The 72089-nt window shown below is 30.2% G+C and overlaps 5 protein-coding genes across 6 annotated transcripts; 2 read left to right on the forward strand and 3 right to left on the reverse strand.

The window, feature by feature from the left end:
- Nucleotides 1-615: 615 nt before the first annotated feature.
- LOC124941439 (mitochondrial Rho GTPase 1-like) lies at nucleotides 616-10482 on the forward strand. 2 transcript variants are annotated; one of them, XM_047481767.1, is made up of 16 exons: nucleotides 616-726; nucleotides 837-1072; nucleotides 1319-1451; nucleotides 1608-1757; nucleotides 2206-2382; nucleotides 2487-2738; nucleotides 3438-3506; nucleotides 4651-4706; nucleotides 5128-5209; nucleotides 7052-7263; nucleotides 7364-7433; nucleotides 7927-8042; nucleotides 8801-8951; nucleotides 9052-9238; nucleotides 9335-9436; nucleotides 10131-10482. In XM_047481767.1, the coding sequence occupies exons 2-15, from the start codon at nucleotides 846-848 to the stop codon at nucleotides 9406-9408; spliced, it is 1956 nt and encodes a 651-aa protein (XP_047337723.1). In that variant the 5' UTR covers nucleotides 616-726; nucleotides 837-845; the 3' UTR covers nucleotides 9409-9436; nucleotides 10131-10482. The 2 variants fall into 2 exon arrangements, with proteins under 2 accessions (XP_047337723.1, XP_047337722.1); XM_047481766.1 differs by lacking the exon at nucleotides 616-726 and having other exon boundaries at nucleotides 775-1072.
- Nucleotides 10483-14333: 3851 nt separating this feature from the next.
- On the reverse strand, nucleotides 14334-16461 carry LOC124941928 (pentatricopeptide repeat-containing protein At3g05340). The gene has a single exon (XM_047482311.1). It carries the CDS (start codon nucleotides 16398-16400, stop codon nucleotides 14457-14459), a length of 1944 nt encoding a protein of 647 aa, XP_047338267.1. The 5' UTR covers nucleotides 16401-16461; the 3' UTR covers nucleotides 14334-14456.
- Nucleotides 16462-17690: 1229 nt separating this feature from the next.
- LOC124942607 lies at nucleotides 17691-23334 on the forward strand. Its single transcript, XM_047483140.1, has 5 exons — nucleotides 17691-18445; nucleotides 18933-19050; nucleotides 20376-20725; nucleotides 21182-21280; nucleotides 21983-23334. The coding sequence occupies exons 1-5, from the start codon at nucleotides 17799-17801 to the stop codon at nucleotides 23208-23210; spliced, it is 2442 nt and encodes an 813-aa protein (XP_047339096.1). The 5' UTR covers nucleotides 17691-17798; the 3' UTR covers nucleotides 23211-23334.
- Nucleotides 23335-34803: 11469 nt separating this feature from the next.
- Nucleotides 34804-35698, reverse strand: LOC124942772 (nuclear transcription factor Y subunit B-4-like). The gene has a single exon (XM_047483329.1). It carries the CDS (start codon nucleotides 35619-35621, stop codon nucleotides 35160-35162), a length of 462 nt encoding a protein of 153 aa, XP_047339285.1. The 5' UTR covers nucleotides 35622-35698; the 3' UTR covers nucleotides 34804-35159.
- Nucleotides 35699-57463: 21765 nt separating this feature from the next.
- On the reverse strand, nucleotides 57464-58801 carry LOC124943782 (probable methyltransferase At1g29790). The gene has a single exon (XM_047484253.1). It carries the CDS (start codon nucleotides 58799-58801, stop codon nucleotides 57464-57466), a length of 1338 nt encoding a protein of 445 aa, XP_047340209.1.
- Nucleotides 58802-72089: the final 13288 nt, after the last annotated feature.

The following is a 72089-nucleotide window of genomic DNA, read 5'->3' on the forward strand; positions in this document are numbered from 1 at the left end:
TAATGAAGATTCTTAAAATGTTACAATAATATAATATATTATAAATATTTCTAGATATATTTATAAAAGATATTATATCATAAAATTAATGCATTTTAATATTGAATTTTTTTATAGAGAATATCATAATAGGATGATGCAAATAAAGATTTTGAAAAAACTTATTTAATAAATTTAATACTTAATTCAAAAAAATTAAATTATCGGTTAAACCGCCAACCGAAACCAGTAAAATCGTAACTAATAAAATTGATATCAATATCGGTCGGTTAATCAGTTTGTAAAATAAAAGATAAAACCAGACTTAACCTGTTAACCGATTAATTAAATCCCTCCAAAAACTTTTTAAATGAAAGTCACATTAATTTTAAAAAAATAATATTTTAAAATAAAATGAATGACATTCATTAGAAAATTCACAAATAGACATGATAATTTAACACAGTATAAAACAATTCAAATCTCAAATCTCATCTAATAAAAACGACACAAATTCGAAATTCAAATATAAATTAAATATTTATAAATGTAATAAATTTATAAAACTAAATTCCGAAATAATCAAATAAATATGAAATGAAGTTGTAACAATAATAATAATAATAATAATAATAATAATAAATCTAACCCTCATCTACAGACAGTCTCTCCATCTCTCTTCCAAGCCAGCTCCACCGGTTCATAGGCGCTCGGCTTGGGCGGGCTCAAGAACAAGAAGGAAACCAGGTTTCTTCTACATACATATCTCAATCCACAGATATTGATTTTCGCAACATACAGGTATGAACACCATGAATAGAAAACGGAATAAGTAATTCTTTGCTGTGCTGCTGCAGTGTTAAAGAATGGCCGGAGGAGGAGCAGGCACAGGTGGAACGACGGTACCTGGAGATCGAACCGGTGTTCGTATTGTCGTCGCTGGAGACAAGAGTACAGGTAAATCCAGCTTGATTGTCAGTGTAGTTGCCGATAGTTTTCCTACCAATGTTCCTCCGGTTTTACCGCCGACTAAGTTGCCCGATGATATTTATGCTGATCGTGTTCCCATCACTATCATCGATACCTCTTCTAGGTTTGTTCTCTACTTAAAAATCTCAATCAACTTTATTGTTTATGTACACGAAGATGCGTATTTACTGTCTGAACTTCTGTATTTGATAAAACAAGCTGTTTCTGTTTAATCGATTTGAATGATGAATTTGATTGTTTAAAGGAGCCAATCAATGAGCCTGGAAGATTTGTGTTAAGATTACATTAAAAAAAAGTTATTATGCAATTCCTTTAGTATTGTGCTTATTTTGCTGATCTTTACACTCAGTCTGGAGAATAGAGGTAGACTCGCTGAAGAACTGAAGAGAGCTGATGTTGTGGTTCTTACTTACGCTTGCGATCAGCCAGCAACACTCGACAGATTGGGAACCTTCTGGCTTCCCGAGTTGCGTAGGCTTGAGGTTGGTGCATCGAAATTATGGTTGATGCTTAATTGTAAAATGCATTGATTTTATGGACAAGGGTGTTTAAATCTAATTTATTTTTTAGAGAAGTAAAGCCTGTCAAAATTGCTTACTCAAACTAGTCTACTTGACAAACTTTACGTATATGAGCAGGTAAATGTTCCAGTTCTATTGGTGGGTTGCAAGTTGGACTTGAGAGAAGATGAACATCCATTGAGTTTGGAGATGATCATGTCACCAATTATGCAACAATTTCGGGAAATTGAATCTTGTCTTGAGTGCTCGGCGAAAAAGCACATTCAGGTTGATTTTCATGGCTTAATATATATTTTTTTTAATGGTAATTTATTTTATTGAAACTGCATATAAAGTTATAATTCTGTATAACTTACAACAATGCTTACTGATATTCTCCTCATTTGGTATTTAATATACAAAATGGTGTGTCATTGCACATTAATTTCAGTAGCTGATATCCTTGAGATGAGATGTTGAAGTAGTTGTGTATTGGATTATATTTGTGTTGTCTGGTTTTCATTTAACTAAGAGCTTGTTCAATGTATTTACTTTTTGGAAAAAATAACTTACTTTGATGAAAAAGAGGATTATTTGGGGTTATTTCAGTTAAATGACTAAAATATTATTTGTATTAATATTTTAAAATATTATAAAAAATAAAGGATATTTTAGTTGATAATGTGATAAGTGGTTATACCTTAAAATTGAACTTTTTGGAACCTCTTATTTTCAGACTTCGGAGGTTTTCTACTATGCACAGAAAGCAGTACTTCATCCTACAGGTCCATTGTTTGACCAGGAGGCCCAAACTTTGAGGCCACGGTGTGTTAGGGCTTTGAAACGGATATTCATTCTCTGTGATCATGACAGGGATGGTGCACTTAGTGATGACGAACTAAATGATTTTCAGGTACTTCTAAGGACAATTCACATTATTTTAGTATGTGGTCTATCACTCTATCCTTCCAGAATTCTCACTTTTGTTACTTCATCTACCTTTATGTCTGTTATCAGGTCAAGTGTTTCAATGCTCCACTACAGCCTTCTGAAATTGTGAGTGTGAAGAGAGTTGTTCAAGAAAAACTTCCTGAAGGTGTGAATGGCCATGGCCTTACATTATCAGGCTTTTTGTTTCTCCATGCACTTTTTATTGAAAGGGGCCGTCTTGAAACAACCTGGACTGTCCTACGGAAGTTTGGATACAATAATGAGATTCGACTCAGTGATGACCATCTTCTTGCACCTATTAAGCGAACTCCTGACCAGGTAAACTATTGTTTTAGGTAGTTCTACAATACTGTTGGTTGTCTTGTTTATCATGTCTTCCACTAGCTATGAGCTTTACCTATAGATACAGTGTGGCTCCATTAAACACACTTATTCTTTTTGTACCTATTAAATGTTTGGAAACTAAATTTAGTAAGAGACATATTGAGCTTTACCTATAGATACTGTGTGGCCCCATTAAACATTTATTCTTTTTATACCTATATAAGTATTTGAAACTAAATTTAGTAAGAGACATACATGTTGAGGAATCTATTATTTTTCTGTATCTGGAAACAGATCTAGATACAAAAAAATAAGTGTTTCCAAATGATCCAAATGATGGGGACACTGTACTGCATATGTTTTTTTATCGTACACTATGTGGGATGTTTATGTTACATTTCTATCACGGCTTAAGCAGATGCAGAACATGGAAAGAGTAATAGGCTAGCAGTAGCTGATTTTTCCAAATAGGCTCAAAATGTTGCCTACAAAAACATTGCTTGATGTAATTGGAAAGGCCATTGGCAGTGGGAGTGTTTTCTTGTTGTATGTAAACAAATGAATAAAATGACAACCTTGTGTTGTATACTGCATTCTGTGTGAAACTGTAGATTTCCTTTATGGTGCTTCTCACTCTAGTCATAGAATAAGCATTTGAATTCGTGATTTGATTTTTCATCCTAATCATTGTAGAGTGTGGAGCTGACAAATGAAGCTACGGATTTCCTTCGTGGAATCTTCTTGCTCTACGACATTGATGGGGTAATTACTTTCTATCATCTTCTGTTCCTGTTGCAATGTAAAAGCTTGCAGCTTCTTTACTGTGAAGAGCAACCAACATTCTTAACTTTAGATTATCCTTTTTGTGACTGAATTAAAGAAAAACAATCTTCATTCTAGTGGCTTGGATGGAATTGTACTTCAATGTTTTCCTTTTTCCTTTCTGTTCTGAAAACTTAGCCTGTTTGTTCATATTGACAGAAGCATGTTTGAGTAATGTCCATGATTTTCTATTTTCAGAAAGCAGAGTACACAACTTGTAGAAAGATATAATTCTTGCTGCATCTATTTCATGGTGGCTTATTTTATTAGCCTTCATTTTATGACGAGGATACTGAGATCTTGATCTCCAAAACCATGCGAACTTAACTGATCTAACCAAATAATTTTATCATTGTTATATGAATATATATATATATATATGTGTGTGTGTGTGTGTGCGCCTTGGACCTTGAGAAGATTGAATTTAGAGGTTTTGGTTAGGAGTTTTATAGGTTATTTTCCCCCTTATTTCTTGCTCATATAGATGGTGCTTTATTATATGTGGGTTCTCATACATTGTATATGGATACTTTCAATAACTTCTTTGGGTATCATATCATTGTTAGTGTCAGGAGCAACTCTTTTGTTCTTTGTTAAGTGTTTTAAATTTTATGCTGAACTAGAATGTAGTGTAACTCATTCATTTATAGTCCTGGTTTAGCATTTATACTTTCATTTCATATAATTTACTATTCTTGCAGAGCATCTGACTATATACAAATTGCATAGTTGTCAAGTTTTTGCTTTTCTTGTTCTTATGCTGTGAGACCTTTACATCATTGGAACAGTTGCTTCAAGTGATTTGATGTATTTGGCTATTAGTCTTTGGAGAAAGGAAAGGCTTTAGTTTCATGTTCCTTACTTGACAGTATTGTGCTCAATGGTTTTATAAGCAAATAGCTTGCTGTATGTCTCGTCCTACTTTTTACTTGTGTTATCTTCAATTTTTGATGGTTAAGTGAACTGGCTTTATCCTTCATTTCTACTTGCTTACTTAGTTTTTGGGTAATGTACTGGTATACTAATACAAATTATAGTTCTCTATTCCCCTGTTTTTTATATCATATGGACTTACTTTTACCAGGATGGAACCCTTCGGCCAGCTGAGCTAGAAGATCTTTTTTCTACTGCACCAGAGAGGTATATGATATTTATTCTTTCTTCCATCCTTTACAAATATTATTTTATTTTCCTTTGGATAGCAAGGTGTTAACTAAGTAAAGCTCAGTTTCCTTTGGACATGATTGAACATCATAATCCTGGATTGAGCAAAAGGGACTAAATAGTTCAGATTAGACTCCCTCTTCCTATCTTGCGATTATATGAAATCTTACAATATTAACTTTTACTGTTAGCTTGAAAATTTTGAAACAAAATATATTGGCATCTTTGAATTGAAATGTGTGAAAATCTCTAGCACGTATCATTGTTTAATTCTTTTGTTGGATGTATTACTCACTTGATCCTTCCGTTTCATTTTATGGGACCCATCATCCTGTTTCATATTGTACACATATTTAACTATGCACTCATCTTCCATTGCAATTTCTGCGTGGTGCAGTCCTTGGGATGAAGTTCCATATGTGGATGCTTCAGAGAAAACTGCTTTGGGTGGACTAACAATTGAAGGTTTCTTGTCGAAGGTATGTTTCCTTAATCTCCTTATCGTTAAAATTTTCTGTCATTATCTCGCTGCACTGTATTCTGTCACGATTCCATTGCTTCATTTGATGTGCATATGTTCTTCTATGTATAATTACTTGGACACATAGCTATAAGCCTATAAATGATATACATCCCTTAGTTCTCAAGTTCTTCATGCCACCTCGGTGTGTACTTTATAGCTCTTTTGTAAGTGTTGTTTTACAATTTGTTTCAAATTTCGAATTTCCATAACTAATTAGGTTAATTGCACCAGGATATCCTTTTCTTGTCCTTCAAACAATACGAGGCTTAAAGTTGATTTCAGATTTAGCTGATTTCGTAGAAGGCAGAACAGGATCCCTTCTTTAGTCAAGCTTTACAGGTCACTCTCATACACTTGATTGTCCTAAGCTCTAAGGGTTTGAACTAGATACTCTTGCTTGCTTATCTTGTCAAGGGGTATTCATAAAACAGTGTTCTCTTAATAGATTTGGATGAAAAGCATGCACCTTCAACCCCACAGTGTCTGTCTGAATGTTTACATCACACGTGACCTTGTTCATTGTTAGTTTTCATTAGTTTCCATATCCATTGTTACAATCAGATATATCTACTAGCAAAGGGAATCAATGAGTTTGGAATTCAATTATAATCATTGTGGTTTAGGATAATTCAGAATTTATCAATGAAGATTTATCTTTATTTTTGTGATAGATTTCTTTACACTGTTGGAGTAAATATATACAACTCTCCTTGACAATACATGGAATGATTATTGCTTGAATCAATTAAAACAATTACAACCTTTTATACTTTTTTCCAGAAGTAATTCTTAGTAATATTGCATGTACGGCTTATTTGTTCTAGAACCATTAATGATTGGTGAGTCAGCTGTTCTGCAATTTGTCTCCGATCATCAAATGACATGTCAATAAACCGACATCATCTCTTTGAAATGCTATGGTTCTTACATATGATCTTAATTCATGCACCTTCCCTTCCTAGTTGTAACCAAAAAAATACAGCCAGGGCAGCCTATAGTTTGATATAAACAATTCAGTCACACTTCCTCTCGGAAAAAGATAAGTATAAGGACTACATTTTATGGCGATATTGATGTTATTGACTATAAATATCACGACCTTAACTGATGTAACTAGCCTTCAAACAAGGGGAAAATGTTTATATCGTATGACTTAAGCCTTATCTTATGTGGGTTATTTGAGATTAGTCCATACAACCCATAGACAATCATCAATCTAGTCTTCAATCACATCATTCAAATCATCAACCAATATACCCTAATTTTTTTCTACAAATATATATTTATACCCTTAAATGTCTTTTTACATATAACCTTATTTATTATTTCCAAACAAAGTTATTTGGAAATAACCACTTGATTATTTAAATAACCCAAAATCAATCAAGGTCTAAGTGTACTGCTATGCTTATAGGGCAAGATCATAATTAATATGGAACAAATTTGTTTCCATTGGTTAGTGTTGCTTCCACTCATGGAAATACATCTACTTTTTACAACACAATCTGATTGGAAAATTACCAAAGTGAAAATTGAGAGTGATTTTTCATTGTGATTTTGTTGCTTCATTTGGTATACAATATTTTTTAATCATGATCCAAAATGTAATGTAATTTTTTGTTTCATTTGGTATAGAGAATAATTATGTATTTTTATCATGATCATAATGTTTACATGATGATCCATATTATTTTTTAAATAATTGTGATTTTTGTAGACATAAGAAATTAAAAATTTTCTGGATTATGATTAATATGGGAAAAGTTGATAACAAAACAGCCCAATGTTTAACTCACAGTGGGCCCTCATGACACTTCTCGATCCAAGACGAAGTGTGGAGTATCTAACATATATTGGATACGATGGTGATCTTTCATCTGCTATCCGCATCACTAGAAGAAGGCGATTAGATCAGAAAAAACAACAATCTGATAGGAATGTCTACCAATGCTTCGTATTTGGCCCAAAAATGGCTGGGAAGTCTGCCTTGTTGAATTCTTTCATTGGGAGGTATTTCTTCTCCTCCATGCTCCTGTTGTGTTCATCGTTGCTTGTCATGTGCTTTTCATTTTCATGTGCATTGTGCTATTGCTTATTCTGTCAAATGCAGGCCTTTCACTGATGTATATACTTCAACCAGCAAAGAGCGTTATGCAGTTAATTTTGTCAACCAACACAGGGTAAGATCTTGTATCTCTGAATGAATTGATGACTCAAATGTTTTGCACGGAAATATCATTGTTTGACTTGATTTATAGATCTTTGGACATGTGAAAATTCTAGAGAAATAGGCTGATATATACTCTTTGCTAAGTATGTGTTAGCTATATAAGGTGTCATGCAATGATTTGCTAAATCCTAATTGATACACAATTTTATCAATGATTACTATTTATAATTCCGATTTCTTCAGGAGGAAAATGAAGTGTGAAGTTTCTGTTTCTAGAACAGTTAGTTTGCACAGATTTACTATCTGTACACCATGGCTGGGATCTTGTACTCTAGATTTCTTTTATCTTTCTTCAAGAGGGGCGTACTTATGCTTCAAATGTGGGGTGATATTTACCGTTTGCCTCGTACCCTCTTGTAGATATGTACATTTTGCTCTTCTATTTTACAGCTGGTATCCAACTATTTTAATTTGGATAGTGTTATGATTTTTCTTGAATATAGGGGACAACAAATAAAATTCTTGTCCTAAAAGAGATCCCGGAAGATGATGTTAAAGATCTGTTACATAAGAAAGATGCATTGGCAGATTGTGATATAGCCGTATTTGTCCATGACAGGTAAGAACCCTCCTCTCAAATTGCTTTCATAAGTCCAACTGTCCAAGGGCAATTCTTGGATTTTGATTTTGGATCCTTCTGCAATATCTTGGCCATTCTCATAAAATTGCATTTGCTCATGACAAATTGGAAAGTATATTGATATCTCCTTTAGATGTTAATATAGATGAAATTACATTTGGAAACATAATCCAGAAACAAAAAGTACTGTCTTATGGGGGAATGTGAGGAAATGACCCTCAAGAGAGGCCTAATTACAGATGGTGCGGGCCCATAATTTTAATAGCGCTGGTGACCCCTTTTTTTTTCTGACGAAAATGTCCCTACTGCGACACGCATCCTCAGGTTGCGTGACGCAATTTTTTATTTTTTTATTTTTCAAAAAATTTTAATTATTAAATTTTTTGGACGAAAATGCCCCAGTTGCGTCACGCAACCCCCGTTGCGTTACGCAATCGCGTCACGCAACTCCAGTTGCGTCACGCAACCCCAGGTGCGTCACGCAACCGCGAGACGAAAAAAAAAAAAAATATCGGTTGCGTCACGCAACTGAAGTTGCGTTACGCAAGGGTATAATTGTCATTAAAAAAAAAGGGTCACCAGCGCTATTAAAATTATGGGCCCGCACCATCTGTGTAATTAGGCCCCTCTTGAGGGTCATTTCCTCAAATTTCCCGTCTTATGAGACATCTTTTATTAACATATATATAAACCATGTAAGTTTGTGGCCTTATACATTTCTCATTTTTATTTCGAAGTTCGGATGGGTCTTCATGGAACAGAGCAAAGGAACTGCTTGTGGATGTTGCAAGTCATGGGGAAGCTACTGGCTATGAAATGCCTTGCCTCATTGTTGCAACTAAAGATGACCTAGATCCTTCTCCTACTCAGATACAAGATTCAACCAGGGTAATAATAATAAATATTTACCAATTTCCATCAAGAGCATTATTGGTTGTTGTAATAATAATATAACTAAGACTAATCTTTTGTTGTTTTTCTTTCGTAGGTAAGCCAGGACATGGGAATAAAGGCACCAATGCCTATAAGCACAAAGTTAGGAGATCTTAACAACATAATCCAAAGCATCATTAAGGCGGCGGAACAACCTCATTTAAGTATACCCGAAACTGAAAAGGGTAGAAGTCGTAAGCAGTATGACAAGCTGGTTAACCGATCCCTTATATTTATGTCAGGTATAATAAATTGGTATCTAAAATTCATTATCAATCATGTTTTTTTTATAAAAATATATTGTTAAGAAAACTGCCTATTGCATTTCCTGGATACAGTTGGAGTTGCTGTTGGCATAGTTGGGTTGGCAGCTTATCGTGTTTATGCTTCAAGGAAGAATACCTCTGGTTAATTGAAAATTGTGGTCAAGGTTCGAGAAGGTAAGTCAAATTTTAACATGGTTTCTAAGCTTCACTTGATTAAAAGAATCCGTATCTCTGAAATGTACAAGTCAAAAAATTGGAAATAGGTGCGCATAAACCAACCCATAAGAACCATTTTTTATCTCATCTAGATGTGGATTAAGATACCATCACATTTGAAAACAAAACTTAGGCCTTTCTTATGAAAGGTTAGGATTTATTCAAACACATCTTCAATCAAATTATCAACTAAAATACCCTTCTTATTTTTTTATAACATTTTAAATATTAAACAAAGGATATTTTAGTCATTTAACCTTAAATAATCCAATTTTTCATCAAACAATTTTCTTTTTAATATAACATATAGATTATAACCAAATACCCTTACATCAAACAAACTCTTTAGTCAAACACATATTCAGAAATCTATTAGCCCTCATCTAGATCTGGATTCAGAAACAAAAAGTGTTTCCATAAAGGTTAAATAATGAATAATCGGTCAACCCACTAAGAGTCCTTTTAGTCGGAGTGACTGTGTGAGTTTGTGCTAGTTTCCTAGTTTAAATATATATATATATGAAGTTATGAACTATCGTAAGCTTTTGGAGTGTTGAGATAATCTCGTCTCATCCGAGGGAGAAAGAAAAGGGGAAATGATTCTTATTTGTAATCTGAAGCTGTTCCATGCTGATTTGAATTCTTTTTCCAGGCTTGCATTATTGCTCACTCTGGCAAATTGTATTTGTTATCACAATGGCTTAAGGATGAAGTTGGATCAGCTAGTGAAATTAAAGTCGGTTCGATTTGAGAAATGGAACCGCGGTTATGTCAAGATGCAGACATATTTATATTTCTAGTTGTATTCTGATCTCAATGAGATTTTGTCAAATTATTCTGGGATAGATTGAATAAACTATTTCTGTTTGTGGATTAGAAGGATCAACAACTTGTAATTGTTAAAGTAGAAATCATTCTTCGCATTCAATAATTTGAAGGCCTGAGAAGTGGGACAAATGAACAAGTTGTGTGGAAAATTGTTCTTTCTTTTCTTTTTGTTACTATTTTTGTATTACTTCTAGTTTATTCGCAAATTAATAATGTTTTATTCGAAAGATTAATTAAGGGTAAGTTGTTCGATTTGGTCGGTTTATTGATCGAAATACAAATTATATTGTTGGTTAGAAGTCATATAATTAAATACATAAACAAATATAATGAATAAGATCTATTAACATTATGAAAAAGATTTAAGAACGTCAAAGTAAAAATGAGTCAACAATTTTAAAATTAAATTTGTCTCATAATAATAATTAATATATTTTATAATTTACTAATTTATAAAATTCTCTCATTATTATTAGTTTAAATTTATATCATTATCTAATAGTTATAATATATTACTCATTATTGTCGGTATAAAGTTCAAGTTCTCATTTTATTTAAATATTGTTTTTAAACATTTGGTCAAACTTAACGATTGGGATCAGTTTTGGTCGGTTCGATTTAATATTCGGTTCAGTTTAAACAAATTGGTCAATTTAATTACACGCTTAAGATTAATGGTGTTCTAAACGTGTTTATGAAAATAAATGTTAAAAAATAAAAACAATGTCTTTCTTCTTTGTTATTCTTATTTTTCAGCTTAGTTATTGGTTTAGTTGATATGTTCACTTCATCTTTTATTTTATTTTAATCATGTTTTTTAAATTTTTTTAAATGGTTTAACACAATTTCATTGAAAAGTCCTAAAAGTGGAAAGGTTCGAGAATCAAAACTAGACAAACTTTAACTTTGATTATAAGTTGACAAACAAACGATCCTAGAGTTTTTGAATGGTAGTAATCAAACAACAGTACAAAGAATACAATTAACATTATCAATCTTTCATGTTATTTACATATTCGCCTTGCAGGTCATGTTGTTTTCTTTCACGTCCAATTTCTCGTTCATACTTTACGAAAGGTGATTGAATTGTAGATGATGTCTGTCTGCTCCCATTGTTAAGCCTACATCTGTATGAACATGTACTAATCTGATAAAATGATTTTTTTTTTCCAGAATTTTAGAATTTTTATCAATATTTTTTTCTGTTTCAGTTTTGCGGTTTTGAGGATCAACAACCCCAGTTTTCTCCTTACTTTTCTCCTCTGTTATTTCTTTGCTTTCTTCTTTTACTTGTTCGTCTTCCTTGTCTTCAGATTAAACTTCTTCAGTATCCTCTATTTTTTCAATTCCATTGTTTTCTTCCTTCTCTGATTTTTCTTTGCTTTATTCATTTGCATTTTCTCATTTTGTCTTCTTTATCACTGCCCTTGACTTCCACAATATGTTCTTCTATTCTTGATTCTTTAGTTTCATTTTTCTGCGTTTTCATTTCCTAGGCTTTTAGGATTCTATGTTTTTTTTCAATTGTTTTTGCATATTTAGTACTAACATGTTGAAAAGTATTGCAAAACACACGCATGTTTGACCTCTATTCATATTAGATTTTCATGACTGTGGGTTTTCCCTTCCTATTAACAATTGTCTTGTTCTTTGACAATGTATTTTGAGAATGCACTTCAATACTTATTCTAGCAAAAGTAATGTGTTATCCTCTCTATGTAATTGACTCCATATATAATGGTTTCCCCAATTGACTAGCAAAATGACTTAGAGCTTCTGCATTATACATGTGTGTTAGAATGTTCTAAGCTTGAACCATATTTGGGATGTTTCCTTTGCTTTGCTTAAAAGACTCAATTCTTCGTACTATCTCCAGCTTCATATAGTTAAATTCAATATAAGTATGCCAAAATTTTCAAAATATCATCCAAATTTGTTTCCTTTTTGAATTGTAGAAAATAGAAATCATATTTGTTTGCATAAATCTTCTTCACTCTCTTCTGCTCCCATTGTTTCATTAGTGATTCCTTAGTGATTGGGAAAGATACACATTTCTTTCCTATATAGTTCCTAACAATTACATTTCCCATTCATTGTTGCATTTCTCCTCCACTTCAGTGGACAATTTAAATTCAAACGGATAACTGAGAATCTTGACTTTTATTTTAAACTCACCCAAGTAGATTTGATATTTGTATGCATGATCCCCTACTTTCTTTTCTGCAGTCTTTTTCCAGACTTTATTTACCTTTATCTGAAATTGTTCCTGATAATATAGATCTTTGATTTGAGGGACTTCATTAGCTCCCTCATTGTTTCCACTGACCAGTTTACTATATTTTCGTATTCTTCTTTCTTTAGTATATTCAAATTTTGAAGATAATATATATTCAATTGGACGGTTGTTTGATTTTTTCTCTTTGTTGAGCACAATATCTCGTTTCTTTATATGCATCAGTAGTTTTGTGATTTTATTTTTAAACCCCAAATAGACTACTTTCTCATTATATTCAACCTTCCATATTCCTTCATTTTCCCCTTGTTTTTCTGCTACATTTTCTTCAGAATTTTTATCAACAATTGATTCTTTACTTTTGCTATATTCCTATTTTTGCTAGATAATTTTTTTCAGTAATCCTATCAATTTTTTTTTAACTGTCTTCCTTAAATCTTCCATCACAAATTCTTTGACTTCCTTATTCTTATTGTTTTTCTTTCTTCCCATTTTAATGAAGAACATAACACAACAATAAAGCAGAACAATTATAGAATATAATACACCAAAAACTCTAACTATTATAGAAAATGATAAACTAGAAACCCTAACCTTTCAACCAAACTTTGCAGATAAATGAACGACCTAACTATTAAAGCTGATATTGTGTCGTTCGTGCGCAAATTCTTGATTTGACAAACGACCCTGGGCGACTAGCAACCACAACCACAACCACAACAAGCAAACCACGACTTTGATACCGTGTTGTTCTTTCCGTTCATGTTTAATCATGTTTTTTACTTAGTTATTTGGTTTAATTCATTTTTTATTTTAGTTTATTTGTTTATTGTTTTTGATTTAGTACATATGAAGTTAACATTATTAAAAAAAATTAAAAAAATTATTAATCTCAAAATATTTTAATCTAAATTATTATTACTATGGGGCTGGTTTGATTAATACTTATTTAGTAATTATTTTAATAAAATACTATATACATATTAGTATTTTTAGTTTTTATTAAAAACTCAAAATAAAACTATTCAAAATAAAATATATTATATACACAATTATATATTATAAGTTTTATTATTAAAAAATTCAAAACAAAACAATTATTTAAAATGATTAATTTTAACAATTATAATCATAAATAGATTATATAAATTATGTATATCTATAAATTAAAATTATTAATTTTATTTAATAAATTTAAAATAAAATTATAATTTAAAACATTTTGTTATTTTAAAATAAAATAATTAAGTTAAAATATTAAACATATATTTTACAAATATTTAGTGAAAAAATACGGTTAAAATCACATATTAACTTTTAAAATTTTAACATCTTTATACGAGTAACGATTTTAACCCACCTCAATTTTGTTTCAATTTAATTTTGATATTTTTTTATTAACTTATATATTTGTTGAGTTCAATAGATAAATACAAATTTTAAGTTTATGAAAAGTTTCACAATTTTAATCAAGTTTATATGGACTAGTGCCAACATTTGAAATAAAATAAAATATATGATGTAATAATAAACAACATTTGAGTGAAAATTAAATAAGCAAATGAGTAAAAAAGAAAATAACTTCCATCATGTCTTTACCTTAACAAATCTTAATATTATCTTACTATTATTATTTGGTGGATTATATATTAAACAAAATAAACCAATTTTTTTATTATAAATTTGATAACATTTTGAGATTAGAGGATATATTTTTTTTATTCTTTGGGAAGATTGATCTATTTAGATTTTCTGTTGATAGTTTTAATTAAATCCAATATATTTAACACAATTCAAAAATTAAACATATTTAAATTGAAGTTTTATATGTATCCATTCATATTTTTAGTCAATTTTCAATTGAATAACATGCTAAATAAACTAGATTGTTGTAACAAAAATTGTTGTTTTCTCATCCTAGTCTAAATAGTAGTGAAAATTTTGTTTATCTAAACCATATCCATCATCGATCATCCGATAAATCTCTCCCAATAAATCGCGAATCTCCCAACTTTTCGGATGCAATCGATCCCCAACGACAAATTCATGCACTTCTTTCTCAACTTCAATCCAACTTATCCCAACTTCTTTCGACACACCCGCATCCTTCATCCGCCTTATAGTCCTCTCCCGATCATTCCATCGCCCTCTCGAAGAATAAATATTCGCCATTGAAACATAAGGAGACGCACTATTATGAGCAATCGACGATAGCTTATTGGCCGCGTATTTCCCCATCTCGGGATCACCATGAATGCTACAAGCACCAAGTAACGACTCCCAAACAAGAACTCCGGGGTTCAAAGGTAACTCCTCGATAAAAGCTTTCGCTTCATAAAGAAGCCCCGCTCGGCCCAACATGTCAACAATACAAGCATAATGTTCCATCCGAGGGGCAATCTTGTATACTCCGATCATAGAGTTTAAAAATTCGACACCTTTTTTAACCAAACCAACATGGCTACACGCGTGAAGCAACGAGAGGAATGTGACATCGGTTGGTTCGATTTCTTTGGTCATTTTCGAATATAGTTCGAGAGATTCTAAACCACGTCCATGGCGAGCAAACGCGGATATCATAGTGTTCCAAGTTATGGAATTCTTACAAGACATCCAATTAAACACTTTCTTCGCATCCTCCAAATCACCACATTTCGAGTACATGTTGATTAAGCCGTTACTAACAAATGTGTTCGAGCAAAACTGTTTCTTTATCGCTAAAGAGTGAATTTGTTTACCAAAAAACAACGAAGTGTCTAATCCAAACACGCCTAGAACAGCAGAAACCATGTTCGGATCAATTTCAATTCCCGAATTCACCATCATTCGGAAAACCTCGACAGCCTCTTGTTCAAACCCATTTTGTGCGAAACCAACAAGAACCACAGTCATGGAAATATCATCAACCATCTTAGCAGAATCGAAAATTCTCAAAACGTTTCCCATTGTTCCACATTTCGAGTACATATCCATTAATGCGCTTTCAATGTATAAATCAAACCGATACCCTAGCTTCCAAACAAGTGCGTGGATCTGCTCGCCTTGTTCGAGTGCCTGCAAACCCGAGCAAGCAGTTAAAGAACTTAAATACGTTAAAGAATTGGCTTCAACCGATCCTTTATGCATTTCCACGAACAAACTCAAACTTTCTTCAAAACAATTGTTATGTAAAAGACCCGACATCATCGCTGTCCATGTTACAACGTTCCTATTCATAACCATCTCATCAAACACCTTTCTTCCTGAACTAAACTTTCCATATTTGAAATAAGAAGTGATCAAAGCATTCCCAACAGATACTTCATTCTCAAACCCATTTGAAAACGCAAATGCATGTATTATCTCATTGAAATAAGCCAAACATGGTTCATCATCACAAGCAGACAAGATTGTAGTAAGTGTTGCTTGATCAAATCGATAAATACCCAATTCCTGCATTTTCCTAACGTAAACAAAACCTTTCTCCATTTCCCCATTCCTTAAAAGCATCGATAACATTGTGTTACAAGAGACAGTATCTCTCACAGGCATTTCATCGAACAGGTTAGCTGCATTAGTGAACTCACCACATTTTGCATACATTGCGAGTAGAGAATTCCAAACAACAAGCAGATTTCGCTGGTTAATGAAGGGATTGAAGAATTCTGGGATCTTGATGATGGAGGCGTGGATGGAAGAACCTAGCCGGAGATGTTTTTCTCTGCCGGAAGAAGATAGAAGGAGGCTGATGTTTACATGGTCGAGAAGGTATCTGGTGCCGGAAGAGTCGCCGGAAGAATGGGTTATGCAGCGGGAGAGAAGAGAAGATACCCATATGGGAATTTCTTCCCTGAGTTTGATTAAAACCCATCTGGATTTCATCCATGAAAGAAGAAAAGAATCACTCTTTTGTATAAACTGTCCTGATTCTAGTGAAAGTAAAGGCAGAGACTTTTATTTCAAATTTCAAGTAAAATATGATATTACAAAAATTTAAAGAATGAAAATCAAATTTGGGTTTATTTGAAAAATGTTATGCAGTGTTAAGTAAAAATTCTTAAAATAGATTAATATATAATAATAAAATAGAAAATATTTTAGAATTTTAAATAATAAGTAGATTTAATTGATAAAAAAATGAAGGAAGTAATTTGATTATAATTGAATTAAAAAAAGCCTACAAATATTTGAAATAATTTATTAAAAATTGTGCAAACTATTCTACAAAATATATATTTTAAGTTTCTTAAATTAAAAAACAAAAATTATTTTATCCAATTAGAGTTGTTATGAATTTAAAAGATACTCTATAATGTTACCTCAAATAAAATTATAGATATTTTTTTTGTATTAAAAATATAATTTTTTTTTTCATTTTGTAAAATAAGATAATAATACATTACGATAAAAATATGAAATTTTTAAAATTTTAATACATTGATATATAAATAGTACTAAATAATATTTATAGAATAATATATATATATATATATATATATATATATATATATACTTCTTTTTCAAAATATATATATATACTTCTTTTTCAAAATATATATATATATACTTATTAATAATTAAATTATAATTTTCATTTCAAAAATAAATTCAGCTCAGTTAAAATATTAAAGGTTATCAAATAATTTTATTAATTTATTTATTTTTCTAAATAGATTTGAAGGATGTATTTTTTTTCTCTAACTTTAATAACTATTATTTTTAAATAAATTTAATATTAATTTAATTATAAAATTTAACTTTAAAAAAACAAATATTAGTTACCAACGGTATAATAACAACACTATATCGAAATTGTTTATATCGATAATATACCGAAATTTCTGTACGATAAAAGGTACGTCAATATTGAGTATAATCGTTATATCGAGATTTCGATATACCAAAATAACAATAAAATTTTTCTTATACTGAATTTTTTTAAAAGTGTACCTCCTTTAAATTTTAATATGGTATTGTAATTACCATAAAAATATTCCTACATACTTATGTAATTAGAATACAAAAATGAATTTTCAAGCTAAAAAACCAAAGTTTCCCAATAATTTAATTTCTCTAAAGTCTCCACCTTTACTTTGCAAATCCATTTCACTTTCGCAGCCAAAGAGAAAAACAAGAATAAAGTCTCCACCTTTACTTTGCAAATCCATTTCCCTTTCGCAGCCAAAGAGAAAAACAAGAATAGGGTTTAAGCTTCTTACTGTACATAGCCATGGAGGGTTTTAGTTTCTCTCTCTAATCTCTCTTTCATCCTGTGCACGTATGGCACAAACTACTCTCCTTCCTCTTCTCCTCCGCCGCCTTAGACCCATTTATCCTCTCTTTCCGTCTCATCTCATCACGACCCGACACTTCTCTTCTCACGACTCCCCTCACTCCAATGCCGCAACCAGTTCCTCTACTTCTTCTAATCAATCTAACCCTTCATCTCTCTCATCTCGAATGAGCTTCGTCTTCGACCAAATCGATGCTATTGAGAAAGAACGGTCACAGAAAGACGACGCTCTCCTGCGGATCCGTGCTTGGCGCGAATCGAAGAAGAATAAAACTATTGAAGGTACTAGAACAGAGATTGAGAGTAATCAACTGGGTTCAAGTGAATCGATGGAAGTTGAATCAACTCCGGTGGAATTGGAAGGGGAGGAAGTGGTGGTGGAGAAGAGGGGAGAAGGGTTGTTAGGAAGGAAACTTCAGTTGGTTCATCCGTGGAAAGAATGGATAGATTTTATGGAGAGGCTGGTGCGGCAGAATTACTTTGATCATCGGAGGAAGGATGAAGATAAGATGATTGAGGATTTGGGTTTTAGGATATCTGATGCTATTGATGAAGGGTTTGATTTTACAAGGGATTGGAGAACGGTTCAGACTGCTGTTGTTAATTTTGGCAAAGATCGGTTTGATATCTTGAGGTCTGGACTCATTTCTTAACTAAATCTATCATGAATAGTTCAGATTGAATCTTAAAAATTATTTGATTTTTAGGGTGTTAACATTGTTAACTTGTCATTTATGTCATGGATTTCCCAAATCAAAGGAAATGGTGGATCATCCTATAGAAAGTTCGTTTTTTGGAAATGATAGTGAAGGACACTTCTATTGATTAAGAACCATTATGTGCTTCAAACCTTGTAAAACATGTGTACAAAGAGTGAGGCTTTTGCAAAATGATATACATACATACTTTCCAAATTATGATCCAGGAAATACTTAGTTGCAGAATATTAATTTTGCAATGATATGGTTGAGTTATCTAAATCTGGTGTAAAGCATGGTGTAGAAGGGGAAGATGTACATGTAACAAAGATGATACTTTTTTTTGGGATATTTCATTAATTGTGCAAATGTATCAGTCCAATTCACATTTGTCATATGTTCTTAGAATAAAATTGATTTCAGGTCATTGTCGAGACAGGATATCCAAGTTTTGGTTGGTCATGGATGCCCTAGTTCCGACAAAAGAGTGGTTTATTCAGCAAAACTGTTGAGAAAATACTCCCACGTTGATGAAGGAGATGTAAGTTTGTACTAGCGTCTCATTTGTACACAACCTCTCTCTGGTTCGACCTCCCCTTTAGGCTGATGATGTATGCCTATGTGTTTATTTCTCATACATCAGTCCTATTTGTAATATAGGTCTCATTATCATTCTACGTGACTACCCTATATGGATTTATTTTTTCATTATTTTCTCTCGAGTAGACCCTGATCGAAAACTCTCAAATTTATCACATATCTATTTACATGGTATGATTGTTAGACTTGGTCAAATGTGGACTATATTCTTATACCATGAAATTGAAGCACATGAGTATTTTAAAAGTATGGACTTTGTTTATTGATTTAGTTGTTGTCTGAGGTATATGGTGAATGGAATTTCTAGTAATTTTCATTTAGTTTATATAAAGTGTATGAGTCTACATCTGTTGAATACAAGAGTTTGGTTAGGAATGAGTGAGGAACCTGTCCTATCCTATTAGGGCTGTACTACTATGTTGATAACCCATTTTGAAACCACAACTCTACTTCATAAACGTGGGTTATTGACCTGTGGTTCCTGATTATTTGTAGAATATGTTAGGGTGGAATAATAATTAGAATTTGGGTCCATTTCCAAAGGAATTGAATGTATATGATTGTTTAAGTTTCAATTCCATTATCATACTTTGGAATTACAATTCGATGATTTATCCAACATAAGAATTGAATTGTAAATCAATTCCAATTCTTATAAATTAGAATTAGAATTCGAATTTTAATTTTAATTCTAATTCTAATTCTAATTAATCACATCCAAACATAGCCTTAAGGTAAAGATGTAAATATAATTATCTTACTTCTTATTTATTCTTAAATTCTAGTTATAACAGGTGAAGCCAAACTATTTTTCCCAGAATAGTTTGGCTTCACCTGTTATAACCTGTGATAACTAGAATTTCCCTCTTTCTTGAAATGAACGTTATCCCTACCCATATTTTAAGATAACGGGAGTTTATCATCAGCTGTAAACACTTTTATGCTCTTACTATATTACCGAGTTAAGTCATTCTTAGTTTACCGAATTAAGCTAATCTAAATTATTAATTGATTTTAGATAACAATTATGAAAGACATTCAAATAAACACTTAATTATCTAGATTAAGTGATCAACTTTGTTATCAAACACTGTCTTACTCTACTAATTAGCATACTATCCCAATATTACTACTAATTAGAATACTATCCTATACTATTACTAATATATCTACTACTACCTTGACATGTTCTATACTAATTATCATACTACCCCTATATTATTACTAATGTATCCTACTACTACTGTTACATGTTCTTTATTGCAGGTTTGTAGTTCTTGCAGTTTGAGGAATTCCTGTGAAAAAGCATATCTTCTTACAAATAAAGAGGATGAAGCACAGACTATTGATGTTATGCGTGTCTTATTGACGTATGGATTTGATCCAGTGAATGGGTCTGTTGTTAATGAGCCCCTTCTGAAAATAAAATCAATCAAGGCCGTTGTGCGTAAGCTACTTCATGAAGTTGTCAAGCTTAGTGCAGTTCCAATAGATCCCAATCTTCCTCCTCCTGTAAAGAAAATTCCTCCGCCAAAAGTGAAACAACCACCTCCCCCTCCAAGACGAGTTGGACGTGATGATATTGAAATGAAGAGAGGAGATTGGCTATGCCCCAAGTATGTGCAATTTTATTTGCTTACCCATCTCATTCCTACCCTCAAAAGAAGGGTAACTAACATGCTAGGTTCCGTTTTGATTTCTATTGAAAGTACTTTGATTGAAGTGTGAGGCTAGGTTTTGACCCTATTCGGGCCAAAATCCATTTGTTTGTCAGCCTATGGAGCCACATGTTTCTGCTAAGTAGATATTAAAAAGTAAAATAAAAATCTAATATATTATTAAATTTTCTTTTTAAAAAGTGATTGATTTCGGGATTTATCATAGTAAAAGGATATTATTTGATTTTTGGACAAATTTAGAGTCCAAAATTAGTATTCGGCCTTGTGTATGTCTTAAAGAGGGACTTTCTGTTACCTGTTCATTGTAAATGAAAATTTCTAAGACCTGACATGGAATAAGTTCATTTTTTAGCATAAAAAGTTCTCATTTGCTGATTAATTTTCACATTTCAGGTGTGACTTTATGAATTTTGCAAAGAATTTAGCTTGCCTGCAATGCGATGGCAAGCGCCCCAAAAGACAGCTTCTTCCAGGAGAATGGGAGTGCCCCGAGTAAGATTCTTGGAAACCATGTTTTCTCATTTATTTGTGGCATGGCTTTCACTCTGTTGTATGTTTCTTGTTGATTACTCTTGCACATGCCTAGTCTTGTTCGATCTTCGGTTATTTGGATAACCCGAATGTTATTTCAAAATAACCTTGTTCCGGATAAGTTATTTGGGTAAAAAACATTAGGAGTATAAATATATAATGAAAAATAGATTTATAAAAGAAACAAGAATATTTTGGCTGATGATATGATTGACGAGGGAATTGATGATGTGATAGTGGTCATCTGATATTAATTTCAAATAACAAAGCGGTTATTTTCAAATAATTTTGTTGTAGAAAGAAAATAAAAGTATAATATATATATATATATATATATATATATATATATATTTTTTTATTTTTATTTTTTTTTTATTTTTTTTGGAAAGTAGGGTATTTTGATTGATGATTTGAATAATGTTATATTTCGATTGATGATTTGAATAAATGAATGAGTAGTTTCTTGATTGAATAATGGGTTATTCGCAATTAATCCTAATTGGGCTGTTTTTCCGCTAATTCAGTTGACTTTTTAAACACATTGTTGACTAAATTTGGCTCCATTTTAGTAGTATAGCAAGTTTGGACGGTTTTTATAGTTAACATAATAGTTTCCCCTGATTGCACATTCATCTAACTTGCCTTTCTTATGTCCTTTGATAGGTGCAATTTCTTGAATTACAGAAGAAACATGGTATGTTTCCACTGCGAACATAAAAGACCACCAGACGAATACACCGAGCAAGATATGGGACGAAAAGAACACATTTCAAAATCCCCTAACCGAGCCGAAGTCTCAGGTTCTTGGAACTTCGATTTTGACGACGACGAATCCGACGGAGCAGACGTTGCAGCATTCGAGTACGCCGATTCTCATAAACGCGACGGCGATGATAATAATAATTATTCCCTTGGTAATAATCGCCAAACTCTCAGAAGGCTTGAAGAAACTTCCTTTTCGAGAGGACAACAAAGAGACGAACCCGATCGTGCAGGATTCGATGATTTCGACGACGAAGAAGAAGATAACATCGACAGCTACGATATTCAAACTCAAGGCCATTCTAAGCCTTCAATTGGATTCTCCGACATTGAAAGTGATAACGAATCTGATGACATCGGTACTGACGTAACCCAAAACCGATCTAGTCAGAAAACACACAGTAGAAACCGTGGTGGTATTACTCACGACTCTGACGAAGACTACGGAATAAGTTCTGAACCTGACGATTTAGACGATAGAATTGGTTCAAGGCGTACCAACACAAAGCGCGCTGTTAGTTATGGATCTGACGATGATTACGGAGTAAGTTCTCGAGCTGATGATTTTCTAGACGAGAGAGTTGGATCTCGGCGTGATAGAGATGATGACCTAAAGCCTCGAGAAAGGAACCGGCAATACGATGACAATGAATTCAATAGATCTCCGGGTAAGAGCCATAGGAAACGAGAATATGGGAATGACTTCATTCGTTCTGAAGGTGGTAGTTCTCAAAGAGATAATAACTATAGGAGGCAGAGTATGAGGGAAAGAGATGGCGACGATTCTCATAAATTTGGACGGTCTGGTGGTCGGAGGGAAGGAGGAGGGTTTAATGATCGTGGTAAGGAACGGTTTGGTGGTCGGAGGGAAGGAGGGTTTAATGATCGCGAGAGTCGGTCAGATAGGAAAAGAGGATTTGGCGACGAGAGACCTCGGTTTGGTGGTCGGAGGGAAGGAGGATTTAATGATGGTGAGAATCGGTCGGATAGGAAAAGAGGGTTTGGCGACGAGAGACCTCGGTTTGGTGGTCGGAGAGAAGGAGGGTTTAACGATGGTGAGAATAGGTCGGATAGGAAAAGAGGGTTTGGCGACGAGAGACCTCGGAGGCCTCGAGGTAGCACAAGGTGAACGAACTTTTAAGGTAAACTAAAACCACACCTTAGTTTTGGTGAAAGTGTAAAACATAGGATTTTGAGTATATTATTGATTGTTTTCCATGGTTGGAATTAGACAAAAATTTAACTATTTTTTTCTAACCACTTTTTAGTTTGTGTTCATTTTATTTGGCTCTTTTCTTTCACATAAAAAGTTATTTCAAATGATTTCTCATTGTTTCATCTATTATCTTGTCAAGATCATCATTACATTAACAAATATATTAAAATAACTTTTATTTCTATTTTTGTTTTAAGAGATTTATTTTTACCATATATTAATACTCTTGTAAATAATTTTTTTATTAAAACAAACTTTTAACCAGGAATAAGTATTTATTAAATAATTTGAATCCGAACAAAAAATTATTTCACGTTATTGAAAAATATTTTTGATTTTTGAATCTTTATCTAGTAATTGACTAAGAAATTACTAATGTATTTTGTGATATATATTCAAATACGTTTTTGTAATGGTCACTTGTTGAAATAACCTTCATTATCAGGAAAATTGAACACATTTTTGGTTCATTCTTGTGAGCTCATATACTTTGTCTAAACATAAGAATAATGAATGTGAATTTTGGGTTGCAAAATGTTAACAGTAGGTATAAAATAATAATGGTTATAAACTTATAATCTCGATTCTCATTTAATACGTCTTAAACACATTATTACATAATAATCAATAGTTAATAAACTAGGAAAAATTTCCGTACGATTTACACGGATAATGATAAAAATAAAATAAATTATTCAATTTTTAAAATTAATAAAATAAAAAATATAACGTTCTCGTTACATATTTTATTCACTTCGATAAAATAACTTATTTTCTCACATTTTCATCACATATTTTTTCCAAATGAATCTCTCATTTCGTGACTTTACACTTTCACTTTGTCAATCAAATATTTGATTCATATTTTTTTAATAATTAGCATCGTAATCTCACACTTTGGTCAATTAAATATTTGATTCATATTTTTTTAATCAGTTTCAAATGATACCGGTCTATTATCTCTCGACAAACCACGTCTCAATCACATTTGGTTATATGTTGTACTTGTTTTGTTAGGTTGCAAGTTCGAAACCTGCAAATAACATTTTTAATTTATTTTTAACCGTTTTAAGTTTATAGGCGGGTCAACCCACAATTCGACCCAAATATCTATTTACTCTCACATAAATATCCAAATTAACCACAACTCTCGACCCGGCAATCCGGACATTTTAAAAATTAAACATCATTATATATATATATATATATTAGTTAGTTAAAATTTTGAACTTTTATTGTTAAAATGTCTCGCGTTCATCAAATTTGGTGTTGAATCTTAAATATAAAGTGTTGTTAGCTTAGTTGGTTAAAGGGTTGTACTTGTTTTGTTAGGTTGCAAGTTCGAAATCTACAAATAACACTTTTAAATTTATTTTTAACCGTTTTAAGTTTATGGGCGGGTTAACTCACAATCCGACCCAAGTATCCATTTACTCTCACATAAATATCCAAATTAACCACAGCTCTCGACCCGGAAATCCGGACACTTTAAAAATTAAGCATCATTATATATATATAGATTAGTTAGTTAAAAATTTAAACTTTTATTGTTAAAATGTCTCGCGTTCATCAAATTTGGTGTTGAATCTTAAATTTAAATTGTTGTTAGCCTAATTGGTTAAAAGGTTGTACTTGTTTTGTTAGGTTGCAAGTTCAAACCTATAAATAACATTTTTAAATTTATTTTTAACCGTTTTAAGTTTATGGGCTGGTCAACCCACAAACCGACCCGAAATTCCATTTACTCTCACATAAATATCAAAATTAACCACAGCTCTCTACCCGGCAAATCCGGACACTTTAAAAATTAAGCATCATTATATATATATAGATTAGTTAGTTAAAAATTTAAACTTTTATTGTTAAAATGTCTCGCGTTCATCAAATTTGGTGTTGAATCTTAAATATAAATTGTTGTTAGTCTAATTGGTTAAAAGGTTGTATTTATTTTGTTAGGTTGCAAGTTCAAACCTACAAATAACATTTTTAAATTTATTTTTAACCGTTTTAAGTTTATGGGCTGGTCAACCCACAAACCGACCCAAATATCAATTTACTCTCACATAAATATCAAAATTAACCACAACTCTCTACCCGGCAATCCGGACACTTTAAAAATTAAGCATTATTATATATATATATATATATATTAGTTAGTTAAAACTTTGAAATTTTATTGTTAAAATGTCTCGCGTTCATCAAATTTGGTGTTGAATCTTAAATATAAAATGTTGTTAGTCTAGTTGGTTAAATGGTTGTATTTATTTTGTTAGGTTGCAAGTTCGAAACCTACAAATAACATTTTTAAATTTATTTTTAACCGTTTTAAGTTTATGGGCGGGTCAACCCACAATCCGACCCAAATATCCATTTACTCTCACATATATATCCAAATTAACCATAGCTCTCGACCCGGCAATCCGGACATTTTAAAAATTAAACATCATTATATATATATATATATATAGATTAGTTAGTTAAAATTTTGAACTTTTATTGTTAAAATGTCTCGCCTTCATCAAATTTGGTGTTGAATCTTAAATATAAAGTGTTGTTAGCTTAGTTGGTTAAAGGGTTGTACTTGTTTTGTTAGGTTGCAAGTTCGAAATCTACAAATAACAATTTTAAAATTATTTTTAACCGTTTTAAGTTTATGGGCGGGTTAGCTCACAATCCGACCCAAGTATCCATTACTCTCACATAAATATTCAAATTAACCACAGCTCAGGACCCGGTAATCCGGATACTTTAAAAATTAAGCATCATTATATATATATAGATTAGTTAGTTAAAAGTTTGAACTTTTATTGTTAAAATGTCTCGCGTTCATCAAATTTGGTGTTGAATCTTAAATATAAAGTGTTGTTAGCCTAGTTAGTTAAAGGGTTGTACTTGTTTTGTTAGGTTACAAGTTCAAAACCTACAAATAACATTTTTAAATTTATTTTTAACCGTTTTAAGTTTATGGGCGGGTCAACCCACAATCTGACCCAAATATCCATTTACTCTCACATAAATATCCAAATTAACCACATCTCTCGACCCGGCAATCCGGACACTTTAAAAATTAAGCATCATTATATATATATATATATATATATATATATATATATATATATATTAGTTAGTTAAAACTTTGTACTTTTATTGTTAAAATATCTCGCGTTAATCAAATTTGGTGTTGAATCTTAAATATAAAGTGTTGTTAGCCTAGTTGGTTAAGGGTTGTACTTGTTTTGTTAGGTTGCAAATTCAAAACCTACAAATAACATTTTTAAATTTATTTTTAACCGTTTTAAGTTTATGGTGGTCAACCCACAATCTGACCCAAGTATCCATTTACTCTCACATAAATATCCAAATTAACCACAGCTCTCGACCCGGCAATCCGGACACTTTAAAAATTAAGCATCATTATATATATAGAGATTAGTTAGTTAAAAATTTGAACTTTTATTGTTAAAATGTCTCGCGTTCATCAAATTTGGCGTTGAATCTTAAATACAAAGTTTTGTTAGTGTAGTTGGTTAAAGGGTTGTACTTGTTTTGTTAGGTTGCAAGTTCGAAACCTACAAATAACATTTTTAAATTTATTTATAACCGTTTTAAGTTTATGGGCGGGTCAGGGTTAACCCACAATCCGACCCAAGTATCCATTTACTCTCACATAAATATCCAAATTAACCACAACTTTCGACCCGGCAATCCAGACACTTTAAAAATTAAGCATCGTTATATATATATATATATATATATATATATATATATATATATATATATATATATATATATATATATATATATATATATATATATATATATATATATATATATATATTTGGTTAAGAAGGTAAAGTTAGTATTAACTAAATTATATTAATTAATAATACATTTATTATTATGATAATAAGTATAATACTCTCTATACATTTAACTAAGTTATAATTAGACTTTTTCATACAGTACAATAATGAAGAACATAACTCAAAGATGAATAATCTTCTTATGTGGTCGAAATTTGAACCATCTTGATAACTAATTTAAAACAATCGATTGCCTAAGATAACAATTAGGTTGGGTTTCTTACATTTAAATTAGAACTTATTTTGACTGATAAACTTATTTCGTTTTCAAATCAAATTATATTCAATTTCACTTCTAGTGCATTTTCATTAAGGGGATATCCGTCATTTTTGTGTAAATTATGTCTAGCTGTCCGATTCAAGCATATTATGGATTTTGTATTACGATATAATATTTTATATTTAGTAATTTTTATCATATTATTTACATTTTAATTATAAAATTACAAGACATTTTTCTCTTCGTCAACATTAATATTTTTTATTGTTTATAGATGATTTTAGGGCACAACACAAACACACAATATCTAAATATGAAGAAGACGAATGATGAACAATCTCATTGTCGCCTTAGTCTGCAACACCTTTGTCTAAAATAGAACAAAACAAATACGTCATCGTTTAAGAATTAAGAAGAAGAAGTCATCTCAAGACGAAATGTGAACATTATACCCGCAAATGGACTTAGAAAAATAAAAAAATGGATACGTCACGTATAAAAAGAATTTGTTCCTATTTTTAACGCAAATTAATAGTTTTATACCATTAAAATGTTTTTAAACATTTAGAGTGCAAATTCAAACAAAAATAAATAATGTATAAGAAGCAATTTCAAACAAAAGTAATTATATAAGGAACAATTTGAAACAGAAAAAATATATAATTCTTGTCAAAGGATGAAAAATGATCAATTGATTCCATTATTTTAGTCATTTTAGTCCTAAAGAAATGCCACAACTTAAAAAAAGTCAAAATAAATTCGTCGCATCCCGACGCTTTATCACTTCCGCACCACTTAATGGGCTCATCAACCTCCTCTAACGTAAAACGACCTCAAACATATCTTTTTGCACTACACTAATTAAATTAAAAATAATACCATTCAAATTATGTCTAACTTTAAATGGCTCCTCAAAAAAATCCTTACAAAATTTGATAATACTTGTAGAGATTTTTAGTTCACTATCATGAATGTTTCCTTTGATCGAGATCAAATAATTATATTATTTCAAGTTTCTATCTCCAACTCTTAATCATTTAGCTCTACTTCACTAGCATGTCTCAATTTCTTCGTCCTTACACATATAGAACAATTTACTAACAATGTGAATCCGAGAACTAACTTCATCATCGAATAATTCACGAATCTTCTCAGCCTCGACAATGATATTAATTTCATTACACAAGTAATTAATTTTTGCACAAAATAAAGAACGATCTCTCACAAACAAATTTTCGAGAAGCTTACACATATTCCTTAAGTTCACAAAGAGATTACTCGATGGAGAACCAACCGATGTTTGACACTCCTACCATGATTGAACAGACAATATAAAATTTTGCTTGATTAACCATTTATTTCTGAATCTAAATGGTCAACATATTCTCCCCATCATTCAGAGTTTCATCAAAATCGGTCGGTGATATAATAATAATAATAATAATAATAGCTAACCAAATAAGCTAAAATAAACTAACATGCATTTATGTCTAAATTTCAAACTTAAAAAAAATGAGAAAGTGAAAGAATGAAAAAATAAATATTTTTAAATAACCGTGTTTAAGTGCTACATTCTTCTTATTATTATTAATGTGATACTCTAACCAATATATGCAAATTATTTAAAATTCAACTTAAAAAAATGAGAAATTAAAATAATAAATAAATAAATTAGAATATATATAATTTCTTATTCTACCAAAAATAAATATAATAATATTTTATCATTTAATTTATAATTTAGACCAATAAAAAAAATATGGGCAGTTGGGCCATCTCCAAACCCCTTCAGACTCTCATTCATGTAGAATAAAAAAATTATTTAATATTTTGAAAATAATTTAAATAATACAATTAATTAAATTATGAATTATTTCAGATTAAATCAATATATGAATTATTCATCTCAATTTTAATATCTCCTTGTGATGCAATTAATTTATTAATGCCATGGTATTAAATTGATAATAAAGGATGTAAGCAAAAATCAAATATTGAAGGGATACACTTATTTTTAAAAAAGGAACAATACACTCTTTGTGAATTAAATATATATTAATTTGGAGTATAAAATATAAAATGGTGAAATATATAGATTACATCTTTCAAATAATTTGTTTATGATAAATAAAATGGTGCATTACAAATAACTATATATTTATAACCAACTATTTGTTTACCTAATTATGTATCCGAGGTGTAATTATTTATGTATGATTAACTCTTTAACCTCTAAGATTATAAAAAACAAAACTTATAAGAATTAATAAAAATAAAGATATTACTAGTTTATCCGTGTTTATAAAAATATTTAACTAAATTTAAAATTGAAAAAATATCTAACTTAACTTAGTTAATTAGAGTCTTACAATTATTTCAGGTTCATCTAATTTCTTATCTTATTTTTGTAATAAATTATTCTAAGCTTCAAGAATTGATCAACTTGTAAACTAATCATTCGAACTAGTTTACAATCGTGATTAATTTGTAGGTAAATGTTATTATATATATATATATTATTAAATAAAAAGAATATATAAATTAAATTTAAATTTAAAATAAAATTAGATAAATAAATAAAAAATATAAATAAAAGATAAAATATATAAATAAAATTTAATATTAAATTAATAGTATATTAAATTAAAATATAAAACAACACTATAAAAATAAAATATAATAAAAATAAGAAATGTATTAATATATAAGTTTAAAAAACAATTAATTATATATTAAAGTAATTAAAAAAACCTAATAATAATAATTTCAAAAACATAAAATAAAAAATAAATAAGAATAAAAAGATTAAATAATAAGAATAAAAAAGTCAAATTAATAATATAATAAATTAAAATAACAGTAAATTATAATATAAAAAATTAATATTATAAAATATATAATATCAATTTAAATAAATATAAATAGTTCTCTAAAATTATAAAATATAAAATAATAACAGTTTATATATTAATTAATAGTAATAAAAATATATAAAAATAATATATATTTATATATAATAAAATAAAATAAAAATATACATAACTTTATAATTTATTTTATAAATATATATAAAATATTATTATAAATATAATATACAAAAATTAGAAGACATTTTCAAAAATTACTAACAACATTAAATATAAATACAAAATTAAAAAAATGTTATATTATGTATTGAGTATAAAATTAAATTAATAGGAAACTTAAAAATAATAATAAATACGATTAAATCAATTATATAAATTTATTTATCTATTTATTTTTTTTTGTTAAATATTTAGTTAGAATAATAATAAGAATATATTATTATATTTATAACCTAATTCATCTTTACTTTTAATTCTTATTTTTCTTCTTCTTCTTAAATTTTAAATACATTTAAACAAAAACTAGTTAATATATTAAATTCAGTATACAAATATAAAAGATATTAAAAAACAATATCATAAGACAATATATATATATAATATTTTATGAATCATTATAAATAAATAATAGTTATAATAAATAAAATTAGAAAATAAATATAAATAAATAAAATATTTATAATTGAAAAAGTTGATGATTTATTAAAATATATACTTTGTATACAATGAATATATATATATTTTATTATGTCATGTATTATTGATTAAACAAAAAACAATTATACGATTTAAAAAATATATTATTTTTATTATTTATTTGAATTAAATAATATATTTTTCATTAAAATTATTATTATATATATTATACTGTTAATTATAGTTTTATAAAAAATATATAATTAAATATAATTTTATTTATTTATAAAATAATATTTATAATTAATAATAGAGAATAGTAATATTATTATTAATTATTATTATTACCGTGTTAAGTTTATTAATATATTTTTTATAATCTTAATAATATTTAAATTAAGATAAATTTATTTAACTAGTAAAAATATATATTATAATTAGATTTTATATATTAAACTAAAATAAAATCTTAATATTAATAATTTAGAACACTAATTAATATTAATAAAAATCATATAACAAAAAACAATATATTTATTGTTATTTTAATTAAAGAATAAAAATATATTTAATCTTTATATTGTAATAATAAATTTCATAAAAAAAATATACATTATATATAAAAAACATATACAAATTTGTATGTATTAAAAAGAGAAAATATAAAATCTTTAAAACATTTTTTATTAATTTTATTAAATGAACATATTAAAAATTTAGCATAAATAAAAATAGTACTAAACAAAATTATATATATTTACAAACAATTAAATATTATTTTTATAATTTATTAAATAAAACATTTTACAATTATATGCAAAATCTTCTATATACAGAATACACGTGATAATTAAACTACGAATAAAATAGAGAATTAAAATTTTGAATTAGTTTTTTTTATTTAATTTATATTTTAAATATATAAAAATATTTCAATATTTTATTTTACAAAATTCCAAATAAACATAAAAATACTTCAAAAATTAATTTAATAATTAATTTATAAACTAAATTAATTATATATTTTAAAACAAATTATTTTTTAATTATATATTAATTCTCTTAAATAATTCAAATTATAATTTTAAATTATTTATTACTACATTTTAAATAAATTTTAAATTTATTATTAAAATTAAATATAATAACTAAAATTTAAATATATTAATATTATAATTAATTATTTAAATAATATATTAATTTTTTCTCAAATATAAAATATAAAGGTAATATATTTTCCATAAAACTAATAATAAAAATAAACACAATGTTTTAATATCTTACAATAATAATTATGAAATAAAAAAGTTAAATAAATTAAATGGATTTAAGTATTAAATATTATATATTAGATGTAATAAAATAAAATAATTTTAACTATATTATTATTGTTTAAATTTAATATCTAAATATATTAAAATATTAATTAAAACGATATATATTTTTAGTAATTATATATAAATATAATAAAAATTATTTTTAATAGTGTTTATATTAATGTTTAAAATATATTTTAATCAATTTAATATATAATATATGTTTTTTATGCTAATTAATAATACAATAATTAAACTATTATTATATTTAATTCTAAATATTTTTTTATTAATTAATAAAAATAAAAGATTAAATATAAAAATAAAACATAATATTAAATTAATAGTATAAAAAATAAATATAAAACAACACAATAAATTTAAAATAAAATTTAGAATAAAAATAAAAATAAAAATATGTTAATATATAAGTTAAAAATATATAAAAAGTAATATACAAAAAAACCATAAAATATTTAAAATACTTAATAATAATTATTATTTTTATTCAAAATTTTAAAATTACAAAATAAATAATATTAAATTAAATAAAAAGAATAAAAAATTCAAAATAATAGTATAAAATATAAATAAATTAAAATAACAGTAAAACTATAATATAAAATAATATTATAAGAAATACATAATTAAATATATATATATATATAATAAAATAAAAGATATATTATTTAATAAAAAAAATTATAAATATATATATATATATATATATATATATAAAATAATATTATACAAAAATAATTAAATATAGTTTCAAAATTTAAAACACAGTATCAAAATTAAATATAATATTTATTTGTTTAAATAATTGTTATCAAATTTAATATATATATATATATATATATATAATTATAATTTTGTTTGACATTTTATTAAAATAATAAATTTAAATAAATAAAATATATCATTCTTTTAAAATATTTTAATGTAATGGACAAAAATAACTTTAACTAATTTTTAACTAATTAGCTTAACCAATCAATGTTATTAAATATGTTAATATATATATCTAATTAAAATATATTTTATTTAAATTAATATTTCAAATAAGATAGTGTAAAAAATATATAATTTTAAATAATTTTTTTTTTCAAACTAAGCAAAACTTTCTGGCTAAGAGTAATGAGAAAATGAATATTTGACGTAATTTTATTGATGAAAAAAATAATAATTTTTTTTTTCACTTCATTTTCTTCTCCGAATTTAATTGTATAAAAACAATGAAAATGAGATCAAATTCTATTACTAAACCTCGATAAAGCAATAGGTTTCTCTTACTTAGTAACATTTCCTCACAATTATGAATCTCCAATGAGTTAGTCCAATTCGATTCGGAAGATAACAAACTCTTCTTCTTGAAAACTACTGTATTATTGTTGATCAACTCTGTCGATCTGGGAATGTATCGGTTCTATGAAGATGCCGTTATAGATACTTAAGATTATCTGTAACGACATACTCATATAATCGTTACAGGAAGACATATATGAAACGGTTATTTTCAAATAGCTGTATACAACTGTTACTGACTTTTGTTCCAAAAGTCTTTTTTTCTACTTTAGTGAATATTGATCGAACCTGCCCAAATTGGAGTGCAATCTAATTTGTGCAACCTTGATTGAACAGATATGACACACTATTGACACTTTGAGATCAAAGCAAATAATTTGACATATATATGACCACTCTTAGAAGTAATGATTACTATAATTGATACAATGATAATAACAAATTAAGGCAAATTAACAATCAATAACTAAATAATCTAGTATTTTTAATTCTCGTTAACAGAAAACATAACCTGTAAAACCATAAGAAAAAGTATATAATAGCTCAACTACACATTTTACAAAAGTACTTAGACATAACCACCAGCTCAATTCACTATCAATAACTAACCGATCAATCTTCTTATAACGCATTAACATTTGTATAGATAATATCAACTATATAGAAAAAAGTGAGAGTTTATAATCAAGCTAAAATATATATAAATTTTTTATTTAAAAAAAAATAAATAATTTTGGGTTTGATTCTTATTTGGAATGCGACTAATTCCTGCGAGTTAAACACATAACCCGCAAACACACTTAACCATTTAACCAGATATAGAACTAGTTGCTTGGCGAGCTCGAACCCAGAATATTAGGAAGGCTAGGAATATTCAACTCTTGTTACTGCTAGACTAGAAGATGGGATAATATATAATTTACGGCAACTGAAAAAAAAAATTGCAATTGATTAGCTAGGCACATATAATATAGATATCTTATTTATAAAAAAATCACAATAACAACCCTATTCTAAAATTCATTTTAGTTGCTTGAGAGTGCATATTTGGTTAGGGATACAAAATTAGGGTTTTATATTGATCAGATAACCGAGTTTTGATGATTTATTTAAAAAAAACACATATATTAGACTTGGATATTGACACATGAAAAACATAAATCAAGTTATGGATCAACTTACATTGACAATCAATAATAACACTTTTTATTTTTTAATAAAAATAACAAGTTGTATAGATAAAAGAAACTATAAGAAAAAGTTATTTCATTATCAAAAGTAGAAAAAAACTCAAATTCACATTTTACAAAAGAATTACAATACAAAAAAGAAAACATTGATCAAGAACACCATGTCTCAAACATTAAACATAACCTTCTAACCAACAATTTAAAATTGATTAGGATAGTCATCTTATTATCTCAATACAATTATCAAAATCAAAATGACAACACTATTCCAAGAATTAACAAAGGATCAATACACAATTAGGGTTTTAAGTTGAGATAACTGAGTTTCCAAGATTCATTACAAAATACACATACATAAATTAGATTTGAGATATTTACCCACCAAAATGAAATGAGAAAACACAAATCAAGTTATGGATCAACTTACTTTTCCCTATGATCTTTTTTGCTTCTCCTTATCTTTCATGGCTTGAAAATATTTGATCTAGGGAGAGATCCTTCGCCTCTTTCTAGGATTCTAAACTCCAAGGGAGCTAGGGTAGTATTATCATGATCCCCGCTAGATTGATCATTTTCCCTAGTATTTGATGCTTCCCCGTTGTTTCTCTTGGTTTCCTTTCCTCTTTGCCTCTCATACTCCCTATATCTATGCATATACTTTTCCATAGCCTCACCATAGTCGTCGAACCCTAGCGAGCTTAAAGCCCAACAAACATCGTCCCCATTCAACGTTCTCCTATTCTCCTTGTGACACTTGTCGGATGCTTCCTCAGTGACAAAGCTTATGAACTCGGATACACACTCTTGCATTGTAAGTTTGGCTTCTTTGGAGATCTTTGCTGATGGGGGCAAGATCTGCTTCATAATCCTCCCCACGTTTGCAATGGGAAGCAACCGATCTTGATCTCCATGCTGATCAGCCATTAATTGATAATATAGTTACACTTAATCTGATCAGATCTTCTATAACATAGACACCTGTCCCTTTTAGATGATAAGGAGTTGTCTTTATATACAACTCATGTTCATCCCTTTGATGTACCAACACGTGCTCGAATATATTTCGGTGATAGAGCTGTCGCGAAGACAATCTTGATCGTTCGTGTGTATCACTCGCGTTCTTGATTTGAGATTGCATTTTGACAAACCAATAGAGAGCTAGGGAGAGAGAATGTAGAAGAAGTTGAAGTTATATTTTAGTGGGAATGAAAGTGGAGGATACAAGGAGCGTTTAAGACCTAAATGTGTTAAGTGAGCACATTTATAGAGATCATAGGGCCCATGTGCACTTGGGACACAATAAGACGTCCCACAAATTAGGGTTCATTGGCTTAGAATGATCTATAATTATATATTTGATATAAGTCTTGGGCAGATAAAAGTAACTATTGTACTAAAAAATGACATGGGGTGGAAACCATGATTACAAAGTCATCTTCTTTTTACCAAGATAGAAAATATTGTTTTTTTCATGATATGAAAGAAGTCCTTACTTTTCGTCGATAAAATAATCATCTACTAACAAAGTTTAGACATGAATTGTCACAAGTTTAATTGAAAAAATAGCCAACCATCTAAAGCATTGAAAAACGTCAATAGAAAGGGAGCTAAGTTATAAGGTCAAAGTTTTTAATCTATCTTAACTCAGCATAGATATGAATCCATTCTTTTTTAAGTGAATGCAAATATACTTGATCAAGAATGTAGTTAGGATATGAAATTGGTGGAGTTAGGATGATGATGAATGGGCAAAGATCAAGAATGTAGTTAGGATAATGACGAATTGCAAATATACTTGATTTGATTAAGAATGTAGTTAGGATGTTTATACTACCTTCTTTATCAAGGTATACTTGTATGGATGAATGCAAATATTTTTCTCAAAACAAGCGGATACAAATAAATCATACAAATCTAATTTCTTGTTCTTCATAACTCCCACCGGTTTCGTTATGAATTTTGAAAAAAATTAAAAATAAGATGAAGAAAACAAACACATTCCGATTCTGACTTTCATATGATTGTTTTTTTTAAGTAAAAATTGAATTTTAGACCCTTATTCTCTTAATCAAAATTTATTTTTACTTAACTTACACTAGTGAGTTAAAGAAATAAAACTAAAAGTAAAAAAATATAAGTTTTACAATGATAATATTAATTTCATCACACCAAAATATCTAAATTGAGAGCTGTAATAATAATTTAAAAAGAATAATTAGGCTGATAAAAGAACTAGATAATACTAATAAACAAATTAACCAAAATTTGTAATAATTGTTCAAACCCACAATTAATTAATAAAATAAGAATAGTAGGATGGTCCCCCATCTCTTTCTCTATCTATACAAAATCTCTTCAACTTTAAGTATTCCCAATATGTCTGGATTTGGGTATGATTAAAAATGTAATAGCTAGGTTAAAAGGAATGGTGTACATTTGTGCACGTTTGCATGTTTGGGGAATGGGATCACCAAGACCTAACAATTTAAACCACCTGCAAATCCTTTTCTATTTGTTTAAAGAACATCTAGTGCCTTCTTGACCTAATATTGAATCACAAATTATATAATTTATTTTACAACTTCATACATAAAACACATTAGCACAACATGAGAAAGAAGGCATCTCTATTATTTAATTATGAACAAGCTAGTGTTTGATGACATCAACACGATTCCAATTAGAGTAAAAAAGTGAATATTGATGCAATATGAAAATTTCTTCTTAAGTGTATAGCTTGTCATGGTATGGAAATGTTATTCGAAAAATCATTTATTTATTTGTTTCAATTCCAATTAGAGTATAATTGATTTCTTTTTGGAAAAAGGTGAGATTCTTTTTTAGTGGATTAGTTTTATAGATAATTTGTATTTGCATCCCTCCTATATATCTTCTTCTTTTTCAATTATATAACTTCTCAAGTCCAACTAAAGAAAAGGTCACATATAATGGCCGAACAAATTAAGGTCATGTTATGGTATAATATATAAAACAAAATACATGTGATCATGACATGGCATGGGTTTTAATGAGTTAATTAAAAGTTAAGGATACAAATACAATTCAAAAAAAGAATAACAAATGTTACATTTTCTTCTAATCACCATAGATCTCACAAGAACATCCCAAAAGAATGTTTTCTCATTTTGTTAAAGAAAAGTTTCCCGGAATTCTATATCTTGAAGGTGTAACCGATATCAATATGCGTAGATTCTTGGGGAAAATCAAATTCCTTCTCTTGAATAAAGAAAATTATATGCAAATTACAAAATATCTTATGCTTTAAGAAAAAACCATTAATCATTTTTCAGAAGTAGTGAAATATTTATGTTCATTGTTGTGCGAAAGAACAAAAACCATTCACAACACATAAAGGATGCCCGTTTCTAGGATAAACTGTGTCAACACAAATAAAGGTCCTTTTACGATGAATGAATAACTTCATTGAAAATTATGTTAACAAATAATAACATATGTAAGGGAGTTTACCAATCTTATGTGTAAATCGGTGAAAAAAAACTTAATTTAAACAATCAAGGGTCTGTCTACTAAGATCTCATGTTCGGTCCTCACATAAAAAGGGATTATGATTCATAAATTGGTTCCAACAATATGACACAAATACTTACCACTACATATTACAAATGCCTATTTAATGACAATCTTCATTACCATTTAGAGACATGTTCAGACTATTTAATGTTTTGTTTGAATAAACAAACTTATCTTTAAAAAAAATGTGGTCAGGGGTTAAGCAGATAGCCTACAAAAACAATTAACCATTTAACCAACTTGTCGGCTGATGGGCTCAACCCCAGGACCTCTCAAGAAGGCTAGAAATATCCACGTATTATTGTCGTTAGGTTAAAAGAAGGGATAAAAAAAAATTATCTATATTTTGTTACTATTTAGTGAGGTTTTACATAATATATATTTTAACAATATTTAAATATAAATAAAACAACACTAGAGAATAAATACTTGAATTATTCGATCTTCACGCACTCTAAGTCAAAAATAATTTTATTTGAAAGATCAAATTTGGGGAAAATGTATGATAATGTAAGAAATGATAGATGATATATTTGTTTATTTAGATTACATCAAACAAAACAAACCTTAAATAATCTCTTTTTGAACTTGGTGTTTATGTTTTGGGTTGAAAAAACAAACCTTAAATTGACCAGACAATTTACTAATTTAGGTATATTATTATGACTTTACATATATTATAGTACAAAATATTTAATCCGTACATAAAATTTAGAAATTAGAAAAGGTTGAATGAAAAGATTAAGGAGCTTTGCTTTAACTTGTACTTGATTTCAATTTTATATTTATTCTTTAAGGTTTATTAGCTAATTACTAAAAAGTTAACTAATTTATTTATAGAAAGATTGAATTTTTAAATTTTTTTTAGTGTAAGAAGTTTGAACGATATCTTATGGTCATAATCATGTCCCACACAATTTAAAACATTCATAGTAAGAATCGAACATAAATTTTTCAATACTTTATATGTTAAGGATATTATGTAGATCCATTAGACATGATCTATTGCACTATGAAAGTCATTTTTGAGCAATGAACATATTATTTCTTGACAAACTTTTCAGTTAATTTCATAGGAAGTTGAATCTTTTTTTTAGTTTTCTTTCTTGTATGGATGCATTTACAAATGATTGATCAAATTAAATGGAAAGTGTTTTATTGCAATTAAACATTGTGTCACCTAAATAATAACAACATTTAAAATTATAAATAAATAAACTGTACTTGTAAGTATTTCCATAAGGAACTCCTACCATGCAAGAACAATGTCTATCCAAGAAGAAGAAGAAAATATTAATATATTTACTTACATATTATAGTGAAAGAGAACATTATAGCACAATTTTACACTACTACATAATATGAAAAAATGAAAATAAATAAAGGAATTACACCTTCATAACATTAATTGAAAGAACAAAATTAGTCTCTTGACTTCCTTTAAGAATGCAGTGTGAATAAATATAATCAAAGAAAAATCCCTTGACTCTAATATCTCAATTTGAAATCTCAAATCATATCAAGTCGAATCTCGATTCAATCACATAATCTCTTATATCATCTGCAAGAGTTTGTCTAAAGAGACAACTTTATAACAAGACAATCACAACCGTAATAATAAGAAAAACACGCTCAACATTGAAATAGTTTGCTCAATATATAAAAGAATTACATTGACTTAAATTTTTAAGAAAAATTAAAATTTTAGAATAAAACTATATCATTAAACAACAATAATGTAAATATGTGAGTAGCATCCACCAACATAGTCAACCATTACAAAAGTCATATACAATAATTTTTTAAACAATATAACAAATTTAATTAATTTATATTTTCGTGATCGCAATAATACGGTGAAATCCATAAAGAACAGTTCAGTTTAAGTTATGACATAGTTTCTCGTAAGATATTAAAACTATCATTCAAACCACATAAAAAAACAACAAATGTACTAATATTAATCACAAAAAGTATATCAATATAAACATCTCAAAAATTAAATCAAGATAAACCTTTCACAACAAAATAATCATCACTCATTTTGCGTCACGAGTTTAATGTTGGTCAAAGTCATAAGCACTAAAACTAATATTAATTTTGTAGGCCTCAGACCCGTCATTCATTCATTCCTTTTTAGCACATAGAACTCAACAACAATATATATATATATTCTTTTGAACAAATTCATTTCACAAAAACAAGAATAAAATATCCTAACATTGTATGATTGTTATGAATTAGTTTATACCCAACAAAGCAGATAACCACAAAAAAAAAAGAATGATAGTCAAAAAAACAATTCAACAACATAATTAATATATATATATATATATATATATATATATATATATATATATATATATATATATATATATATATATATATATATATATATATCACTAGTAGAAAAAGGGGCATTAGTAAGGGCTAAAACCGTTACTGAAAGCATCTAAAGCCGTTACTGAAACTTATTTGTAACGGCAAATAAAACCGTTACCAATCGTTACTAAAAATTACGTTACAGAAAATGAACTAGTATCAGTAACGGCGTTCGAAAACCGTTACTGATAGTCATGTAATAACAGTAACGGTTCTAGCCGTCTAAAAACCGTCACAGAAACGACACAAGCATCTGTAACGGTTTTCGAAAACCGTTACAGATAGTAATGGGACAACAGTAACGGTTTTAGCCGGCTAAAAACCGTTACTGAAATGCTTTAGTATCTGTAACGGTTTTAGAAAACCGTTACAGATGCTTGTGTCGTTTCTGTGACGGTTTTTTGTTTCTTAAACCGTTACAGATAGATTTATAGTAACGGTATTTGAAATTATTTAACCGTTACTAAACCCTAATGGTTTTTTTTTTTTTTTACAAATTTTTACCTATTTAAAACCTCAATCAATAACCAATAACCAAAAACCAAAAAGCACACAATCATCAATAACCAAAAACCCAAAACTACAATCATTAATTCAAAACAATAATCATCCACAAACTACAATCCATCCAAAAACTACAATCCATCCAAAAACTACAATCGTATCACAAATTCACAAAAACCATTAATTAATGTAATTCAAATTACATTCAACTAACCAGAAGCGACGATCACGAGGAAGGGGATCATCTCTAAGTAGGAGGGGCATCATCTCGAGTGGGAGGGGCAGGTGGAAGTTGATCACGGGGAATCCTGGCTAATAAGAAGTTCATCGTCGATCTCAGCTCAAGCATCTCATCCCGCATTCTCTCACGCTCCCTTCGAGCTTCTTCACGTTCATCCTCACGCTGCATCAATAACTCTGCGCGTTCCATTTCACGCTGCCTTTGTGCTTCCTCACGCTCCATTTGACGCTCCATTAAGGCTTCTTCGCGCTCTCTCCGTGACTGAAGCTTCTCAGCTTCACGCTCCTCTCGCATCCTCTGTATCTCCTCAAGTAAAAGTGCGTTTTGCGTGTCACCGCGCTGTGTGCTAGTACCACCCCGAGCATCAGGTCTAAAAGATCTAGGTGTGACACCGGAGCCCAAACCCACAACTCGCCCATGTCCCTGAGACCCGAATGCGCACTCAGCCAACTGCAATTCATTTCTATTCGGGTCTTCTTCTATAGCAGTTCGCAAGGCAGTCTACAAACACAAATTACATTCGATTACATACATACATAAAATAAATAAAAGAAATATAACTAATAAACACGACTTACCACTTTTTCTTGAATAATAGGGGGAACCTCCGGATTTGGATCTTGCAGAGTCGGTTTCTTTGTATGAGTGTGCAGAAATAATTCTGCAAAATTAGGCGACGTACCGGTAGTCTTCTCCTGTACAAATTTAATTATTAATAAAAACTTAATAACTTTATAAACTTTGTTATTCAATGATAAAACGAACCATTTGCTTCTCCACTTGAGAAAATGAGATGCTGCCCGCATGATTCTTGTACACAACATGCGACCTATTTTGCGCATTCACAGCACTTGTTTTCTGCAAATAAGAAAACATTTGTGTTTAATGAATGATTAATGTAAGAGCTATTTATAAACACATTAATTTACCTTGAATTCCGGCGTGAGAAAGCGACGATCAAGTAGATAATTCCAATCACTAATTTCGATCTCGGGAGGGGGATTTGCCCTAATCGCTTGCTCGTCACCTTCACGGGATTTAATGTACATGGTGTTCCAATGACATCTCCATCTATCCCATAATTTGTTGGCTTGAAATAAGCTTTGTCTTCGATATTTGTTGATGTCATCCCCCACAGCCACGAAAGGATCCTAAATAGTTTTCATTAAAATACGATTATAGATTGTGTTGAATACATAATGGACTTAATAATATAAAAAGTTATATACCGTGATAGCCATCCATATGTGATCTAGCTGTGTGGAGCTCAGGTCCGACCAACGCAAAGTCCTATGAGGTAGTGCATTGGAGTCTCGAATGACACTCCCAATATGCCTCGACCAAGCTGTCCTATTCTCGCACATTGGTTTACCATCAACAGGGTTAAATTGAAGAGTCATCTTTTGCCCCGCTTGCAATCTACCAACAGCTTTATTCTTGTTCTTGCCCCGTCTCCTTCTCGAAATAGATCCTAAAATGAAAAAAAAAATTATGTAGGATCACAACAACTAACTTAAGCAAAAACACAAGTACCTCCATCTTGCTCCTCAGACGGGGGCTGTGTCTCATCATCATCATCATCATCACCGGGGATAGTGTTGGGTACACTATCAACATTCATAACATCATCAAGGTCCAAATCAATTTCCCCGACAGATTGACACAATTGCACGGGATCTTCTGAATGCTCCTCGGTCCTTCGTACAAGCTCGTGTAGCGCGCTGCTTAAACTCTTACCTTGCATTCTTTTAGGTGCCATGATAGCTGCAAATATTGAATGTCATGTTTATAAGACGAATTTACAAGTAACCCTTCATAGAAATTAATTCAACCTTAATTAGAATAACGAGGATTTATTGGTGTCACAATTTTCCATTCAAGCCTTGATGCCATATCTGTAGAGTAAAAGACTTGTTGTGCTTGGCTTGCCATTATGAATGGTTCATTTAATTGAGTCTGTAGAATCCTGTTGATATTTATACTAACATAACCATACTTATCAACTTTAATGCCCCGATCTTTGTGATAAACATCAAACCATTTGCATTTGAAAAGAATCACTCGTCTTCCACAAAAGAATATCACTTCTATGATTTCATTGATCACTCCATAGTAGTTAATAGTCTCGGTCCCATTATTACCAACAACCAAAACCCCGCTATTTTGGGTAGTCAAGCTCTCGTCATGTTTTTCAGTGTTAAACTTGTACCCATTTATTTTGCACGAGTTATATTTCTTTGCATACAATGTAGGCCCACGTCCTAAAATCTTAAGATTCGTTGTCCTATCGGATTGATCGGTTAGTTGCTCCACCTATATATTCATTAGAAATTATTGTTAAACTAATTGTCATATACTAAAAAAGAAAATTGATAACACGATTACTTACTCTTTCTTGGAAATATCTAACGTATTGTTTATCCCGAGCCTCATTGGAAATATTAGGAGGGCATGATTGAACGAAATCGCTGCCCAAATGACAGATTAAATTATTATTTAAATCATAGCTCATAAGGACATTAATGACATTAATGGACTTACTTATAATATTCTTCAGCTTCGCGACAATTTTTTAAAATGTACCAATGAGCACGCTCACGATCACCCGGTTCATATGTGTAGGATGTGCCATTAGATAAGTCTTCCATAGTGATGAAAATGGAGAATGTTGTACTTGTATTTATGGATTCATCATTTGACTCTTGATCGTCCAAATATCGGGCACACATGCTCATACTCTCATTCAAAAGGTAACTCTCGCTGATTGATCCTTCTGGAAAGTTCCTGTTCCTAAGGTATTTCTTGAGTGTGCTCATATATTGTTCAACTGGATACATCCATCGATACTGAACGGGCCCTCCAAGACAAGCTTCAAAAGCTAAATGAACTGGCAAATGCACCATTATATCAAAAAAAGAAGGTGGAAAGATCTTCTCCAATTTGCAAAGTGTCAAGACAATGTCGTCATGTAATGTTTCCAATTGCCCGCGTTGTAAACTTTTTTGACAAAGCAACCGAAAGAACTTTGCTAAATTCACCACGGCATCGTACACATCATCGGGAAGTAGGCCACGTGTAGCTAGTGGAAGGAGATATTGTAATAGAATGTGACAATCGTGACTCTTCAATCCTGATATTTTTTTCTCCTCCATGTTTACACACGCCCCAATATTTGAACAAAAACCGTCGGGCATTTTAATATCTTTCAAAAACTGACATAAACGTTTCTTATGTTCTGAGGACAATGCATAGGGGGCCGGCGGACACCGAAGAACACCATCAACTTCAACCGGATGTAAGGAATGTTTTATGTTCATTATGACCAAATCTTTCCTTGCTTTAATTCCATCCTTGGTCTTTTCTTTGAAATTCATTAAAGTTCCCAACAAACTATCACATATATTCTTCTCAATATGCATTACATCCAAATTATGTCTCAACATCAAAGATTTCCAGTAAGGCAATTGAAAGAATATACTGAATTTGTTCCAATTATCACCTCGGGATTCATGTATAACTTTCGTTTTCTTAGGCAGGTACTTTGTCAAACAAATTCCCTTTAGATCTCGCGCTTGCAAATGAATTTCGAAACCCGATAATAGTACAGGAGGATCTCTATGCTCTGTATGCCCGTCAAACGTATCGGTCTCTTTGCGCCATCGATGATTAGACGGGAGGAATCGTCGATGATTCATGTAACACTCCTTCTGGCAATTTGTTAACCTCAAAGACGCGGTGTTCTGATTACATGAAGGACATGCCAATTTACCCTTTGTACTCCATCCAGACAAATTTGCATAAGCCGGAAAATCATTAATAGTCCACATGAGAGCTGCCCGTAGATTAAAATATTGTTTTCTGCTTGCATCGTATGTCTTCACACCGGTATTCCACAATTCCGTCAACTCTTCAATAAGTGGCTCTAGAAAGACGTCTATACAATCACCGGGACCTTTTGGTCCTGGAATGAGCATTGAAAGAAGAAAATTGTTTTTATCCATACATGTGGTAGGAGAGACGTTGTAAGGGATGAGAATAACTGGCCAAATGCTGTACGATGTTTTTCCGCTAGCAAAAGGTTGAAAACCATCACTAGCCAAACCAAGTCGCACATTTCGAGGTTCTGTTGAGAAATTTGGGTACAAGTTATCAAAGGTCTTCCATGTCATTGAATTAGCAGGATGCCTCAACACATCATCTTCGGGATTGTTATCTTTATGCCAAGTCATGTGTGGAGCAGTTTTGGAACACATGTATAATCTTTGCAACCTCGGTTTTAATGGAAAATAGCGCAGAGACTTGTTGGGTATATACTTACCATTCACCTTCGTTCGAATTGCACCATTAGATTTATTGACATTCCACCTAGAAAGCCCACAAACTTTACATTGCTGCAAATCCTTATCCTCTTTACGAAAAAGCATGCAATCATTCTTACACGCGTCAATTGTTTCGTACGATAGGCCCATGTCTTTAATGAATTTCTTGCACTCATAATATGAATTCGGTAGTTGATTATGAATTGGCAGTATTTCCTCCTTCAATAAACTCAACAATAAATCAAATGACGTGTTTGTCCACTGACCTACATTCTTGATGTGAAGAAGTTTAAGTAGAGTTGAGGCTTTGGAAATGCGAGAACCTTCATACAAAGGTAGTTTTGAATCGTCCAACAATTTGTAAAACGTATTAGCATCATCAACGGGAGGCTCATTTTCACTCGACCGTTCATTATCAATGTTGACATTAGGGTACAAATCACCAATAATATCTTCCATTAGATGATCCTCAACAATAATATCTTCCATTGGATGATCCTCACAAACTTCAACAGGTTCGTCTTCCATGATATTAGTCTCGTTATTTGGTGGTTCATTGATCGGTTCGTCTTCGATTTCATCATCTGATTCATCTTCCTCCACATTCTCGGTAACAGCATTTACAAGTTGACGTCCAATTGATCTCTTTTCACCGTGAAAATACCAAAAACCATAATTTTGTCTTATGCCGTATACAATCAGATGGGATCTAACCACACTCTTATTCTCATATACTCGATTTGCACACCTTACACAAGGACATGCAATCGATGACCTACCCGTAGATCTTTCAGCAAATTCTATGAATTTGTCAACCCCCTCACTATATTTAGGATCGGTACGAAGTATAGTCATCCATGTTTTGTCTGGGATTTCCATCTAACCTAACATACAAATTAATAATCCAACAATCTAACATCAATAACCTAACGTACAAATCATTTATTCATCTACTAATCCAAACATGCAATAATCTAACATAAAATTAATCTAATAATCCAAACATGCAATAATCTAACATAAAATTAATCTAATAATCCAAACATGCAATAATCTGATCATACAAATAATCTAACTTAATCTAATAATCCAAACATGCAATAATCTGATCATACAAATAATCTAACTTAATCTAATAATCCAAACATGCAATACTAACTTCAAATAATGTAACTTAACATTCAATATTATCTCTAATCTAACATACAAAGTATTCACTAACCTAACATCAATAATCTACTTAGCATTCAATATTACTAATCTAACATACATATAACAATCTAACTTTAGCATTGAATATTACTAATCTAACATACAGATTACATTGATTGTAAATAAGAACTAACCTTAATCTGAGAGGGAAAACCAAGCAGCGATAGGAATTACAAGGGCAAACGGCGAAAATTGAATTTTCTGCAAAATAGAATGAAAAAGAGTATTGAGAAATAATGCACTCAGTCCTATTTCAAATTAACTATTCAGCCAAACTATAAATAAAATACACAGTCCTCTTTTCTAATAAAAGAGTTGCAAAATAAGATAGAACTGTCACTTAATTGCAGGGAATATATCATCTTGAAAACATCATACAATAACTGAAAGACTTTTTACTTTGGAAAGCATTTCATACAATAAAGCAAGTCTCAATGGCTCAGGCACAGAGTTAGTTTAAATTTTAATATCTAGCAAATGAACCCTCTAATTAGATCCTAAATCTACAGTGTTCTTCTATCTTTGTTAACTTGCAAATAAATGAGTAAAAAGGAAGTTCAATTATGTTGGTTGTGAATAGTAGGAAAATAGTCGGCAAAGAAATTTCAACATGATAAAGTAAGAGGGGCAGCCATTAGGAAACAAATTAAAGTAAAGATCCTGCCAACCATGCAATGGACTTAATTAAAATGTGAAGGGTATGGCTGCAAATCAACCAATCTGTAGTCACATCATCCACTCATAAAATTGACCTATTTTGTCTGTTTTGGTAGATTATATATAGATTCGTTTTCAAGGATTAAGAAACTGTACCTGTGATATTAGTATTGCTAAGATTGATCTCTTGAAGACTTGTTACTCATAAATCTTTTAACAAGACAAGAAGCCTGAACAGGGTATAATGGGGAAACTGATTCTGTTGAATAAATTGCAGCATTCAACATTCAATCAAATCGACTTCAAATAATCAAAATAAAAAGGGCAGAAGGAATGGAGAGTTTACCTTGATCGATCGAAGAAGAATAAATGGCGGATGGATTCTTGAAATGTTCAGCGGGTAGCAGGGAGATCGAGAAGACGATCAGCGCGCGGATGAAGAAAAGAGAGAAAAGAAACCTTACCTGGCGGCGACGGCGACTTCAACTATTGATAAACGACGGCGACGGCGACTTGAGGAGACGGGCGGCGACGGCGACTTGGATGATTGGAAGATGATCGGAAAGAAGGAGAAAGCGCGGAGGAAGGAAAAGAGGGAAAGAAAAGAAAGGAAGTTATTCGCGGGTTATTAAAGTCCATCTGTAACGGTTTTGTAATAACCGTTACAGATACTAAAGAGAAAAAATAAAAAGACGGCTCACTTTCTGTAACGGTTTTCTAAAAACCGTTACAGATACTAGAAGAGAAAACGAAAAGACAGTTCACTATTTGTAACGGTTTTTGCTCACCGTTACAGATAAATTATTAGTAACGGCTATATCCCAATGCCGTTACTGATGATGCTTCTCTCAAACGGTAACTTATGTCGTATCTGTAACGGTGAGCAAAAACCGTTACAGATACTAGAAGAGAAAACGAAAAGACAGTTCACTATTTGTAACGGTTTTTGCTCACCGTTACAGATAAATCATTAGTAACGGCTATATCCCAATGCCGTTACTGATGATGCTTCTCTCAAACGGTAACTTATGTCGTATCTGTAACGGTTATTTATAAACCGTTACAGATAATAGAAGAGAAAACGTAAAGATAGTTCACTATTTGTAACGGTTTTTGCTCACCGTTACAGATGACTTATTAGTAACGGCTATATCCCAATGCCGTTACTGATATTCATATCGAAACTTTAAAGGGATAGTGTATTTGTAACGGTTTATATAGCCGTTACAGATGTACTTGTATCAGTAACGGCTTTCTAAAGCCGTTACTGATAAATTATATTAGTAAGGGCGTTCGAGCGCCGTTACTAGGAGTCGTCACAGAAGACCTCTTTTCTACTAGTGTATATATATATATATATATATATATATATATATATATATATATATATATATATATATATATATAAACTAAATTGAAATACTAATTTTCAATTTTTAATATGTTTTTGAAAGGGTAATAAATCTTTTTTGAAAGGGTATGTTAATATTATCTTTGAATTGGAATCATTTTGCTAGTCTATAAGTCTATATTGTCCTTTGACCTATTAAAATATATAGTTTCTCTTTTTAGAATGAATATCATTGGGAATCAAAGTTTTTTTAATGATTCGAGTAAGTGTGTTCAATCACATGTTTAGACTTGTCTAGAATGTATCTGTATCAGATATTTTATGTGATATATATTCTTTACTTCACTTGGTCTTGTTTGGATTGAAATTAAAAAAAAAATTGGTTGATTACTTACAAAGAAATGATTTGTGATAATCTTTAAATACTTAGGCCTTGTTCGAATTGGGGTTATTTAAAAAACCTAGAGGGAGAAAAAAATAATGATTGGTGATGATTTTGAGGAGGTGATGATTATTTTTAGTAAAAAAACTTAAAAGGTATTGGTATATATAAATAAAATAATAAATAATAATTTAAAATAGAGGGTATTTTAGTATTTTGGTTAATGAATTGAGTGATGTGATTGTTGAGAAGTGATTAATTGGAAAATTGATTTGGGTTGGGTTTTTAAAAAAACCCAAAAGAGAACAATCCCTTAAATTATATTAAAATATAATAATAATTTAAAATATAAAGTATTTTTTAATATTTTAATTAATGAACTAAGTAATATAATAAATGAGAGAGAGTAAGATAATGTTTTTTAGATTGAATTATTTAAATAATTCAAATCGAACAAACTCTTTTTTTTTATTTTTTATTTTTATTTTGGGTTATATAGAAAATAAGAAACCCAAAAAAATAGTTATTTGAGTTAAATGATTAAATATATGGATTAAAATAAAAAATTTCTATTTTTAAACATTTATTACAAAGTGTCTCTTCAAACTGCAATTCTAGGATTTACAACTTTATAGGGCAGGGGTTGCATGCATGATCCCACTAATCTTATAATTAATTATTTAATTATCAGAGTATTAGTGGAAACACTCAATATTTTTTTACAAATGAAATTTGGAATGGAATACTCTAGACGTTTTAAATTAAGTCTTTTGAGGACGTCCTTGAAAAAATGATCGGCCTTGTTTGGCTTCTGGGTTTAGTGTCTTCTTTTTAAAGTTAATAAATAATATTATTTATTTTTATATATTATGGGTGTCTTTTTTATTTTTTAATATATTATGAGAGAATTTTGAGTGTGTACCTTTTTAACTGTCTTTTAGCTTTTCCTTCTTTATGGATTTTTAAATTAATTTTTATTATAAGATATGGTTTTTCTTTGTTATTGTTATTATAAGATGGTTGGGTAGAGACCTAATTAGTCATTTTGAAAGTGTGGAATGTTTTAATTTCTTTCAATATTAAATTGAAATTTATTGTATTAATTTGAATTTAAAAATTATTATTATTATTATTGAGTTTAGATATTTTGAATTTATTTATATAAATGACAACCTTAAAAAAGTGTAAATAATGAAACATTTAAAGTTATGACTAATTTGGTGCAAAAACTTCCGTTCAATCCTAATATCTTTGATTAGTCTCATTTATTATTTTAGTATTATATTCTCAACAAATTCTTCTCAAATCGGTTTATCAAAAGATACAAATCTAGTATTTCACTGAGATTTCCAAGATTTTATATATATAAAAAAAAATAGATGGAAGAGTTTCTATCATGCATTAGAAACAAAGAAAAGTTTGTTTCTTCGTTCCAATCAATAGGGAACATGTTTGACCACTTAAGAAATGGATTCCAATGTAATGTCAAAGTTCAAGAGACATCTCACATAACATCACTAATCATTTGTTTTCCCTTCACAAACGAGTCGAGTTAGAACTAACCAAAAGGATGCGATGAGAGTAGGATCTTTAGGAGCATAAATACCAACTTTGTTTCATTGCGTCCTAAGTGATGAAAAAGAGCCATGAATATCAACTTCGTTAAGAAATAACTTTCACAACTATATATTCTTTTGTGAAATATTTGGTGCGAAAGGATTTGTAGATTCTGTTACGACTTGTTTCATAAGGTATGTTTATGGGTTCTTGATTTCAAGAATCAAGTTCTTGATCTCTAGGACCGGTGGGAATTCTATAATCAAAGGGCAACGGAAAGTTTTTTAATAGAGAATTTGGGATGAGAGGATAGAAGAACCAAGGGTGAGAAGAGAAATATTGTTGGTCTATACCAAACAGTCCATAATAAATATAATAGACAAATGGGGGGTGAAGTTCATATCTTCACAGGGGCGGAGCCACCCATGGGCTAGGGTGGGCTCCAGCCCCACCTAAATTAAATTCCTAAAAGAAAATTTTTTATATATGTGTTTGACATGTGAGTCTTAGCCCAGTTGGCTATGTTATTGAAATGTGAATATGAGGTTAGGTGATCAAACCCTGGCCTCACCTTTAACTTTTATATATAAAAATAATAATAATAGTGTTTTATATTTCTTAATTTTAAACTATTTCAAAAATTTATAAGAAAGTATAAATTAATATTAATAAATAAGTTAAAATAAAGAATTTGATATTCCTACTCAAAACTTAACAAATCTCCTAGAATTGATGTTGATGTAAGTTCTCTTAAACTTGATCAAACATTACGTATTCCGATATGGAAATATCCTTTTAATCAAAGGGATGAAATTAGACGAGCTTATATCAAGATGGGGTCATATCAACCTATTAAGGATGAGTACCCGCTGACCAAATTTGGAAATCAAAATCGACGGTTCCAAAGTCATTGGTTTAAGAAATTTACTTGGTTAGAATACTCTCATTTGAAAGATGTTGCTTTTTGTTTCTTATTTTAACATAAGCAACCCCAAAAACCTACATTTACAATAGATGGATTCAAATATTGAAAGCGAGTTAATGATGAGGATAAATGCTCTTTTGTTATGCATATAAGATATAATATTTAACCACATAATAGGGTAGTTGAATATCTTGATAATCTAATGAATATCCTTGTCATATTGACAAAGTACTAAATGCACAGTCTTCAGATGAAAAACAAAATAACAGATTACGACTTACAACAACTATTGAAAGCACTCGGTGGCTCACTTTGCAAGCGTGTGCATTGAGAGGGCATGACGAGTTTCCATCTTCTAATAATCGTGGAAATTTTATTGAAAAAAAAGCGAAACATAGAAAGTTAAATCTGAGATGTAAGTTGGAGTCAGCCCCAGGTAATTTTTCATCCTGACTCCGCCCCTGTATCTTCATTATTCCATTCATGGGTCATTGGGAAAGAAAAATCAGCCTTGTATAGGTGATGTCTTGCCCCAGAATATTCGGTTACAACTACATAGAAAATAACAGAATTCGGTTTGTAAAATAGAAAGGGAAAGCAAAACAAAATATTAAAACAACAAACAGAAATCTGGCCCATGTGCACAATAGGACCGAGAAAGGGTGCTGGAATTATTCTAGGACCGATGCCTTAATTTGGAGACCCTAACATTATCTCCCCCTTCAAAATTCGTCGCCCTCGACGAAAAGACCGTGGCTTGGTTAGCCTCTAATGCGCATGCCCCTATCTTCAAAGAGAATTCTTTTCTCTTGCTTTCCGGTCGGATTTTCAGCAGGTCTAGCAAGTGTAGGAGTGTAGGACCGCATTTCTTTAAAAGCTTTCGGTCTTCCAGCTCAGATCAAGCACTAGGGTGTTATCAAAAATCCAGATCCAGTCCTTCCTTCGGCCCAGCACGCCAGGTGCAGCGAAATGACCATTTTCCTTCCGATTATACTCTAGAATGTCTTCAAACAACCAAGCCTAGTCATTTTTCCGAACCAGCAACACATGTGCAACAACATAGCCATGTCTTCTAATTACCTTCCTGGCTGGTGGTCGGTTGTTGGGTTGCTGGAATAGCTGGTTGACCTCTTTGATTATGTGCTGGAAATTTTCAGGAGTGTCTTCCAAAACAAGTGAAACAATTTGGCATTCGTTCTTACTCTTTATTTGTACCGTGGCAGCAACATTATAATTTTCCAAGGTCTTTTCTAGTTGGCTGCCTTGTATTATGTTGACCTGCGACCGAGGGGTACCCTGCTGGACCGTGAATGTGTGCAAATAAATGACATGTTCGTTCCCTGTCTCAAACAGCAAAGGTGGGTCATAAAAACCTGATTCTTGGACGGGTTCATGGACTTTTTGGACTTCTTGCTGATTAGCCGGGGCCATGAATATTTTGGATTTGCACCTATGATTGGGCTCCCATTTTTTATTGCAAGTATAACACATGTCTTCCTTGGGATCGGTTGTCCAGTTCGTGCTCGGCTAGGCCGTATTAACATTGCATGGTTTGGGCAGCAGCGGCGGTTCAGCGCTGTACAAGGGCTTGTTTCTCATTAGGGACCCGTAAGTTGCTTCTTGGGCAGCACTGACCTATTTCAAGTTCATGCGTTGTCTCATGGGGGTGTCGTGTATAGGAGGACCTAATCGCAGTAAGAGATCTTTCTTGAATACATGCCACGTCAAGGCTTCCATATGGTTGCGGTTATGCAAATATGAGTCATGCCACGTTCTTGCCTCTTTTGAAAAGTGAGTGTGGACAATATCCAATTTTGTGGCATCATTCGTCTTGCCCACCCTAAAGACTTGCTCGGCAAATATGAGCCAGCCCTCCAAATTAGTCCCATCAAATTCAGAAATATTAACATTTGTGAGCCGGGTTAGAGGAAGGTAGTGTTAGCCATATTGGGAGGGCATGTTCGGAGGAAGACCGTAGTAAAAGGCATCAACATAGGGTCGGGTGCGGGGATCTTGGCCATTATTAAACGCACCACTTTCAATGGCTGTTAAAATTTTTTCAGCGGTATTGAACCTTTTGTCCATATTTTGCTGAAAGGCATTGTGCACAACAGCCTGTTCGGTCATGTGTTGTTGCAGGGAAGCTTGCATGGAGGCATATTGTTGGGTCAGGCCTTCAAGTAGGGTCTTAAGAGCATCCATCTTTGTTTGCTATCGGGTTTCTTTCATTTGAGGATCGTCTTGCTCTGATACCAAGAATGTTACGACTTGTTTCATAAGGTGTGTTTATGGGTTCTTGATTTCAAGAATCAAGTTCTTGATCTCTAGGACCGGTGGGAATTCTATAATCAAAGGGCAGCGGAAAGTTTTTAATAGAGAATTTGGGATGAGGGGATAGAAGAACCAAGGGTGAGAAGAGAAATATTGTTGGTCTATACCAAACAGTCCATAATAAATATAATAGACAAATGGGGAGTGAAGTTCATATCTTCATTATTCCATTCATGGGTCCTTGGGAAAGAAAAATCAACCTTTTATAGGTGATGTCTTGCCCCAGAATATTCGGTTACAACTACTTAGAAAATAACAGAATTTGGTTTGTAAAATAGAAAGGGAAAGCAAAACAAAATATTAAAACAACAAACAGAAATCTGGCCCCTGTGCACAATAGGACCGAGAAAGGGTGCCGAGAAAGGGTGCTGGAATTATTCTAGGACTGAGGCCTTAATTTGGAGACCCTAACAGATTCTTCGAAAACAAAATCATGAAAATGTTAAATTTTCGATTTTTAGAAGGTACACTATCAACAAATAATAATGGTTTCCATTTTTGTTCAAATGAATAATTTGAAGACAAAAACAAGTGATTGTAGAGTGATCATTTGAACATACCTATGAATGAAGATATTTCCAAAATTTACAAAGTAGAAAGGAAGTGAGTAGGAACAATACAATTTTATTACTGCAAATATGAATTATTGAAAAGAATAAGATATTGATTAATTAAGATATTTTCCTTCACTATTCATGTTAAAAAAAATGGAATTGAAGGAAAATAACAAAAGAGAAAATAAATTATGAAAGTTCTAGACTTATTTATTATTTCGTGTAGATATATGTTTTATGTGTCAAATTAAGGAACTAAATATATATTTCTTCGTGATGATTGAGGTTGGATCGAAAAATTCAATTTTCCTCTACCAAAACATTTTGAATCTTTTAGATAACAGTATTCGATCTCCTTTAAAGTTTAAGATTTTTGTAGTGTTTTGGGATTCAACATTAATTTGTTTCTTTATTTTGTCATATTTTTTTTTTTTTTTACTTTTTCTTCATTTCATTAGATTTTATTGTTGTGACTATGTTTGTTATGTCTATATATGATTCAACATTCATGTCATATGTTCAAAGATGGTTATATTAAATGTTTGTGTTAGTAGAATTGATAATTTTATTAATATAAACTTATCATTTTAAAAAATAACTAATTCAATATTAAGAAAAAAATGTTTAACAAATAACTAATTCTCTTATAATGTTTGATTAGTATGACTTAGACAGGTCTTACAGGTGGGATCCATTTCATCCTTGTTCTTTGGCCCGCTCAATATATACTAGGTCTTCCTTTGTTTTGTTAAGTAACAAAATAAACATCTTTGATTTCTAACAACAAAACATGTCATCTTGAAATAAAAACATAAATAATACATGAGAATTCATATACATGAAACAACAATTAGATCATCCAAATAATTTTATCTCATAATCCAATGTTTTTTAGATGATACACACTTAATATATAGTCCACCACTATTTTGTTATCTATAGGTGGGAATGGAGACATTAATCGGAATCACAATATGTGAATCATTCATTAGAATCCAATATCTACAATATTTCAATTTCCCCGCGATAACGAATTATCATGTTATGGATAACGGCAAGATGTGGACAATTCATTCATACATTTCTCTGTTTCATAGCTTCATTATCAATAGGGTCACCTTATAATGATGTAATATATTCATATGTGACCCTGGTGATGCAACATATGCATCTGTATAGGACCACGTAAACATATATATTCATAAAATTCGAACTCTTCTCTTAAAAATGACTCATACATTTCTCTGTTTCATAGCTTCATTGTCAATAGGGTGACCATAGATGAAATATATTCATATGCATAGGGTTGACTTTATGGTGATGTAACATGTGCATCTGTATAGGACCACCCATGTATATAATTCTTTTTTATACAATCTTAAACTTGAACTCTTCACTTAAAGTCACTAAAATTATAAAAATAATAGATAACTAACAAAAAAATTACTAAACTCATAAAAAGATAACTACTAACCAGCCAAACTAATTTGATTTTGCTAGGTTATTATATTAAACTATTATATATTTTTATATCATTTTAAAAATTGTTTAAAAAAAAAAGTTACATAAGCCCATGAATATATAACTTTTGGGCTGGGCCTGATTGTCAAGCACCTAAGCAAAAATATTAGCCAATATCATACCACGTCAACTACTAATTTAATATACAAGAGGATCTATTCTATTTTAAATCATGAATAATTATTATTGATTTCACAGGGGGAAATCATATTAAATTTATAGATAAATATAAATTGTTTGTATTAACATAATAAAATTTTAAAAAATCAAAATAAATAACTATTCATAATAACAAAATCTTGATTTGATAAAGATAATCTCTAATTTATGACATGATTGATACTTTCAGATATATAATAAATTTATATTGTAGCCTGCTTGGTGTACAAAATTTGAAGTGTGGTTTCTCTATGGAGGAAAGCAGGGGATAAAGTTCTAGAATCAAAATTAGGGATGAAATAGATAAGTGAATTATTCGTCTCCAAACCTATTTTTATTTTACTATCCAACCGGGTCCTGACGGGGTATTTTTATTTATATCCACATTCTCAATTTGTCGGGTATCCGATCTACGACGAGTACCTCATTATCCGATTAAATATTTATAAAAAATTTATACATTAAAAAATAAGAAATATAACTTTAAAATTATTGATATCAAAAAAGAATAAAAATTGTATTAATTAGTTGAAAATATAACAACATTATATTATTGTTATTAAAAATTGAAGAAGATATAAAGAGGTTAATGTTGAAAATTAAAGAGAATATTGAAGTGAAAAATAGAAAAGAAAATAACATTTTATAATAAAAAAAATGTGAAGATGAATAGTAATGAGTAATTTAATATTATTTTGGTTTAAAAAAAAGAGTATGTATTTGAAAAAAGTATTTTTTTTAAATATATATATATATATATATATATATATATATATATATATATATATTAATAATATAGTCAGGTTTCGAGTTTAGCACTTATCCTCAAATCATATCAAGTAAAATTTCACATTTCTTATTCTCGACTCTGAATTGAACTTCAATATAAAATACACAATCCCGATCATTGAATACTCACAAGTATATAGTGTAGTATATAGTGTATGTATCATTGTCATCCCTAATGAATATAGTATCACTCCTAAAACAAAATTAATTAAATGATATCATGATTTCTACAAAATAACCATTTAAAAATAAATTCATTAATTATGATTTTAACAATTTTGTTTACATAAGACAAACAAAATATCCAAAACTACCTATATCACACACAATTCACAATGATCTTGGAGGTTTCTCCAACAATGCAGATAAAAAAACCTCATCTTTAGACTTGGGAGAAACAACCCATTTATGTTTCTTATACCTAAATTGAAGAAACATATACATATAATCATCAACATCTTTTCGGTTACAAAAAAATTGATCAATCCACAACAATCCCCCCGGTCTCAATATCCGATCCCAATCGAACAATACAAAGTCCATCAATTGCAAGTCAATCCAACCATCCATAAACCCCGTCGTATGAATCAAATCCATCGTGTTATCGAAAAATGGTAGTCGTTGATTCAATGTCACATAAAGAGGAATTAATCCCCTCAACGCGATTATCTCATTAAAAGGCGCCCCAAGGTTAATTGCGGTTGAAACTATTGTCACATTTTTTTCCCTCATCCTAGCCGCGAAAGTCCCCGTCCCAATTCCATGGTCAAGCCCAATCCTTATTTCGCCCGGTTTAATCGCTAAAACATCATTTATCAAGAAATCCGATGGATTTTTCGTATTCGAACCATTAACCACCCACTTAACCTTTTCCTTCTCCATCTCGAAACAACCCGTGCACTTCGAAAAGCCTCGTTTCGAATTCTTACTCGTGAGACACTCGAAATTTCTACAATTGTAATGAGCCCATCTCACGTTTCCACCCATAGGTATTCTCCATAACGACTCGTTTATCGAATAAGGTTTCGTGTAAAGCTTCGACGCCCTCGTGAGACATCGCCTCCGAGGTAAAGGATCACAACCGTTGATCATGAGCTTTTGCGCGAGAATCCAATCATCATTACAATAAGATCCCACGTCATAATTCATATACTCTTCCAATTCCTTCTTCAAAACAACACAAGAATGTCCGATCGTGTTGTAAACACGATCCGACCCATAAATATTGAAATTACCATTCCGATTCTCCTTAGGAGTTATGTACTTACGAATCTCCTCGATCACGAATGAATTGATCAAAGGCACTTGATCCTTGGTTCGATTGGGAAGCCGAATCTGTCGAAGGGCGATATGAGCTTCATATAGAGGAGGCATCACTTCGAATTCAAGAAACTTCTTGTAATCCGAATTTGGTTTCTTCTCCATGTTTTGTAAAGTGGATTCAATCTTGTCTTGTAAAGATGATAATTGATCAAGAACATCTTGAACCCTGTTTGATAAGGCTGATAAATCAAAGCTTCCATGAAAATCATATGAATCTTTAACTCCATAAAAGTGTTGACAAATGTCTTCTTTATGTAAGAAGAAACCAACAGAGTAGAAATTTATCAAGCTTAAAATGCTCATAACTATTACAAGTCCTCCCAACATAATCTGAAGAAAACCCATTATCTTTAACTTATGAAAACAACAACTTCCCATCTCAAATCAATCAAAAACCTTAAAATGTTAGAAAATGAGATGGTTTTGGATTTTGAACTTACTAGATCTGATTTGACTTCTCTAAATGCCTTTGCTTAGAACGAAAGATTTGATCTTTGATTGAGCTGGAAAAGTGTATGTTCAAAGGATAACGGATTTCATGAGATAAAAAAAGGAACAAGGTTTTGGGTATGTTTTTGTAGTGTACTAAAATTAGATTTGAGATTTGATTTAGTTTAGTTTAGAAATGAAGACATTATTTAATGTATACATCGGCGGTGTTGACTGGGAAACTGAGAAAAGGCTGTCTTCCCATTGGATCTCATTTCTTTTAAGTTCAAGGGTTGACAATTAGCATAGGCCAAGAAGAGAAGGAATTAAAAGTCAAATAATTGAAATTGAGTGTTTAATTCAATGTTCATGTATTCTATTTAAAAACATCTTATTAATTTCTTAAATAAAAAAAAACTTTTATAGGAACTTAATTCTTCCTTTTATTGAAAAACTGCAATTACCTTTAATTTTTAGACAAGTGGAACTAGGTCTAGTCAAAAGCCCAGTCAATAAGATAACCAAGGCATAGGATGGAACTAGGTCTAGTTAAAAGCCCAGTCAATAAGATAACCAAGGCACATGGATAAGCCCATCGAGCCTATGGGAAGACCTAGCTCTGAGTAGCCCAATCATCATAAATATATATATTTTTTTACATCGAAAAACTAAAACAACACTTTAATAGGCTGCAAATGAGTCAAGTCGCTCGTGAGCCGCTCGGTCAAAGTTCGACTTGAGCTTGATTTTGATCAAGTTTGAGTCGAACATGAGTCGACTCGTTTAATAGTCGAGCCGAGCTTAAACTCATATGATACTTGTTTGATGTCTTGTCGAGCTTTTTCGAACATAATAATATATTTTATTTATTTTAATATTAAAATTTTAAATTTAAAACAAATATTATTTTCTCTCTTTTCAAAAGTCAAATATATATGATAGGCCAACAATACACATTATTCTATCATATATTGCCCTAAGACATAATTCCATGATGATCATCATAATTTATGTGACTCTTTCTCTTCACAATTTCTTTTCAAGAGTTTATTCATTTCTTCCTATTATCCATCACTTACATTATTTTTCTCATTCATTCTCGTGACACGAGTTTGTTTCATTTCTTCATATTATCTCTCACTATTCACAAATGTATTAATAAATTTAGTTTGAGTTCAAGCTCGAGTTTGAAAATGTAATTTTAGTTCAAACTTTTCGAGTCAAATTGTAAGTATATAATCGAGTCGAGCTCGAACTCAAATTTGTAAATTTATTCAAGTATGAGTCGAGCTAATAAATACTTAATCGAGTCGAGTTCTTGGCTTGGGTTTGGCTCATTTGCATCCCTACTCTTTGATTAAAAAAAATTAATTAGTTTGGGGCAATATAATCTTCTGCGTCGGGCATGATTATCGAGTTAGAGAGAAATAAGAGCTATTTTTAAATATATGTCGTTCTATTATGAGATTATTTAGAATTCTATCATGTTTGGCCTCCTATTTATCGGGCTCAAATCTGCAGTTGCAGATTTGGTGCTCCACCCTACACCATCTTCACAAAAAAATAGTTATTTTATAGGATAAGTCAAAATTAATGAACATAGAGAATGAAAAGTTAACATATATTATGATATTATGAAGGTGGTGTAGGGTGGAGCACCAAATCTGCAACAGCAGATCTGAGGTGCTATTTATCTGACCAAACATTAATGAGAATTGATTGGTCGCTTAAAATATAATAGGGCTAATTTTTTTAAATAATTCATTATAAATAAAAATGATAGAATCCTTTAAGTATAATAATACAAAAATTACATAGAGAAAAAATAAAATAAAAAACCATAAAAACAGATAAATTAGAATACAAATTTAGTGCAATAAATGATCAAAAATATATAAAGACTAATTAGGATGATATTTAACTTTTTTTTTAGTATTTTCTTTTAGGGGCATAAATTATCAAAAATATATTAAGACTAATTAGGATGATATTTATTTTTTTTTAAGTATTTTCTTTTAGGGGCATATTTCATAAGATTGACTCCATCTTTTTAATTTTGGTATTTCCATCTTGAATAGGGATGACAATAGGGCGGTTCGAGGCGGGAAATGCATTTATCATCTCCGCCTCGTTTTTATTTTGAGGATTTTTTTAATACAATTTCCGTCCCATTCGGTTTTGTTCGGTTTCGGGGAATCCCGCGGGGCCCCGTTAATAATTTAAAAAAAATAATAATAAAATTATAAAATAAAATTATATAAATAGATTTTTTAATATAATATATATATATATATTATAATATATTGAAATTTTATATTATTATAAAGAAATAAACTTATTACTTTTATAAAATAGGGTGAATAAATAAATATATTGGTGATTTAATATATTTAATTATATTTATAGTGTTCGGGGCAGAAACGGAGTGAGATCGGGACGAGTCAGGGCGGGGGACACAAATACCATCCCCGTCCCATTCCCGTTCGATTTCGGTGAAAAACCGTCCTAAACGGGACAATTCAGTTCGATTTTCGCGGAGCAGTTTTAAATTGACATCCTTACTTGTGAACTTGTGTGTTTTTTAAGATTTTATTTTTTTCATTCTTCATATGTTTTTGTACCAATTCTATTTTGTTTGGTACTACATCATATTAAACCTATTTAAACTACTTTTTGAGTTCCGATGAAAAATGGTTTTAGTTATATGAATATAGCATTTTAAAACATAAGTTAATTATCCATAAATCGGTTGATATTTTCATCTAAACAGATTCAGATCTAGATCAAGATAATAAAAGTTCTTAAAACTGTAATTGGCACTTATATAAATATGGTTTTTTAAATAGTGTTGCTAAATTAAGTTATATATTATTACATTGACAAATCTTATAAACCTATATCTAAACTATGACACTCTAATTTTACTATTTCAATAACCAGGCAGAAACAAGTGAACATTGTATATTCTTCTTTAATTTAAAAAGATCTCAAGATGACAATGAAGTGATATCTCCAGTTAGGACTTAGATTTCTCAAATTTAATCGGCTTAATTAAAACGATAGGTAAAAACGCAAGAAAAGAATAACACAAGAAAACACAAATTTATAGTGGTTCACTCAAATGAGCTACGTGTTCACTTAACCCGCCACCAGATTTTGCTATGAAGAAAAAGAAAAAATACAGAGTTTTTTGTCTCACACTTTATCTCTCTCTAGAATTATGTCTTCATAATATAAACTCTTAATAATAACATATTTATAAAATAAGTATTCAGGTAATAAAATATAAATAACTCTTGGTTAGGCCCAAGCCCAAACTCAATAAACTCTAATTAACAATTGTAGAGTTTATTATAAGTGTAGGTTCCACAACTCAATAATCTTCTACTTGGAGACTAACTTCATCGTCTCTCGATTGGTAGCGGTCCTCCATCCGATTTCTTAACGAAGAAGACCAAATGAAGTTGCACACAACTTCAGTTTCTCGTTTGTCACAATTTTTGTCAGCATATCAGTTGGATTCTCACTCCCGAGAATCTTCTCAAGAGCTAACACTCAATCTTCTAAATTTGATCGGATGAAATGATAACGAACTTGTATATGCTTTGTCCATCTATGATAAACATGATTTTTTGCTAAATTCGTGGCACATTGACTGTCACATTACAACACACTTCCCTCGTAGTTTTGACCCAATTCTCGCAAAAAAAGTTGCAACCACATCATCTCCTTAGCAGCCTCTATCACAACAACATACTGTCTCGCAACTAAAAAGAGAAATAATCTTCTGCAATTTTGAAACACAACTGATTGCAGTACCTCCTAAAGTATAAATGTATCATATTGTGCTCTTCCTACTATCAACATCACCACCATTTTCAGCATCAACATATCCTTCCAAACTCATATTAGACTTTCAAAAACACAAAGCGAGACTCATAATTCCTCTTAGGTATCGTAGTATCCACTTTACTACTTCCCTAATATTGTCTACTCGAGTTGCTAATGAATCTGCTAAAAATTCTCACTGCATGTGCTATGTTTGGTCTTGTGCAAACCATCACTAATACAACCAATGAAAGAGGCACACAAAACGGTTGAAGGCGACTGATCTTTAGATAGTCTGAAGTAACTAACTAAGGTAGTAACTGGTTTTGCATCGTATAAGTTGAATCTACTAAGAACTTTTTCTTCATATATTATTCTTTTAAATCTTGAGAACTTCTTTATCCCTGAAAATTCACATTCCAATAATTTGTTTTGTAACACCCAAATCCTTCATTGCAAACTTTACAGACAACTCTTTCTTTAGCTTGTTAATCTCATACAAGTTTGTTTCAGCAATGAACATGTCATCAACGTAGAGGAGCAGAATAATGTACGATTTATCAAATCTCTTGATATAGCAACAATGATCAACTTTACACCTCAAAAAATTATTACTTTTCATGAAACTATCGAACTTCTTGTACCATTGCCTTGGAACCTGTTTCAAAGCATACAAACTCTTCTAAAGCTTACACACAAGCTCATCTTTTATTTTGATTTCAAAGAATTGTGGTTGTCGTATTTAAATCTCTTCATCCAAATCACCATGAAGAAAATTAGTTTTGACATTTATTTGATGAAGATGAAGGTCTTCTTTCACAACCAAACTTAAACTAGTTCTGTTTGTCATCAATTTGACTACTAGAAAGAAGATCTCATTGTAGTCAATACCTTCCTAATGTTGAAATCCTTTCACAACAAACCTTGCCTTGTACCTCATGATTTTGTCATGTTCTTCTTTAATTCCGAAGATCCATTTGTTGTGAAGTGTTTTCTTTCCTTTTGGTATGTTAGTGAGCTCCCACGTCTAATTCGACTTCAAAGAGTTCATCTCCTCTTTCATTGTAGGCTCTCACTTAATTGATTCTTCAGATTATATTGATTCATCGTAGCATTCAGGTCGTCGCCTCTATCTGTCAACAAGATATAGTTTAGAGATGGGGACCACCTCTCGAATGATTTCCTATTTCTTGATGTTCTTCTCATATGTATAACCGATGTTTGTTAATTTTCCACTAAGGATACGTTCTCAACAATTTCATCTTCAAGAACACATTGGTCTTCTTCGACAGTTGGTATATATTTAGTAGAAAAATCTTTCAAATCAATCGTACAAGTCTCTTCCAATTTGGAATCACCATCTAATGTCTTCCTAAAAAAATGTTTGTAGAGAACTTGTTCATTAAAGATAACGTTTTTGCTACGAATGATCTTTCGATTTTGATTATCCATTCTTAAATAAAAGTGTTTTTTCATTAAATGTACATTGTTGTTAGAAGATGATTTCTCATACATATTAGAAAGAATTTTCATCAGACCCATGGTTGTTTTCTCCTTTGCTATATGTGTGCAACCGTCTTGGCTAACGTCAATCGGACAACTTCAAAACCTGTTTATCAAGGAGTTTCTATTTAACTTCATACATCTCCTCTAGTTTCTCACTTAAAGAACATGAAGCTTCTTTCCATAGAAATAATCTTCAATCTGCATCCTCTAGAATGCATAATCTATTCCATCAAATATTCCAATCTCGTGTCCTATACTATTCTCGCTTGTCATCGTTTCCAATGCTCCAATCTAGCCTAACAACTCTGATACCAGTTGTTAGGATTTGGATCCCCCAAATTTGACCTGTTTGAAACGATATGTAAAAACATAAGAAAAAAAGAACACAAGAAGACACGGAATTAAAGTGGTTCACTCAAATAAATTATGTCCACTTCAACCGCCATTATATTTCACTATAAAGAAGAAGAAGAAATACAAAATTTTTTTTACTTCACACTTTATCTCTTTAGAATTTTGTCTTCATAATGTAAACACTTAATAATAACATATTTATAGGGTAAACAATTAGATAATAAAACTTAAATAACTTTTGGTCAGGTTCAAGCCCAAACTCAAATACAAACTCAATAAATTCTAATTAACAATTGTAGAGTGTATTATAAGTGTAGACTCCATAACTCAATATTCTCATTCTCGCCTATTGGGTTTTGTCCTCCTAGTTGGAGAGATCCAACTTGTCGTGAACTTTATTTAGGCCATGTACATAATATGAAAAGACATTATTTTTCATTTAAATTTTGAGTGGTTTACAAAACACAATAAAATTTTGAAAAAACAGTATAAATATATTTATTATAATATATATATATATATATATATATATATATATAATATGATATTATTGTATTTTATGTATTCGACACGCGGATCAGAACGAAAATTTACTGTTTCGATTCGATTCGTCTTTCAGATTTTTCGATTCATTCTCATATCCACTCTCAAAACGGACAATATCCGTGGTCCTAATTATTTTGGATCACAATTTTTAGTTAACATCTTATTATTACAAGTCAAATCAATGTAGAACAAGACTTAAAAATTTCGAGTTGATTATTAAAAATTTTACGAGTTAACAAGTATGATCTTAAATAAATTCTTAAATAAGTTAACTTTCGCGATTTTAAATTTACGATAATAAAATTTTACGATCTTACGAGTTTATAAATAATTTTGATTTTATAATTTTATACGATTTTACGTTTAAAAAATAATTTTATATTTAAAAATTAAAAAATAAAGTTATTATTTATTCAAATAAATTAATTAATATAATTAATGTTGTAACTATAATTTTTGTATAGTGTTATTTATTTATTAATTTTTAATTAATTTTATATTTAAATATAGTAAATTTTAAAAATTAATTAATAATAAAATACTTAATTATATATAAAAAATAATAATAATATATAATTATTATTTTTTAAATTAAACTTTTATAATTTTAATTTTAATTTTAAGAACTTGTTAACAATTATTCGTAAATTCTGGTTACTAATATTCTTTTTATAAATAATTTAAAATAAGACTTTTCGGCCCTATAGCCTACCGATTAGGCCCAGAAAGATATTTGGGCTTGATGGGATTTTAAGCGTCTTGTAGAGTAAATATTTTTTCATAAATTTAATTAAATTCAAATTTATCAAGCAAATAATTTATGTATGCATTTTTTGGGGGTAAGATTCTGTATTTTCTTTTTCAACATATACATATTAAACAACCAAATATAGAGAGTATTCTTTTTTTTTATATATATTTCAAATATACATGTATATATATACATTTTATTTTTTTAAAGAAAAAAATTAAGTTAGCTAGCTAATGTCTTTTTACTACGGTCAACTATTAGAATATCTTTGTGTTAATGCGCTCCACCCAAATGGAAATATTTTTTTTTATAAAATATAGCATACAACCATTTCAAAGATAATATGTTTTCTTCAAGTTGAAAGTAGTTAGACCCACATTATATATATATCATATTTTTTTCTTTAGTTGATCGAGACTGTCACTTATTTGAAAATTTCTTTATTTTGTTCATTTAAAATATATATCTACCTTTCTTACTGCTTCAAAATCAGTTCCTTACTACTTAACATTCAAAAGTGGTGATAAATGTTGGCCTTTACTAGAGGGTGAAAAGGTGACCAAAAACAAGCAACTCAAAAAGATAATTGGGCCGAAAAGCAATTTTGAATAAATTGGAGGGGTTTTATAATAATAATTAATTGGTGGTGGAGACAGCAATAATAATAATAGTAGATGTAAGCAAGCAATCAAATCTTATCTAATGAAATGTGATTAGTTTGATAATTAATAAAACTAAGTGTCTGGTCAATCAAATCTTATCTAATGAAATGTGATTAGTTTGATAATTAATAAAACTAAGTGTCTGGTCAAATATCCTATCCACCTAACCAATAAATTAGTAAATTATTTATATTGTATGGCAATTTTTTTAAGCCTCCCCACTCTTCCTTTTCATGCTCATCATTGACATTTGTATGCACCTCAATTTTTTTTTTTAAAGGGTTAGAGTATTCCGTATGGTATCGTTATTCAAATTAGAGTGTTTTTTTTAAGTGGGAATCGAATTTGAGACATTTGATTTATTACGTAAGAAAAATATTTTGTTACTTAAAAGAATCCCGATAAGTTAGAAAATAAGTTAAATTTGTTGATAAAAAAGTAAAATAGTTCTGATTTATACCTAGAATTTGGATGGTTCATTCGCTCCATGACTCGTCAGTTCAAAATCTATGGAAGTGTGTGTTGGCTTAGACTCGAGTTCATGGTCTAGACAAGAGATATGTAGCGGTCTTGATATTTAGGGTATCATATGCGGAAAAAAAATATTTGTGCTTTATATTTTATTTTATGTACTTTGTATATTTTATATTATGTTAGAATAAATATAATAGTTTTTATATTATTATTATTATTATTATTATTAAAGATAATTTAGTCTATTGGTTAATTATTACCTTAAGACATATTGTGACCTTGGCCGACCTTAAGAATTAGGGTTCCCATGCCAAAAAAAATAATAATAAATAATATATATTGTGGCTCAAAAATTAAGAAATTGTATATGTTGCCTTGCCCTCAATCGGACCTAATCCTATTTTCTTAATTTACTTCTATTCTTCTTAAAAATGTGTTTATTTATGTCATGCATGCATGCAGCATTTTTCTCTTAGACTATATATATATTTGATTTGTCAATCAGGTTCAATTAGCTCACAAATCAGAAAAACTAGCTGAAGAACCAATGTATTATATCTCATAGGAATCTGAATTGGCTTCCACTTGCTCTATTTCAAAAACATATATCAACATTGCATTTATTCAAGTTTTTGAATTTGTGTTGCATCATGTAAGTGGTTTGATTTAAAAACATTTTTAAGTGGTTTTTCATTGATGATTATGCATAAATTTGTTCCACTAAGTAGCTTATGCATCCTAATCATTGTAATTCTGGTTCGAAAATGAAAAAACAACTTTTACAATTACAATATGGAACACAAATTCAAAAAACTTGAATAAATACAATGATAATAATTGGACAACAAGCTTTAATATGAAGGAATAATGTATGAATTAAAACTATTCTCTTTATAATTGCATCATTTTATACCATTAATAAGATATGTTTGTTAGGTCATTTTACCTAATTTTATTATATTCATAATATATATATATATATATATTTATTTTATTTCATTTTTGAGAAAAGTGAATGTAATATAATATAAATAATAATAGTTTAAACATAACGATAAAAATAATATAAAACATAAGTGTTCAAATTGTCACAAAATAGAACAAAACACAACGAGATTAACCATTTGAGAAAACCCTAAATGAAAATATAAGCCAACAATATTTACCAACGAACAAACATAAAATCGAGTATTAACAAAGCTCGAAGATTCTCAAAAAGATCAATAAGTTAACCGACCGCCTCCATCGGGTTTCATGAAGAAACCTTTCATATAATAATAATAATGTTGTAGAGTAAATGTATCATTCGATCGTGATCACTGAACGCCCTACCATTTCTTTCGAATCGAATGATCCACTAGAAGATAATCGGGATAGAGACTCATCGACGTCTCAATCAACTTACCAAGCTCGCGATTCTAATCTTAACAACTGACGATTGACTAATCCTATGGAGTGCGACTAATCCCCGCGAGTTAAGTACACAGCCCGCAAACATACTTAACCAATTAACCAAGCGCAGAACTTGCCGCCCGACGGGCTCGAACCCAGGACCTCATGGAGGCCTGAGGATATCCACCTCTTGTTGCCACTAGGCTAGAAGAGGGGATGATGTCATCACTCGCAACACATTCTATAACGACTTATCATAATATACTATTTTTATTTCATCTATAAATCGTAATTCTTCCGTATATTATAATACTACTACATAAAAAAAAATAGATATTTAAATACAAATTAGAATCTCACCACTTTTCCTATGGAAAGTCATGCGGCCATGCCCGAACAATCAAATATAAAAATATAAAATAGTTTCATTCTTAATTTATAATAAAAATATATATTTTTAAAATTTAGTAATTTTTCTTCAATTATTATCATGATTTATTTTTTAAAGTAAGATAGGATTACACCTTCCATAAAATAAGGCTTAGTTTATTATACATTGCATGGATATATGAAATTAATGTCTATATCCTATGTAATTTTATTATACAATGGGACCCTTGAGCTGATGTGCGTTTTGAAAGGGTTGTCCAATTTAACTTTATTATATATGAATCTTGTCCCATCTCGCCCTTTAATTCAAATTTTTGAACAGACTGCCTAACTAATTTATTCTTCTATTATTTTTAACTAGCAAATTATTAGTTAAATATATTGTTAATGTATTAAATATATATTTAGTACATTAACCATATATTTAATTAGGAGATAGGGAGCTTAACACCCAAGAGGAGGAACCTGAAAGGGAGTAGAAGGGGTTTCAGGAGAGTTGGAGAAGAAAGTTAATTAAGTTGGTTTAGGGTTTTAAAGTTTAGGGTTTAAATTTTTGTAAGAAGGGTTAGATGGTTAGTTTAATTCATTTGGGTTTTAGTTAATTGGAAAGAGTTAAGGGTTAATAGGCCGAAATATGTTTTAATTTATTGCACATTAATTATTTAAAAAATTATGGTAAAATTTAATTTTAGATTGGGAGTATTAACCACGAAAATAATACACAAAACAAAAAATGAGAAGTAATCACATTGAAAGCAAGAAGAACAAGATTCAAAACAATCGAATTTGATCTATTGTCGTAGCATCAACTAACGTTGAGATTACATAAAAAAAAATGAAGAAAGGGATATAATCGGTTAGATATAAACTCGAGCGTGATGAATAAAAAATTAAGGACAATGAATATTGACATTGTTGTGGAGGCATTATCGTTCGAGGTGACATCTGCTTAATGAATATTGTAATTTTTGTGAAGTGGTGTTGTCTCTTATTTTATTTGATATTATTTTTTTTTAATTTTGCTGCGTTTTCACTTATCATTTATGATAAATGATATTATTGTAAGTTTTTCGTTTTTAGGGTTTAAGGTTTAGAGTTTATTGTAAACTTTTCGTTTTTATCCAGAATATATTCAATTTTCGTTTATCCTGCTTAAATTATTTTTATTGTTTTTTCATGTAAAAAATAAATATTCATACTTTAACTTTAAGATGTATTATATGGTATCAATTAAAAGATTCTTATTTTTGTTTAATAAAAAATTCCTCACCTAACAACCCAAAAGTTAATTTTTTTTAGTCAAATCTTCATGTAAGCACATGGCTAATGGTTAATTAATTTTATTGGGAATATATTTTTTGAACAGCAAAACATTAAAAATAATTAAATTACAGTACTGTGACACCCATATTATAAAATACTTAATATATAGTATAATTATAACAATGAAAATAAATTAGAATAAAATATTAGACCATGTTGAAAACACTAGTCACTACCAAATATATTTTTTACATGAGAATTCAGACCATATCAAATTTAAAAACATTATTGGTAAACATTAACATTAACATTTTCATTAAAAGTACTATGACAAACACGAAATTTCGCATTGATTTATTTTAATTTAGCCACGATCGAATGCTTTGATTTTGAGACATGAGAATTTGAACTTTTGATAAGGTGGGTCTAAATAATTAATGACATATTTTATTTTTTCAATCTTATTCGCAAAAGTTCTGATAATTTGTTCTTAGATGTTTCTTATGGTTACTTATTTTCTGTATTCTATTGTCAATCACTGGTAAAAACTTGACTTTTACCGACCGAATTTATCGAGAGTTTTGTAAAGCTCTCGAAAATGATCCCGAAAGAAACAAATCTTTCGTTATTAAAAATAGATTTCGAGAGTCGTGTAAAACCTTCGGTTTTACAAGTTTTTACCGAAAGTTTTGCAAAGAACTTTCGATTTTGCCCTTCCCAAAAAATCCAAAATAATTCTAAGTGTTGGAAATGAGGTAATTGCGAAGGTTATTCAAATAACCCTCGGTTTTACCTTTCCTGAAATTGTTAATTGCGAAAGTTTTCCAATAAACCTTCAGTTTTGACTCATCCCAAAAATATATGAAAAATAATTCTAAGTTTGGGAATGATTAATTGCGAAAATTTTCCATTAAACCTTCGGTTTTGACTCATTCCAAAACTTTTAAAAATAATTCTAAGTTTGGGAATGATTAATTGCAAAGGTTTTCTTATAAACCTTCGGTTTTGACTCAGGTTCAAAACCGAAAGTTTTCATATAACTTTCGGTAATGACCTATTTAAATTAAAAAAACCCTATTTCTTCTCTACTTCTCTTCTTCTTTCCGACGTTTCTCTTTTCACTCTCTCTCTCGCCCGCGCCACGTCCACCTTCTTCTTCACTTCTCCTTCCGCCCGCGCCGACGCCCTCAACGGAACCACCTTCGTCTCGCCTTCAAATCAAGGTTATACTTTATTTTATTTGGTTATATATGTTATAAGGTTATATTTAGATTTATTATTGGTTAGTTTTAGGTTAGTTTAGATTATATTTTGTTTGATATATGTTATATATTATGTTAGATTTTGTTAAATATATGTATGATTTTGTTTGGTTATGTTAGATTATTTTTTTGATAATTATATGGTTAGATTTAGATTTTTTATTGTTTAGTTTTAGATTTATATTACATTTGGATTAAGGTTATCTTGTTTAATTTATGTTTCATTAGTATGATTATTTATGTTAAATGTTTGATTCATGTTATATTAGGTTTACTAATGTTATATATTGTGGTTAGATTCATAAATTTATTAATGAAATGCATTCAGGATGAGTAGTTGGCGTATTCGGAAAATACCAGAAAAACTGTCACAACCATTCCAGAACTTGCTAGCACAATCAAGTTCTGACCGAGGGTCTGTCACGGCTGACCCAATGACTACTGCGAATGTTAAACGCGAGGAGGATGCGAGACACCTAGCGTCGTCATTGGAGCAAATTCAATTGAGGGATGCAGAAAGAGTTCAATTGCTTACTGAAATTAAAGCGGACAAGGAGCAAATGACGCAAAAATTGGAGAATCTTGAACAACAAATTGAATTCTTCAGGAGACAGAATCAACTACCCCCTCCTCCTCCCCATCTACTAACTAGATTACAGTTTTTGAATAATTATTTGTAATCGTTTTCGTTCGACTGATAACATGTTTTGGATAATTTGGTACGTTTTGACCTTTGTTTAGACTTATGAATTATAATTATCTTTTGGTTTATTAAT

Source organism: Impatiens glandulifera, chromosome 6, assembly GCF_907164915.1.
Source record: "Impatiens glandulifera chromosome 6, dImpGla2.1, whole genome shotgun sequence".
Lineage (NCBI taxonomy): Eukaryota > Viridiplantae > Streptophyta > Magnoliopsida > Ericales > Balsaminaceae > Impatiens > Impatiens glandulifera.

Excerpts from the sequence above, each read along its gene's own strand:
- LOC124942607 (XM_047483140.1), top strand. The coding sequence starts at position 17,799 with ATGGCACAAACTACTCTCCTTCCTCTTCTCCTCCGCCGCCTTAGACCC. Across the intron at positions 18,446-18,932 it reads GATCGGTTTGATATCTTGAG|GTCATTGTCGAGACAGGATA; the intron begins GTCTGGACTCAT and ends AATTGATTTCAG. Across the intron at positions 21,281-21,982 it reads GGAGAATGGGAGTGCCCCGA|GTGCAATTTCTTGAATTACA; the intron begins GTAAGATTCTTG and ends GTCCTTTGATAG.
- LOC124943782 (XM_047484253.1), bottom strand. The coding sequence starts at position 58,801 with ATGGGTTTTCTTCAGATTATGTTGGGAGGACTTGTAATAGTTATGAGC.
- LOC124941928 (XM_047482311.1), bottom strand. The coding sequence starts at position 16,400 with ATGAAATCCAGATGGGTTTTAATCAAACTCAGGGAAGAAATTCCCATA.
- LOC124941439 (XM_047481767.1), top strand. The coding sequence starts at position 846 with ATGGCCGGAGGAGGAGCAGGCACAGGTGGAACGACGGTACCTGGAGAT. Across the intron at positions 1,073-1,318 it reads ATCATCGATACCTCTTCTAG|TCTGGAGAATAGAGGTAGAC; the intron begins GTTTGTTCTCTA and ends CTTTACACTCAG. Across the intron at positions 7,264-7,363 it reads TTGAATTCTTTCATTGGGAG|GCCTTTCACTGATGTATATA; the intron begins GTATTTCTTCTC and ends TGTCAAATGCAG.
- LOC124942772 (XM_047483329.1), bottom strand. The coding sequence starts at position 35,621 with ATGGCTGATCAGCATGGAGATCAAGATCGGTTGCTTCCCATTGCAAAC.